This window comes from Sebastes umbrosus, chromosome 20 (assembly GCF_015220745.1).
Source record: "Sebastes umbrosus isolate fSebUmb1 chromosome 20, fSebUmb1.pri, whole genome shotgun sequence".
NCBI classification, from domain to species: Eukaryota; Metazoa; Chordata; class Actinopteri; order Perciformes; family Sebastidae; genus Sebastes; species Sebastes umbrosus.
Window position 1 is genome coordinate 6,086,218 of NC_051288.1, and position 71,387 is coordinate 6,157,604.

Below are 71,387 nucleotides of genomic sequence, written 5' to 3' on the forward strand. Positions count from 1 at the left end.
CAGTCACAACACACGTACATATGTATTCTACAGGGGATATAAAAATGACAGACCGTTATGAAATTACAGGTTTTTGAACTGGTAGTTGATTATTGGGAACATTTAAAAAAAAAAAAAAAAAAACTACAACTCCCTGATTGCTCAAGTCTGCACACCCTTTCATAATGGAGGTTCTAGCTGTGTTCAAAGTTGACCAATCACATTCAAAATCATGCCTATAGGTAGATAGATCACACCTGCCATTAATTAAAGTGATTGTGATTACAATCGGATTAAAGTCAGCTGTTGCTGTAGGATTTGCTTGAATGTTTGGGGTTGCGTCTTACTGGGAGAGCAATGGTCTATTTGTTGAAAAGTACCACTCAGGAGAGGGATATAAAAGAATATCAAAGGCATTGGATGTACCATGGAGCACCGTCGAAACCATCATCAATAAGTGGAGAAAATGTGGCACCACAGAGACGTCACAAAGATTAGGGCGACCCTCAAAAGTTGATGAGAGGACGAGGAGAAAACTTATCAGGGAGGCTACCAAGAGGCCAGCTACTGATCACTCCTTGCATGTGACCATCATCTCCTGTATTCTGCATGTCTGGGCTAATAGGGTAGGGTGGAAAAACAGTAACCCTTTCCCCCAAAAAAGGAGCATTCAAGCATGTATGAATTATGCCAAAAGACTCATTCAGTCACCTCAAACTATGTGGGAAAATGTGTTTTGGTGGCTGCTTCTCTTCAGCAGGATCAAGGTAGACAGGACAAAGAATAGCTCCAAATGTCAAGATATTTTGGCATGAAACCTGCAGGCCTCGGTCAGAAAGCTGAAGATGAAGAGGAGTTTCACATTCCAACATGACAATGACCCGAAGCACACATCCAAGTCGACCAAGGCATGGCTTAAAAAAAAAAGGAAAATCAAAGTGGCTCAGTCAGATCCCAAACTTTGATCCCATCAAAAACATGTGGAATGACCTCGGGCTGACCTGAATGCTTCGAAGCTTAGACTGTTGTCATGGTAATCTACCTCCAAATCAGTATTTGAATGCTCCATTTAAAAACATGTTTTTATGTAAGTATGTAATAACAAAGTACAAATCTCCAAATAGCCCATGAAATAAGGAATAATCCCATATTATTAATTATTCATATTCAACATTAATTATTAGTTATTCTCAGACAGATATTGCTGTTTTATACGTGTAGAGGTCAAAGGTCAAAGGGGCAGCCCTAGAATGACCTAAAGAGAGCTGTACACAGAAGATCCCGTCACAGTTCAAAGTTAAAACTTATTCACAAAGAATTGCTGCTGTAACAAATGCAAAAGGTGGACTTTGATTTTCCAGTATTTGTTGTACACTTCACCATAAATTTCAGAATAAAAGATTATTTTAAGCTTATATCGCAATGTTTAAACGAAGCACTGAATGCACAGTTAAATTGATACAAATCTCCTCATCTAAGTGTGAAACAAGTATATTACCGTAATTTCCGGACTATAAGCCGCGACTTTTGTCACACGCTTTCAACCCTGCGGCTTATGCAATGATGCGGCCAATTTATACATTTTTCTAACGGCCGCCAGGGGCGCTCGAGCAGAAAAGGTAAGAGTGAGACAGGTGGAATATATGTGTCGAGGAAGACGCTAGTTTGGACTATTAATGTAACTTTGTGCTTTGTGCATGAATAAAATTAGCATGAACAGACCCTCATCATGGAAAATGCTAGAAGAAATGCATATGACGCAGCTTTTAAGTTTAAAGCAATCGAGCTGGCTGATAAAGAAGGAAACAGAGCTGCTGCATGTAAACTTGGCATCAATGAATCAATGGTGAGACGTTGGAAACGGCAGCGGGAAGAACTGGAGCAATGTAAAAAGACGACAAAAGCTTTCAGAGGTAATAAAAGCAGGTGGCCCGAACTGGAAAACATTCTTGAAGACTGGGTGAACACACAGCGAGCAGATGGCCGAGGTGTTTCCACTGTGCAGATCCGACTGAAAGCCAAAACAATCGCCACCGAAAAGAAAATTCAGGATTTCAAAGGAGGACCGTCGTGGTGTCTCAGATTTATGAAACGAAAAGGTCTGTCCATCAGGACACGGACAACTCTGTGTCAGAAACTCCCTCCCGACTACGAGGAACAAGTCGCAAATTTTCACAAATTCATTCAAACAAAGATAGCAGAGAATTCCATCAGACCAGACGACATCATAAATATGGATGAAGTACCTCTGACGTTTGACCTGCCCCTCACTAGGACCGTTAACAAGAAAGGTGAAGCATCTGTCACACTGAAAACAACCGGCCATGAGAGGACGCATTTCACCTGTGTTTTGGGCTGCACTGCATCCGGACTAAAGCTTCCACCAATGGTAATTTTTAAGCGGATTACTATGCCAAAAGAAAACCTCCCGAAAGACATTGTCGTGAAAGTTAACACGAAAGGGTGGATGGTAGAAAGCCTAATGAAGGAATGGTTGACCGAGTGTTACGGCAAGCGACCGGGAGGATTTTTTCATAGAAAAAAAGCATTACTCGTTTTGGACAGCATGAGGGCCCATATTACAGATTCTGTGAAAGCAGCCATCAAGAGGACAAACTCCATTCCAGCTGTGATTCCTGGGGGCACAACAAAGTATTTGCAGCCACTTGACATTAGTGTGAATCGTGCATTTAAAGTGGCACTCCGAGTTGAATGGGAGGCTTGGATGACCAGCGGCGAGAAATCGTTTACCAAAACTGGCCGCATGCGAAGAGCAACTTTTGCACAAGTCTGCCAGTGGATCCTGTCAGCGTGGAGCAGTGTGAAAAAATCCACCATCACCAACGGGTTTCGAAAAGCCGGTCTGCTGCGTGACGGAGAGGACAGCACAAGCTCAGGAGTGAATTTGCCTCAGGATGAGAGTGACACTGAAAGCGACAACGAAAGAGAGACTGAGAAAGTGTGTGGCGAAGTATATCTGAGGCTATTCAAATCCGACACTGAGGAGGAAGACTTCCATGGTTTCAGTGCACAGGAGGAAGATGAAGACGGCTAACAGTGACTTTTATGTTTTTTTAACCAGCCCTGTTAGTGCTGTGTTACTGCCGTGTTGCTGCTGTGTTGCTGCTGTGTTACTGCCGCGTTACAGGCACTGTTTGGAAAGAAAAGTTAAGGTATGTTATTAAAACTTTGAAAACTCTTTCTGTGTACCGTCTTTCTTTGTAAATATCTCATGTTACAATGTGGGCACCTGCGGCTTATAGACAGGTGCGGCTTATGTATGTACAAAATGTTTTTTCCTTTAAAAATGTACTGGGTGAGGCTTATAATCAGGTGCGCTCTATAGTCCGGAAATTACGGTAATCAAAATGTCAGTGTTGTGAATTCCCTCTGTGCTCACCAAGAACAACTTGACTCTGCTACTTAGCTTGAGTGACTCCAGGTGTGTAGGCCGACCTCAGCTCAGAACTAACAAGCTTGGCAATCATCATGTGTTGCAGCCAATGGGAGTTCATAAGCACACAGTATATACCCCAGGACTTGTACATTTCCGGAGGCGACATGTGGTTAAGGCTTCGTCATCACCCTTCTGGCGAAGGTCAGTGAAGCTTATTTTACATGATCAAATATCCAGTTATTTTAACTTTGACTGAACTGTCCTGAAGCACATACAATCAGTATTGGTAGTATTGCCTTTAAAATGTCATCCTGTGTGGAATCTGTGTATATTCCCAACAAGCTCCCAACCAGCTACAATCTGTGCTCTGTGTTTGCCCTAGTTTGAAGCTTGTAATTCATGCAGGCCTTGGCACAACAACAGTGAGAAGGTTATATGGCCCGGCTGTGTGTCTTTAAAGGTTGTATATTAACAACTTGATATGGAGAGGACAGGTGAGCGGCCACTTAGAGGAACAGAGGGAGTGTGACTGTGAGGAGCGAACAACTCAGAGAAAAACACAGACAAGGATTTTTAGTCCTGGATTTTGCTCTTGTAAAGTGAACTTTCTGTTGTGGATCAGACAAAATTTCATCTGGAATTTGCAGCAAAATTTAAGAAGAAGTTTTTTGTGACTTTACTGCACTATAAACGCAGTGGAGCAGGAGCAGTGAAAAAAAAGAAAGCCTTTACCTGATCATGGACTTTCTTTAACAGCTCAAAAATCTAAATGCTAGGACCTTCAGAGCTGAGGGTGGGAATGGGGTGGTGGTGGTTGTGTTTGTGCTTCTTGGGGATTGTTGCTGCTCCATGTCGGGGCGTCAGACAGTGTCTGGCTGGGATTACAATCAATGTGATCCTGCTGGATGATGAAGAGTCTCCCTGGAGTCTGAGGTACGTGAAGGATGAAATACTGAAGGCCATAGAGACGGATTCAACCATCAATGCTGAAGAAGGTAATAAAGTATAAAAATACTAAGAAATACAACATAAAGTCATCTGCATGTGTACACAGAATTGTTACATTATGGACTCAAAATTATATTATAGCCTACGGTGTAGTGTAGATTCTGCAGTAAAATTTTAAACATTGAATTATTCTATGATGCGTCAGGTAGGCTAGTGTCATAAAATGATCTATTTGTGTATATAGTAACTGGTTGCATTTGAACACATTCACACGGTTTATGTAGCCTATATTACTGTGTGTATTTGATATAATCTCAAAGCTTTGTCAAAACGTGTTTAGGGTTGTCAAAAGCATATATTTATTTTTTTCCCCATGGTTACAGCTTTTTAGTTCTTTTTAGAAATTGTGTCTTAAAGTTAGAGTTTCTTGGCTTCCAGCTTGTTTTCACTATAAACTATACTAGACAAGTCTATCTCTTCCATTTCAAGGTTCAAGTGAAGCAATGACTGATAACAGATAAGATATTATTTATTAAGTGTAATAAATTATTAGATACGGGTCATTACCTAACCAAAAGGAAATCCATAATGTTTTGTGATAGCTTGACTTGATCCTTAGTCTGATAATGATTGATTTAGGTTTTGACTCACTTAGACATGGCTGGATTAACCTGCTATGGGCCCCATGGCAAAAATGTAGGCTATTGTGGGCCCCTATTGTTTATGGTAATTTGGTTAAGCACATTTATTTAGCAATATGCCTTTTTCACATCAGCCATTTTGACATGACATGGCAGGGTAAACACATGTGTAGAAAAATTAATAAAATTAATTGGTCTCATTCTATTTAGTGTCACAATACCTAAGCCCTGGCCCACCTGAATGGATCAGGGCTATGACATTTATTACACCTGTGTTTACCATGGACGTATAAAGGTGTTCACTCTGCAATAACATGTCAAAATGACTGCTGTGAAAAAGGGCCTGTTTTGACCTCTACAAGACAGGTTGAACCCATATTGACCCTTATTAACTGATTTGATATTGTGCATTATCCCAGACAAATGTGCAGTTCACCAAATTACCACAAACTAACTGACACACAATGAAAATGGAGATTTTGTGTGAAAAAATCCCAGTAAGTTTTGAATTAATTTAAGGCAGGTATACACAAAAGTAGCTCCTCATGTCTAGTCAGGGATTTTGCTTGATGAACTGACAACGTCAGCATATTTCATCAGCTGTAGCTAGCTAGCTAGCTAATTAAGCTAATGTTTCATTAGTAGTAGCCTAACCCAATGTTATGCTAACGTTACGACTGGTACCCAGCCAACATGGTTATGTGGGCCCCACATGGGTTATGCTGGGGGTACCTGGGTACCAATTAGGTATGGTACCAAAATGGGCATCTTATCTGGGGCCCACTTGGGTCAACTAAGTTAGTCCCAGATGAGCTCCCCATGTGGGCTACCCGTGTGGGTCCTAGTTGGGTCACTACTGCTAAATTAGTGCATGAGGCCAACATGGAAACTGTGGACAAACCCACTTACAACCCATATTTCAGCCCATGTAGCCCCCATGTAGTTCCCACATAGAACTTAAACCTGGGGCCGAGATAGGGTTTGGTTTATGTTGCCCAGATTGGGCCCATATAACACCCATTGTACTCCTGCATGAAACCCACAAGGGCAATTGGCACGGGGCCCTTATGGAACCCGCGGACAATCCCATATAGGGCCCATTTTTCAGCCCATTTACTACCCACATGGGCCCCACATACAAATGTTGGCTGGGTAGCTGTACATGCAAACATTTGCAGCTTGTATTAGAGCAGATAAATGCACTATTTAATCCATTTCTTACATGTTTTCTCTTTCATTTTTTGTTTTGGAAAGTGGCTGAAATGACAACTGTTGTTAGCATATTTTATCAGCTCTAGCTAGCTAAGTTAATGTTTCATTAGTAGTAGCCTAACCCAGTGTTATACTAACGTTACTACTGGTAGGAAGTTATTTAGCTGGACATGCTAACATTTGCAGCAGACAAACGCCCTGTTTAATCGATTTCTTAAATGTTTGCTATTGCATTTCTGTTTTTTTGAAAGCCTAAAGAAAGGATGCAGATCATCCAAAGCTTGACAGATCTGTTGTGTTGTTTCTAAACTATGACAACTGCTGTTTGGGGAAGAGCTTAAGCAGACTGAATGGACACCCATATCTAGCCTATATATATATATTTTATTTAATCAATGAAATGTTTTTTCTGCTTTTTCATTCTTTCCACAAACCACAAAAACAGATGTCGGGTTTAATCTCACGGCTAACTTTGGCGGGTTCACACCGGCCTTTTATCGATATACCGGCTGCAAGGCTAGCGCGTGTGAGGGAGTGGACAAGCTAAAGAACCTGATGGTGAGTACAGTTTTACATCCACCTTAGACTCATGGTACTTGCTTTTAACATGTAGGCATAGATTTGCCTGTGTGCTTAGTGTGTGTACTTTGAGTGTTATAAACTATATCCACTAGGGGACAGATCAGGGGCTGCATCATCCTGCTTTTGGCTCAATGTAAACAGGGAGCCACTCCAAAGGGTTACTACAGTGTCAATACTAACTGTTGTTGTCAGTTGTTTCAAGTCTGTTGCTCAAATAGTTGCATCTTATACACATGTATACAAGTGTAGCTATCACACGTAGTTAAAAGCAAGTACATCAGAGCACTCCTGAACTGAACTGAGCACACAAATGTGAAACAAACAGCCACACACTGACAAAACTCGCACTCATTTGTATTCTCTTGCAGAGTTCAGACAGCCTGGGATGTGCCGTGCTTGGGCCTACCTGCACCTTTGCTACTTTCCAATTGGTTGAGTAAGTGCATTTTCTTCCAAGGTCACATCCACGTTAGTCTGAATAAATCTGAAAAACATCGCTCACATTATTCAAACAGTGTTTTACATGTATAAATGTGGAAATGGTGCATGTTGGGATCTACTCCCAAACACACTTCCTTACATTTTGTGGTGGATGTAGCTACACGTCTCTAAGATCCATCTCACCATTTATTCCCTCCATGTATATGTCATTCTCTATCTCTCTTTATTTGCACCCTTTTCCTCTCCTTTTCTCTCTCTCTTTCAGTGTGGAAAAAGGCCTGAAGCTCCGTACGCCCATCATCTCGGCGGGGAGCTTCGGCACCTCCTGCGACTACACTCTCAACCTGCAGCGCCTCCTGCCGCCGGCACGCAAGATCTCAGACTTTTTCATCAACTTCTGGGTGTATGTAAACAAGATCAAACCTAAATGGGAGACAGCCTATGTTTACAAGAAAGAGGTCAACACAGAGGATTGCTTTTGGTGAGTCACTTAGGAGATGTCTTTAAAGAGTACACTGAAGTGGGAATGTGTCGCGGTGGGTAGATTGACATCTGCTGCTTGTGATCTATGCAGGACAGAACCTGCTGAAATCAAAAATAAATAAATAAATTACTCGATAAATAAAAATAATAAAAATATTATTTATAATAATAATAATGAAATAATTCAAAATAAATGTAGGCATAAATAAAATTTAAATTAAAAGACATTTATATTTCTGATTTAAGTTGCTTCTTTATTTATTTACCTTTGTATGAATTCCCATATTTATCTACACTTCTATCCCTTTTATTTATTTCATTATATTACCTAAAATTTTAAAATTTATTTTTGCATTAATTTTTTATTAATTTATTTTTTATATATATATATATATATATATATGATTTTGACAGGTCCTGTTCATGTGATACGACTGTGTTCCTTCAGTGGCTTAATAAATCATTTTTTTACTTGGAATTCTAAGTGATGCTCTTCTGCAGGTATATAAATGCACTGGATGCAGACCACAAGTTCGCCCTAAATATTAGCAGAGCGGTGCTGCGCAAACCGGCTGACCTGAAAAGAGTGCTGACATCGCCCAGAAACAGGACAAGCAATCGTAAGTATTTTCTTTAAAAACACTTTTGATGAAAGGTGTACAAATACTGTAAAATTGGGTTGCTAACCTTTGGTACACATTGAACCTGGATATTTATATCCCCAGTGCACTACATGACATCAAGTGGACATGAGAGCAGTATTAAAGTATTACTTATACAAGAGTGAATACTTTTAAAAGCACTGGTAAGTTTGACTTTCAGAGGTTGATAAGGACAGGTTTCTCACTTTGAACCATAAATGGATGCAGGACAAATTATGTCCCAACAACCTTTGAGACCTACAGTATGATATAGCCTATATAACACACTGCTGCTGAGGGAGCTCAATAGAAATATTAACTTGTGCACATACCATAGCTTTTTGTTTCACGTTGATGCAGCTATTAAAAAAGGGCATTTGGTTTAAGTTTCAAGGTAGAAGCAGACATTTAAATGGAAATCAGGATCAGAGGGTTTGACTCCCCCTCAAGGTTATACTGTGCTAGAAATGCATCACTACTGGTCTGTGGTGTTAAATACAGCTTCTCTGTTTGCAGTGTTCATCATGTGTGGATCACCCATGGATGTCGAGGAGATGAAAAATATCTCCAAAGAGGCGGACAACAGTGATATTATCTTTATCCTTATTGATCTCTACAAGTCAGTGCTCTTTATTCATTTAATCTCTTTTTCCATCTCTAAAAAAAATTTAAAAAAAATCTGTCTCTCTCATTTTTCTTATCTTGGTACTTTCTGCACGTGTCTGTCCTGTAGGCATGTTTACAGTTATTATACTGTATAGTTACAAATGGTTCTTTTCATTCCCACATTCTTCTTTGACATACAGTACATACACTACATGACAAATTTTGTAACTTTTCCTCTAACTTCATGACATTTCATAATTTTTGTTGACAATTCAGTTTATACTGATGCATATTCTCCATTAATTTTTTCTTTATCTCCTGCAGTTTTGCTGCAATATAATGTACAAAATGAAAATATAGATTTTACTGAATCTGCCAGCTTCAGATTCTCATGCAATGAGTTAAGTAATTATGATGACGTGGGGAAGACGTATTCCCGTCAGGATGCTGCACATACAGCACTTCTAAGACCGTCTCCCCTGCCTCCTCTCCACAGTGATCAATACTACACCAACACCTCGTCGCTGCCATTCATGAGGAACGTGTTGGTAGTGACTATGCCCCACACCAGAAACTACACTATCAACTCAGACCTGAAAGACAACAACACGGTGAGGAGGACACATTTCCAAATGACTCAACTCCTTTCTTCCTCATATTGCTGTTTTAAAGGAACAGTTTGACATTTTTGGAAATACGCTTTCATTCCTTTTTTGCTGAGAGTTACAGTAGATGCAATCAAATATGAAGCTGAAACAGTTAGTTTAGCTTATCATTAAAGGGCAACTTCAGTATTTTTCAACCTGAACCCTATTTTCCCATGTTTTTGTGTTTAAGTGACAAATGGGTACAACAATTTTTGAAATTGGTCCAGTATCGAGGGATAACGCTGTAACCGGCGAAATGAGCTTCGAGGGCAAGTGAGCAGAATCAGTGTAACATTACGGTCCACTAAAAGTGGTTGTTTTTGCCACTGACAGGTTCAGATTGTTATTATAAGTGTCTGACAACATTATGGAAAGGACCCTACAGAGAAATAAAAGGTTTCTGTTTGTTATTGTGTCCAAGTCCCTCTCAAGGAGAAGTCTTTTTGTGAAACCTGAATATCTGTATACTCTGGCTCAAATAAATATGGGCGGCCATCAAATTCAAATCAATCCACTTGTCGAAATCATCAAAATATTCAGCCATGACATTGAAAATCTTTTAGATAACACTAAGCTACGCTTTCTGTACTCCAACACAACAAACTGTCAGGCTGCCACTCGCGTTTCCACCGTGGATTATTCCACTATTCCACCGTTGTCTTCTGGCAACACGTCACCTCGCCAAATTTCAGAACGAGACTTCTCCTTGAGCGAGACTCTTTCCATAATGTTGTCAGATACTTCAGAGGCTGTCATGGCAAAAACAAGCACTTTTAGTGGACGTAAATGACGTTGCCAGCTTGCCCCTATAGCGCCATATTGCAGCCTGTGAGCAGCTGCCGTCTGCAGCGCTCTCCCTCAATACTGGACCAATTTCAGAACTTGTTGTCCCTATTAGTCAGTTAGACACAAAAACATGGAAAAAAATAGGGTCCAGGTTGAAAAATACAAATAAAAAGTTACCCTTTAGACTGGAAGCAGTGGGAAACGGGTAAAATAAATCTACCTACCAGCACCTTTACAGCTCACTGATTAACACGTTCTATGTTAGTTTAATCCAGACAAAAAAATGTGTGACCTGCCGGGTGGAGTCTCGTTCACGGCGGGGTTGCCATGGTTGCATTTCATCTCACTCTCGGCAAGAAAGCAAATAACCGCGTTTCCCGAAAATGTCAAACTATTCCTTTTTAAAGATTATCGGACAATGGCTGTAATCAGCATCCACTCAACTACTGACTCCAGAAAGGCTCTTTTTCTAAATTGTCTGTTGTATGTGCATCTTTATTTGAGTTAATGGGCCAGTTCTCCTAAATTACAAAAACACTTTTTTTTTTTATCACTGACTTCAGTCTCGCCATGCAGACAGTTTTTGTTTTATTTGCTGAGGTAACTGTCTCCACGGCATCCACCCCAATACAATGGAAGGAACATTACTGTTCCTTCTCCTCTGAATAACCTACAGAGCAGTGTGTTACCAGCTCTTATAGGGACTATTATCCAGCAATTAGTTCCAGTCATCAATTTGTTTGTCTCTCTCTCTCTCTCTCTCTCTCTTTCTCTCTCTCTCTCTCTCTCTATCTCTCTCTCTCTCTCTCTCTCTCTCTCTCTCTCTCTTTCTCTGCAGATGAACGATTACATGGCGGCATACCATGATTCAGTGCTGCTGATAGGCGAGGTGATGAGGGAAATTGTTGAGAAACCTCAGTGGGAGATTCAGCAGATGGAGTATGTCAATGTGAATTACTTCAGAAACCTCTCCTTTAATGGTGAGGAAGGAGGAAGAGATGGTGGGAGGAAGGGAGAGAGGGAATGAACCTCTAATATACTCGACATTCATGGCTGTAGATAAGCCACCATCAAAATGTCCAATTTTACAACACTTTGGTTTCCCATCAGCCTCAGCTGTACTTTGTGTTTAGTGCTAATTAGCAAATGTTAGCATGCTAACACGCTAAACTGGTGAACATGAAAACATTCTACCTGCTAAACATGAGCATGTTAGCTTTCTCACTGTATTGCATTAGCATGTTCAGACCTGGTATCAACATGCGACCCGAGTGATCGGATCACAAGTGGACAGCTCTAAGTACAGGTGTGAAAGCACTTAAGACGCATTGAGATCCGATCACTCAGACCACATTCAGAGGTGGTCTAGGCCACATATGGCCTCATTCTTTTAGCAGTATGTATGTGAATGTGTCCTGGGCCACATTAAGGACCGCCTACTCAACTGACGTCCTGCTGGGATCCGCGGGTCTCTGCGCTCCTCATGTGAATAGACAGATAGACACGAGCGCTTGTCTGCCTCGCGGCATGGAAACGGCCTCTGTGCTCTACTGTATTCTGTCGGTACAACTGTATTTTATTAAGATATATCTTATCTATAGGCTACATAATCTACAGACTATCAGACTAGGCACGCAAAGTGCATTATCATTATCATACTGTCGTAGATGTGTCGGTGTTTTTGTTGTGCTGCTTTGCACAGAGCTGACACCCGCCCGCCAGCTCTATCTTTCATTGCCTAGCAGCGGTACAATAACCTTTTATTTTGATGTTAATAAAATGTACCCGAATTCCCGAAAATGTAGGATATTACTACTGACATTCATGTAATATTACGTCACAACGTCTGCTGTATTAGCCGTGTCTTTATTACGTGTTTATTTGCATATAGAGCGGGGAAGTGAGATTGGATCACAAGTGGTCACTCAAGACGCATGTGGAGACGCATTCTAATACCAGGTGTGAACAGACGTACTTAGAGTTGTCCACTTATGATCCGGTCACTCAGGACGCATGTTAATGCCAGGTCTGAACAGGGCCGTTTTTTTCGGCTCAAGGAAAAGTGAAACCTCGATGGATCAAAAATTCATAATAGAAAAAGTCATAATCTACCTTGTTTGCAGTTTGAGGTGTCCTGTCAACCGTTAGCCTGTATAGACGTCTCTTTTACTATGGTGGTCTATGGGGAAAAGGCTTTTTGGGCCACTGCAATACTGCAAGTGGCCACTGGAAAAGAATTTAGAAGCAAGGCTGAGTGGCCGCACCGTATCCAGGTCTTATCCATCCATGGTCTAAGTACAGCCTCACAGGGCAAGTAGCATAGCTGCCGACTCCTAGTCCAGTTTAATTGCCCTAAAAGTTGGAAACCTCCGGAGTCTAAAAATACTGGAATCAGCTCATGAAGTACTCCCAAAGTGAAAGGCTGTAATTGTAAAACTAAAACCCCCAAACATCCAGAGAAGATACTGATGACATGACCTTGATGGCCTTGATGAAAGCAGCCCTCAGACTTGACATTGGTTACTGTTTTGTGTGAGGCCCAACAGACGGACGCTGTCAACTGCCGTCACTTATTACTCGCTGACAAGATGAAGGGATGAGGTGTTACAGCCTGCAGGCAGCAGCTGGAAGTAGTGTAATTGGGTGTGTGTGATTGAGAGACACACTCAAAGACAAGCTGTTCCTTTTGTCAGGGTCTTTTATCCGTGTTTTTTTCACTAATGACAGAAAACAAACTATTGGAAATCTAATCAGCTAACACTACACAGTACACTAATTTAAAATAGTCATTGTGGTGAACAAAGTGTCTGCCGTACGTTGGTGTATAAAGACGTTTCTATGATTGTGCTCAGGAATAGCTGGAAACTACAAGCTGGACAAGCACGGAGACAGAGATGTGAATCTCTCAGTCATTTACACCACTAGTGACGACAAGGTACTTTATTCCACTTTAACGTTAATTATTATGCCATTCAGCAGTGAATATAATAAGAAACACAGATCTCCTCCTTCTTTTTGTCAGCAATAAAACCTCCCTGTGCTGAATCTCTTGCTGTCAATACAGTGTTTTATTCTGAAATATGTAAATTTCTCTTCTCATGTGATTCTCAGTACCAGATTTTATTCACATTCGACACGGAGAACAACATAACCAGCGAGGTTGAGGCGAACCCTTCCTTCATCTGGGGAAATAGACTTCCTGATTTCACACCAGACCAAGGTACAGCTAAAACACACACACACAGAGTGTGATTGTGTCAGCCACCTATAATCATAAACAGTCTTTCTACGCACATTCACACCTTGCACACATATAAACAGACACGTAGCACACCCGTTAGGTAGCCGTGTTAAGAGACCATCAGCTGTTTATTGCTGTCAGTGAGATGAGCTATCAGTCAGCAGTGGAGTGATCTGAGAATGAGCTCCAGATGTGTTATAAAGGGGGGAACTCCCTATTCTTATTAAAGGTTTTACTGATAAAGTGGAAAATGTCCTAATAATAGATGGGAATTTCTGTCTCTGTTTCAAGGTTTAAGTACTGTTATTGAGGATTTTCTACCCTTCCATGATAGATAGAAACTAAAATAAACAGAATTTAGCTGAAGTCTCTGCTTTTATGTTGTACACTGATTCTGAGAAGTCTTAGTTTGTATCTTGGCTAAAAGCTTCAACCCACGTTTAGTTAAAGGTACCTTGAGGAGTTTTCTTGTAAACAAACAAAAAGTTAGGTTTACATTCAATGTTTTTCACTGTGTGCATCCTTGAGGTCTAACAAATGTGTTGAATGCATTTCCGTCCTCATAAAACATTTGCAAAGCACACTTTTAATACTTTATTTGCTCGTTACTCCCACCAACCAGCGTACAGTACGAAACCGGCATCAGGAATGTGTATCTTGCATGTGCACGATACAAGCAAAAATTTCAGAAAAAAGACCTTTAAGCTTGAGTAAATAAGTATGAGGGCTGGAAGTAACAAAAAAGAGTTCATACAAATGGTGAAAATGCACGTGAATTGAAAAAATGGAGTGATTAAATGATAAATGGCAATTTTGTGTTGTGAATGATGATTGCAAGATGGTGAAAATGATGAAACATGACTTTGTTTTCATCACGTTTTAGTGAAATCAGCTTTAAATGAATCAAATCACTTGATAATTTTTCACTCCATTTTTCAACTGACGTGCATTTTCATCACCTCCATATTTATCAGTTAATTTTTGTTACTTCCACCCCTCATAAATAAGCACCAATAAAGTAACACTATTTCCTTTCTCTTATTTTACATACATGTCCTGGATGAGTCAGGGTTTGCTACAGTAAATAACCTTAAATTAAATTGTAACAGTGCTTTTTCTTTGTGCTCACCCCTTCAGGCCCGGCACCTCATGACATCATCGTCATTGTGTTGGCTGTTACGGTTGTTGTGGTGGCCACCATCGCCTTCATTTTCTACAGGTGAGTGGTGAACCAACTTTAATACATAAAACCTCTAATCAGGGACATCACACAGGGTAGTGAGCTGAACGGCTATGACAGCACACTGTCTAAAAGCCCAGAGATTCACTTTAAAGGGGACACATTATAAAAAAAACTCACTATTTCAGTGCTTGTGCACATATGTTTGGGTATAGCTATATATACTGTAGATAGATATGTTTGGGTAGACACACAGTATGAGAAAAATAATGTGTTTTTGATCAATCCATTAAAATATTTAATCGTGATTAATTCGCACATTTTGTATCTGTTTAAAATGTACCTTAAAGGGAGATTTCTCAAGTATTTAATACTCTTATCAACATGGGAGTGGATAAATATGCTGCTTTATGCAAATGTATGTATATATTTATTAGTGGAAATCAATTAACAACACAAAACAATGACAAATATTGTCCAGAAACCCTCACAGGTACTGCATTACCAGAAAAAATATGCTCAAATCATAACATGGCAAACTGCAGCCCAACAGGCAACAACAGCTGTCAGTGTGTCAGTGTGCTGACTTGACTATGACTTGCCCCAAACTGCATGTGATTATCATAAAGTGGGCATGTCTGTAAAGGGGAGACTCGTGGGTACCCATTGAACCCATTTTCATTCACATATCTTGAGGTCACAGGTCAAGGGACCCCTTTGAAAATGGCCATGACAGTTTTTCCTCGCCAAAATTTAGTGCAAGTTTGGAGCGTTAATTAACTTAATTCGCAATAAGCTAGTGTACCAATGGATTCATAAGGTTTTTCTAGTTTCATCAGCATTTTCACTCTAGCTTTAAAACTCTAGCTTTTTGAGTCTGCTACAACCTCAAGAACTTAAACATGTTCTAGTAGAAACCCAAAATACAAGTACGAACCTGAAAATGAGCATAATATGTCCCCTTTAAACAGTTTCCGTGGCAGATCAGTCAAATGTTTGTGGTATGCTCAAATAAATGAAGGAATAAACCCTGAAGCAAACACTGATTTATGATGTGTGAAAACATTTTTGTCAAATCAACACATATTTTATTTTTACCATTACTGAACCACAAAACAAGTACAGTAATACAGTAATAGGTAAAAGCTGTCACTATACAGGCTCAGTATTTGAGATATTTATGGCTGCTTTTTATCTCATAGAACATAATGTGAAACATTTTTAGATATTTGATTAGTTTCTCTAACTGTTCTATAGATAGATATAAATAAAATGCAGCAAAATTGGGTTCTTTTAGAGTCAAAACAAATGAAAATGGCAGTTGTCTGGATCTTTTAAAAGATATTTTTCTGACCAACCTGAAGAGCCAAATAATTTCTTTGTCCTGATTTTAGAGCCAAGTGAAGTTTTTGTGTTAAATGTGCAAAATTGGACGCTAAATAAGCAGATGTCAAAAGTGCGCAGTCTTGGGTGACCATGTACTTAGTTGCATTTTGTATTTCACAATGGTATTTTGTTCCTGTGTAGACAGAACAGGAGAGACCGCCGTGTCAGGAAGCGCTGGTCCCACATCGCCTCTGATCTCGTCACACTGCTGGAGAACAACCAACTCAATGTCATCTCTCTCAAGGTAAATGAAGCGTAAAGCTCTCCGTCAGCATGGAGGCTCTTTTTCAACACTTATTGACCCGAGCAGGACAGTGAAGCTGATCGTGCACTCAGAAATCTATGATCAAGTCAAGTTTCTACAGCTCTCATCACTTTTCCAACCATTTGTTCTCTATAAAGTGCTCAAGTTAACCATGTTCTTGAATGGGAATGCACTAAAGCACACAAACACACAAAACTAGGGCTGTCAAAGTGAACGCAATAACAACACGTTAACGCAAATTTAAATTCGTCGTGAAGGAGGTTAAATAAGGCTCCAAACTTGCACTTAATTTTGGCCAGGAAAAACTGTCATAGCTATTTTCAAAAGGGTCCCTTGACCTCTGACCTCAAGATATGTGAAGGAAACTGGGTTCTATGGGTACCCACTAGTCTCCCCTTTACAGACATGCCCACTTTATGATAATCACATGCAGTTTGGGGCAAGTCATAGTCAAATCAGCACACTGACACACTGACAGCTGTTCTTGCCTGTTGGGCTGCAGTTTACCATGTTATGATTTGAGCATATTTTTATGCTAAATGCAAAATGCCTGAGGGTTTCTGGACAATATTTGTCATTGTTTTGTGTTGTTAATTGCTTTCCTATAATAAATATATACATATATTTGCATAAAGAAAGCATATTTGTCCACTCCCATGTTGATAAGAGTATTAAATACTTGACAAATCTCCCTTTAAGGTACATTTTGAACAGATAAAAAATGTGCGATTAATGTGCGATTAAATATTTGAATCGATTGACAGCCCTAATGAAAGGATTAAAAAAAAGAAAGGTTTGGACATGTTTGCTCTGTTAAATTGTTGTCCATCTGCTCTGCCCCCATCAGATTGAAGACGAGAGGAAACCCATGAAATTCCAGATCCGCCGTGCGTTTTACGACAAGAAGGTAGCGGGATACAACAGCCGTTTTCAAATCAATCAACACGCTTTTGCAACATGAAAATTTAATTTCTGGTGTGACTGACGCCGCTGCGATGTTTTCAGGTAGTGATTCTGAAGGAGCTGGAGCACTCGGACGCAAACTTTAACGAGACCCAGATGATCGAACTTAATGCGGTAAAGACACACAAACACACACAGCAGGTGTCTTCCACTCCGTGTGCCTGTTAATGTTTTTCCAGGCTAGCCTCTGTGCCATCTAAAGAGCTACTGTTTCTCCTTTTCTCCGCAGCTCAAGCAAATCGACTATTACAACCTCACTAAGTTTTATGGCACAGTGAAGTTTCATCAGGGTGTGTTCGGAGTGTTTGAGTACGGAGAGAGAGGGTCGCTCAGGGTACGTATGGCATGCTCCGCGTGCAGCTCAAGTCCATTCAGGTTTGAATGGAAGTTCAGTTTGCACAAATCAAACGACTGCTTTGATTGACAAGTTCAACAATATCAGTAGTTTAGCACAGAATATAATCCGTTTCAGAATATCATTTCACTTCCCTTTCTCCTTCCAGTATGTGCTGAACGATAAGGTTTCTTATCCAGAAGAGACCTTCATGGACTGGGAGTTCAAGATCTCCGTCATGTACGACATCGCCAAGGTGAGACGGAAACGACCCATAATGGAACTCTGAAGTGCTTTATTGTATTTGGCGTATGGCACGTGATGTAGTATGTGAATGACTGAAGAGTGGGCGCCATATGTTCAGCTCACGCTTCTAACATGTTCTGACATCACACGGAGCTCAGTCTCACAATATGCAAGACATACTCTTATATATTACGTCCCTCTGTAATAAACTCAGACTTACTTTTAAGTATTAAAACCCCAACTTGTCACATTTTTCAAATTATTGTTACCAGTTATTATCGGTTGTTACTTCCTAATCTAGAATTTTGTTACTTTTATATTTCCTTAATATGTAATTTGACATAAACATGGCCGTATTAAGAAAAGTGGACCTAAACCGAAGCTCTTCAAAATAAAAGCACCAATACAGTAGAAGTTTTGCTGAAAGAAAATGTATTTGCATGGTTTCTGATAAAGTTTACCTTGTTAAAGCATGTGTTTTGAAAAAAAAAGCAACAAGTAACTAGTCACTTTAAGAAGAAATCTTCCCAACACTAGTACATCCCACAGTCTATGGTATATACTTGATCTACATTGTAATGGGAATATTTCACTCATTCCTCTCTGATGAATTTACTAGTTCCTTTTTATTAACGAATCTGTATCAAAAAGTAAAAGCATTTCCTTACAGCTATTTTAAGGAGCATCGTGCAGTAGCACTCCTGAAACTGTTTACAGTATGTTACATAGACACATTGTCACTTCTTCAGTAATTGTAATGTGATTTTATTATATGTGGGAGGGCTTGTCAGGTTCATACCAAGCCAAATATTTGAATCGAGACTTGAATGATTCTCACCTCCACCGATAGGAATTGCTGTTGCAGTTCCCTCCAGATAGCCAGTAGAGGTCAGTAAAGATCACCGATGAACCCTCTGGTGTGTAACTCCTCTGTGCAGGGCATGTCCTACCTCCATGCCAGTGAGATCCAGGTGCACGGTCGCCTCAAGTCCACCAACTGTGTGGTGGACAATCGCATGGTGGTGAAGATCACAGACTTTGGCTGCAACAGCTTTCTCAGCCCCGGCAAAGGTAAAAAAAAAACAACAGCCGCAGTGTGTCTCTAGTCCCTCACTGAGTTTATCTTCATTCCTTCACTTTCTCACATTCTCCTCATCCTCCTCTCAGACTTGTGGACAGCTCCGGAGCATCTGAGGAGACAGGGCGAGTCTCAGAAAGGAGACGTCTACAGCTTTGCCATCATCGCTCACGAGATTGTTCTCAGAAAGAGCACCTTCTACACCGAGAGCTGCTCCGACCGCGCAGGTGACACAATTTACACGACCACCGTCCAAAACGAAGCCCTCACATGCTGAGCTCTTGAATATCAAACGTCTTACTACCTTCCCTTTTCTGAAGAAAGGGTAGTGAGATGTTTTGTGTTTGCTGTGATACACACACTATTGTAAGTACCTTTTGTGGGGTAATTAATGTCTGTGTGTTTCCTAACAGGAAAGCTCGCCAAGGTCATCATGTCCTACTTCAGACCTGATCTTAAGGTTGAGACAGCTTCAGAGAAAGAATTAGAGGTGAGTTAATGCCAAGTGTGGGCCAACTTTATCTGCGATTGTGTGTCTGATGTGTCTTTAAAGCTTTGTGTCCTCCGTCTCCTAGGTGTACATGTTGATAAAAAGCTGTTGGGATGAGGATCCAGAAAAAAGACCTGACTTTAAGAGGATAGAAAACTGTCTGGGGAAAATCATCAGGTATTCACTGTGCTTATACTTTCCTGGGCCTCTTGTTGCCATTCTAGCTTCTAGGTGCTCTGAGAGATTTGGCTTTAGTGAAAGTTTTTTTTTTTCCCTTCCTTTCCTTCTCCCCTTCTGTCGTCCTTTAGTAAAATTCACAACCAGGACAATGAGAGTTACATGGATAACATGATCAGGCGGCTGCAGATGTACTCCAGAAACCTGGAGATCCTGGTGGAGGAGAGAACGGTCCTCTACAAAGCTGAGAGGGACCGAGCAGACTGCCTCAACTTCATGCTGCTTCCTGGGTCTGTTTACACCGAAAGGAGCACACAACAGATTTTTTAGATGCTGGCCTGATAAGACAGATAATATAATAATAAATACCTGAAAGTAGGCCGCATGGGCAAAAAACGCCCAGGCTGGCAACACCTTTGTGGGTGGTGGGGGTACATCTGAAAAAAAGCCGCCACTGGTTTAACCGATTCAATGAAAGCACAAGTAGATCATCATCTGTCTTTGTTTCTCTCTGTGTAGCCCAGTGGTGAAAAGCCTGAAGGAGACCGGTGCGGTGGAGCCAGAGCTGTACGAGGAAGTGACGATATACTTCAGCGACATAGTCGGCTTCACCACTCTGTGCCAGTACAGCACGCCGATGGAAGTTGTGGACATGCTCAACGACATCTACAAGGGCTTTGACAGCATCGTCGACCACCACGACGTATACAAGGTATTGACCATAGAATGTATGTAAGAAGTGGACGTAGTCACCGTGACGTCACCCATTGCTTTGTGGACTGCTGTTTTGAAGCCTCGAGTTCGGCATTTTGGCCGTTGCCATGTTGGTTTTTGGTCGTCCTTATCTTGGCTTTTTGCAACCAGAGGTGACACGAGAGGGTGGAGCTAAGTACAACCAAACGCTGATTAAGACATTTTTAGGCGACAAAATGTCACAATTGACTTTCATGAACTGAAAACACACTGTGAAAGGGTTAAAGTTTTAAGACGGAAACACGGACAACTCCAAGACCGGACAATGCCGTGGTAGTGACCTGTCAATCACAAGGTAGCCACGCCCTAAAGCACCCCCTATGGTCTATTTGACTCTAAATTAGACCATAATTTACTAAATGAACATCATGCTGAATTGAAGAAGACTTGAAACTAGCGATTGAGACCATAAACTCATGTTTACAATGTTTACTGAGGTAATAAATCAAGTGAGACGTAGTCTCATTTTCTCAGACTTCTATACAATCAGACTTCAACCAGAGGAGTCCACCCCTCCTGGATATTGGAAAGGATGCAAGTTTAAGGCACTTCAGCATTGGCTTCACTCACTGGAGGTTGCTGCCTTGTATTGACGAGGGCGAAATTCAACAGACAAATAGACTGATAGACAGCACAGACCAAAGACATCATTTCCTCCATCTACCCTCAGGTGGAGACGATCGGTGACGCCTACATGGTGGCCTCCGGGCTTCCGAAGCGAAACGGGAACAGGCACGCGGTGGACATCTGCCGCATGGCGCTGGACATCTTGGCGTTCATGGGTACCTTCCAGCTCCGACACCTGCCCGGCATCCCTGTGTGGATACGCATCGGCATTCACTCAGGTACGATAAGATCTTTAAATTGTCTTTCTGTTGTCCTAAATGCAGTGTGAGACTGCAACCTTTAAATTGCTTTAAACGTCCCTCATGTCCATTCCACAATAACTTTAAAACCTTAACTTCCCTTGGATCTTGTCCACTCATATCTTCTTTTATCTTGTAAACGGTTGTAAAGATGGAAAACTGACTGAATGTCTGTGTGTCCAGGTCTCTGTGCAGCAGGCGTCGTGGGGATAAAGATGCCCAGATATTGTTTATTTGGAGACACGGTCAACACGGCGTCTCGTATGGAGTCTACAGGACACCGTGAGTCGAGAGACATGCACACCAGAGACATTTAATGAGCAAACTGATATGCGCTGACACTCATGCTGCCAGCTAGTGTGGTCCAGTTGTGTACTGCTCATTACTCCTGTGCAATTTCAGAAGCTACCATTCAATCTAATTCAATAAATTTACCACAGCCAAGCTTTGGTAAAAAACAGATGCCTGTCGTTTTATCTTTTAATATCCTCCAGCCCTGCGGATCCACGTCAGTCAGCCTACGATAAATATCCTGCAGAGGACAGACTGCAAGTTTGAGTACGAGATGAGAGGAGAAACATATCTGAAGGTAAAGATGGGCCTGGACGGGTCAGACAAATGAACCATTTTTAAATAGAATCTAGAAACGCTCAATTCTGCAGAAAGCACCGACTGAAGCATGGATGTCTGCAGACTTCACTGCCACACATGGATGCAAAATGTTGTAAATGTGTGTGTTTTCTAAGGGTAAAGGCACAGAGACAACCTACTGGTTGACAGGGGAGACGGGCGAAGACTACGACCTCCCAACTCCACCCACAACGTAAGCAAACCCTCCACCTGCTGAAATGTACTCCTCTCAAATAGCTGTATTTACTACTAACATTAGTTTATGTAGCTTTGTTACGACCCGGCTCTGATGGCCATGACAAAAAGGGAGATACACCGCGCTGATCAGTCAGATGAACTGAAAACCCCCGTGTGACACTAAGACATGTATTTGGTATTCTACTGCACATTTACTGTAGCCTGTACCGTAAACCTTGTGTACTGGTTCCTGTTTTTCCAGGGAGAACTTCCAGCGGCTGCAGCAGGACCTCGCCCACATGATCCTGGCGTGTCTGGAGCGGCGCTCTCGAGGCTCCATCCAGAGGAAGACGCCGCTCTCGAGTCAGAGCAGGGAGGACGAGGACCAGGAATCGGAGGTGGAGTCTGAGGGCGACCATCCCGAGTACCTGCATCTGGCTACTGTGGATAACACCCTCAGTACATTCCTGTAGTACAAACCTACAATCACCGCTGTATGATATTACATTATTCAGTAAGACTGGGAAGGGAACCAGCAGGTAATGACTGTAGCATGGTGAATCCCTGGTTAGATGTACAACATCCAATGAGGCAATGAGGAGCATTAATGTCCAATGTTAATACATCAAGAAACGCTCTTGTACATGTGGACCTTTCTCCTGCATATTCTTGTCAGGTTCATTGATTGTTTGAATATGCAATTATTTACTGCTTGGACTAAAACAAAGATGTAGGTGTAGCTTATCTGTACCAGAAAGATGACAAGATGAACTCTACTTAATGGCAGTGAAAGTGTGAATTAGTAACTTCACAACATGTAGTATTGGAGTATTAGATTTGGTTCAGATCTAAAGATCCAGGCCCTTAGTTATCAAACTTAAAAAATGACTGTTAATGCTCTAAAGCAGGGCTGCCCAAAGTGGCAGATGTTTCTAGTGATTTTTTTTTTTTTTTTAATTAAAAGACCTACTTTACTGTCTTCAGGAGGCTGTATAAGCTGGTTTAGAGCTGAAGATACTGGTATCATATGAAACGAGAAAACCTAAATAATCCATTGGTACCAACCATGTCATACTAGCTTGTCTGGAAGGAGGCTAAATAACACTCCAAAGTAAAAGCAAAAACAAAAACTGGCATGGCCATTTTCAAAGGGGTCCCTTGACCTCTGACCTCTGGATATGTGAATGAAAATGGGTTCTATGGGTACCCACGAGTCTCCCCTTTACAGACATGACTTTATGATAATCACATGCATTTTGGACAAAAAACAGTTTTTTGAATGCAGTATAAATGTGTTATTTTTCGCCTATTTTAAAAAGGGTGTGTTTGAATATTTCTGCATATTGGGGTCCCTAAACAGTCTTGGAATTGCATAAATATCACTGGAAATTATCCCTTTTGTATTCAGCAGGTGGGTTTTAAGGGGTTAACTATGTACAAGCAATAAGAATATTCAATTACGGGACCTTGGGATCCTAGTACCATTTTCATCTTAACTATACAATAGGTGTATGCTTTTGACCTGTGGCACACCATTAAGTTCCAGTTTTGGCCCTAAACTGAGTAAGAATACATTTATCAAGCAACTTATTCTTTGGAATAACCTTTAACCTTTGAGCAGGAATAGCAAATAAGACACTGGAGCAGATTTAACTTACAGTATATCTGCCATTTTACCCAGTGATGTTATTTTGCAAAATCATATACACCGATCAGCCATAACATTTAGACCACTGACAGGTGAAGTGAGTAACATTGATTATCTCGTTAGAATGGCACCGGGCAGTGGGGGGGATATATTAGACAGCAAGTGAACATTTTGAACTTTGACCTTTGTGTTGGAAGCAGAAAAAATGGGCAAGCGTAAGGATGTGAGAGACTTTGACGAGGGCCAAATAGTGCTGGCTAGACGACTGGGTCAGAGCATCTCCACAAATGCAGCTGTTGTGGGATGTTCCCGGTCTGCAGTGGTCAGGACCTACCAAAAGTGGTCCAAGGAAGGAAAACTGGTGAACCGACAGGATCATGGGCGGGCATTGCTCATTGATGCACGTGGGGAACAAAGGCTGGCCCGTCTTGTCCGATCCAATAGAAGAGCTACTGTAGCTCAAATTGCTGAAAAAGTTAATGCTGGTTCTGATAGAAAGGTGTAAGAACACACAGTTCATCGCAGTTTGTTGCATATGGGGTTGTGTAGCCGCAGACCGGTCAGGGTGCCCATGCTGACCCGTGTCCACCCCCAAAAGCACCAACAATGGGCACGTGAGTATCAGAACTGGACCACGGAGCGATGGAAGAAGGTGGCCCGGTCTGATGAATCACGTTTTCTTTTACATCATGTGGACGGCAACTTGTTTGAGGTGTTGACTCGGCCTCCAAATCCTCCAGACCTCAATCCAATGGATCATCTGTGGGATGTGCTGGACAAACAAGTACGATCCACGGAGGCCACACCTCGCAACATACAGGACTTAAAGGATCTGCTACTGACGGCTTGGTGCCAGATACCACAGCATACCTTCAGAGGTCTAGTGGAGTCCTTGCCTCGACGGGTCAGGGCTGTTTTGGCGGCAAAAAAGGGACCTACTCAATATTAGGCAGGTGGTCATAATGTAACAGCTGATCGGTGTAGAGGAGTGAACTAACAGGAAATGAAATGGAAATATGCTTTTATTCTTGTACTGGTTAATTTATATGCATTTATATTTTTTTGTATTCAAATGACACATCTGAAGACAACTGCTTTTTACCACAGTAGACCCTTTTCAAAGCAACAATTTTGACACGTCATTGCAGGGTAAACACAGGTGTATTTGATAGAATAAATTACGGTCCTGCTGTATTTAGTGTCAGAGGCATTCCAGTGAGCCAGCATGCACAATACCAGAGCTCTGGCCCAGCTAAATGGAACAGGGTCATAATTAATGTTATTAATTACACCTGTGTTTACCCTACAATGATGTGGCTGCTGTGAAAAGGGCCTGTTGCATGTCTGGAGGAGCACTGACTGTACATTTCAACCACTGAGATTAAGGTGAGACGTTTAGGAGGTAACTACTGTACCGGCTGTATGGAACCGTTGACTGTATAACCAGCTTTGTTATTTCAGAATTAGTACACACTGACGTGGGCTCGCCACGATCGGTTTTAACGTCTGCCTAGAAAAAACAAGATTTTCAGTTGTATTTTAAACCAAAGGACAAAGATTTATTTTTTGTTGAGAATGGTGACATTCATTTACATTAAATAAAAAAATAATAATAAAAAAAATCACCTTCTGTCACATTGTTGAAAATGTTTGTTTGTTGTTCAGGTGAAATACAGTTAAATGAAATCAAAACACAGCGTTTGTTGAAGCCTGTACAGGTTCATCTGAGGCGTTACAATGCATGTGTCACATTGTTTTATGTATACAGACACTGAGGCTCTATGGACAGCAGAATGAAACAAAAAAAAAAAAAAAACTCCAGCATCAGATTAAAATATTTTTCTATCCACAGCTGCCTGACAGATGTTTGTGGTTTTTTTTGCACAGAATAATGAAAGAGTGACCGCTAGGTAGACTTTTACACGTCAAATACTATGTGAAAACACACTCTACTGTACAGCAGGAACAATTCAACACATAGTGTGCAAATAAGAAAATGAAGTGTGGATCCAGCAAACCAAACAAAGGTAACTGGACATGCAAATGGAGGTTTTTATAAAAGTAATGGAAACACATTTTCATTGGAGAGAAAAAGTCCTCCAGGGGGAAATGTCAACAATGTTCAACAGCATTTATGTGAACTAAAACGTAATATTTAGTAAACCTGATGAATATATTTCTATATACTGTTGAAGATCAGTTGAGTCAAAAATAAAAGCAAGTCGTCAAGTAGAAAACAACAAAAGTCACCCCAAGGTGACGTTAACCCCCTCCCTCCCCTACTAAAAAAATGTCGAAGCCCAAATTCTTTTTTACCGTGTAACATTCAAAAAGAAACGGCGAGAATAAATTAGACAACGTACAAAAAAATAAAAAAAGGCATGACATTTTATACAAAAACAGCTTAAGCCTTCTGCAGGAGCTGCATGAAAACAGCTTTTCTTTGTCTCTACTTGGAACTCCTTATGAAAAATAAAAATTCTCCAAACAAACATGCACTGGAAGAAATGTACACAAATACCAAAAACTGGACTCCTCAGTGAGATTGGAAACTACCCATTCGCCGACTAAAATATTAAAAACAACCATTTAAAAAAAACATATGATCATTTTGACATGTCTGCCTTTTTGACGTGTCAGTTTTGCGGCTTGAACTCAAGGCACCGAATGATCCGAGTTAAAAAGAGCCTCAAGAAAAAAGCTGAAGTGACAAAACAATAAACAGTCTTCTCCCTCCTGCTCATATCTTACGGTTCTGATTATCATAAGCATGATGAGTTACATCACTATTCTAACATTTACTGTATTCTGCTAATAAGGTATTGCAAGGAACCTTAAAGGTCCAGGGTATCCGTTTCTATTTTACACTTTAAATGGACGAGACACTATCTTATGGACTCACACACACACACACATACAATATTGTGTTTGCAGCCTGTTTTTTCCTTCAGATTTAATTATCAAAATGTTATCAAAAACACCGCCAACCCCGATCTTAATTCTCGATTGTCTCACGTTGCAACTAACTGTTTATTGCCTGTATAAAACCGCCCGAGTGTGTTTCCCTACTACTGCATGTAGCTGGTCAGTCAGTGTTACAGGAGCTAAACAGCAGGGGGGGGGGGGGGTCCGACATAAGCTGCTGACAGCCAACGCTCAATATGGCTGCAGAAACCTTCAGAGGCAGAAATAATCTGTCTGTTTGAGGTAAACCTCGGCGGGCAGAGCCAAAGAACTGCAGTTTCTAGGGTTAGTGCAGGACAGCTTTATGACAAACTTTAAAGGATGAGTCTAGTGGTATTTTATATTTTTCTACAAAGTCAACGGATTCCATAAAAAGACCAAAAACAACTTCGAATTTATCCTATCAAATGTGTTTTAATCTGTGGCTGAAAATAAACCCAAATAAATGCTGTATTTACCCTGTTTGAGTAACGTTAGCTAAAGTTAGCTAATCACGTCATACGGGATGTTGGAATGTTATTAACCAGCTTAACTACACAGCTGTTGGCTAGTACGGCTAATTTGGCTAGTATGGCTAACTTACATTTGGAATGTCAACAGGGCAACCCCCCCCGTCTCCTACAAAATAACGTTCCCATACAAGTAAACTGCATTTTTAATTACGTTTTGAGTATTTTCTACCAGATTACGGTCGCAGTTTTAAACCGTTTCAAACACGTCGTTAATGTTGTTCGTTAGGTTTAGTAAAAAAAACATGGTTTGGCTTAAAATGACTTAAATGTATGTTACTTCATTAAAGGAGCAATACGTAACTGACAGCTAGCATTTAAAATGGGTACTGTGGTCCAAATTCAAAACATTGGAGCCGCGGCACGTCCGCTCGTCCGGTGTGACTGATAGCAGTTAGCGTGTGTTAGCATCACCGCGTTAGCCTCTGGTCAGCGGCAGTAGTCTGAATCACTTCACTGTCTCAAATACTCGCTGCCTTGATAACCCAGCTGCACACGGACCAGAGAGATGTGCCGAGGCTTTTCAGGTCGAGTAGAAACATTAACGGAGAAGCCAGTATTTTAATTTAGCATGTTTCCTTAATCTCTGATGACATATCATGGTCATTTTATGATTTATTCCAATCAAAATATTACATATGGGTCCTTTTAAAGTTTTTTTTTTGGGGGGGGGGGGGGTTTCCTTATCTGATGAGAGGATCGCACTGTAAAGGACAGAGGATGTCGTATCCTGTACAGATTGTAAAGCCCCCCGAGGCAAATTTGAACTGCGGCCTCCTGGGTTAAAGTCCTGTGTTTTTTTTCTTGACTCATCCACCACCCTGACCTTCTCCCTCACAGACTTCCACAGGCTATCGTTACAAAAGTATTTGTGATACGTCAAAAACAAATGTAGTCCGTGCCAATATATGTTTCCCATGTAACGTGATTCCCACTGCAGTTTCATTGTATGGGAACGTCATTTTTAGTAGACGGGGCTGAACTGGGCTAACTAGCTAACTTAGCATGGTTACCATTTCTTCTTTTCCCTTTTGTTATGCCATATTTTTACTGTTATGGTTGATTGGCTCCTACCACTGCAGATTAACTCAATTATTCTAGTTATTTATGCCTCCAAGAAAATGCTTCAAAAGAGACCCTAAGTCCTACCCCCTCCCCCCTCCTCCCCCCATCTGTTCTGCAATGTGTTATCTATGTTTTATTTGGTTAACAGTTTTCTGATAAGCTACGACATTGTCCACTACTGTAGATGTGTTCTAGGCTATATGCGTATTTACATATTTTATTACCTGCTGATAAAAACCCTGTTATTTTGAAGTTATTTTCCAGCATTCAACAACTACACCTCCAGAGTTTCACCACTAAATGTGCTGTCAAAACCTTGTGGCAGGTGTGTTTGCTGAATGACACTTAAGAAATGAATTAATTTCATTACACAGCATTATACAAACGGTCAGGGGTTGTGCCACAGACTTGTGCAGCAGGGGGAATGCAAATTTGATGTGTGGTGCAGTTCCTACAAGTGGCCAATAGAGGTTGTTAAAAGTCATGTGTGATCTAACTAACTGCTTCTTAAAACCCTTTTCAATCATACACCTGCACTGCGGCAGAGCTGCTCTTCCTTATTTTTCACAAACAAAGATGATGACAGAGGACAGCGTGTGACTATCGCTATTACACAGATACACCTCATTCTCCTGTCTCATCCTCTCCTCTTCATTTTGATCTGCTGCTATCTACCCTTCTCTGTTACAGCCTTTTTCGCCTGACTCATGCCAACATCACCGTGTCAGTCGGGGCCAAAGCTGGCTCTGGATCTCCGCCAGGGCGACAGACTGAGACGCCGCCGCTGCTGCTGCTGAGCATGCACCGGCACGAGCTGATGCAGGTGTGTACCAGCGCACGACGGGGTGTTGGTCAGTGCAGTGTGACTGCTTTTACTTTGAGCTCTGTTTGTCTGTAGCCAGATGAAGGTGACCAGTAAATAATGGTGTTATAATAATACATATCCCACACCAACAAATGTTCTCGTTTGTCTCCAGCTTCACTGTTTCCATCTGTCAATTCAAAGCACAACAGGACTAAGAAATAGCTAAGCTAACATCGAATACTAGGAACCAGTAAGGGATAATGTACAGCGAGCCGCTCATTGTTGTGAAATAAACCCCGACGCGAAGCCTGCATCGGCCTGAAGGGGTTTATTCCACAACAATGAACCGCTAGCTGTACATTATCACGCTTATTCAGAGTCCGACATCACAACTGCGCCCATAGCAACGGTCTGTTATAAAGAAATAACAGACCGTAGAACGCCGGGATTGACCAATCAGAATCGAGTATTCAACAAAGGCGTGTTATAATCAGCGTTAACCCATGTTCACACCGAGAGCAACTAAGTAGATCTGCAGGCAGGTAGACCGAGGTCAACGCACCCAACTCAACTCAGGCCCGAAGGCGCTCTGACTCACATATGAGGCCATCTCTAAATAAAACAGTTAGTTTTAACAAGCTTTTGTATGCAGTGCACACCGCTCAGATCTGCTCCAGCCTTGACTACAAGGGCTGCAGAGTCAGTATACAAGGAGATCACAATGACAGCAACAAAAATATTGAAATGACCATCATTATTTCTAAAGTAAAGTTGGTCCCAGCTGAAATGTTTGCAGTCAACCGCTAGTGGGATCACTGTGGCTGTTTAGTTTCCCGATCAAGGTGATTTTTTTTCCCCTCGAATCTTCCGCCTCTTGTGCAAAATAAATGAGAAGACTACGGGAACAATGGTCTTGTGTTAACATTAAGAAATGTAATCTGATCTTTTCATATTTATCAGATCATGGTGACGCAGCAACGGCTCCTCACTGGGTAACAAAGACAACACAATGTCAATTTTTCTCCAGGCAGATTTTTCTATTCTCCGTCACATTTTGTGACTCAGCACCTTGGTTCAGCCAGCTTTAATCTGGATCTTTGGTTAGAATTTACTAAGCTCCACTACTGCCCCTTGGCGATATAACGTTTGCACACACCAACACATGATTATTTCTACTAATAAAATTAGTTTCACTGAAAAATATTTTTGAACATATTGCTGTGCCTGACTGTGAGATTTAGGATTTTTTTTCCCCCCCTTCTTTTTGGTCATTTGGTAATCGTTCTAACCGGCATTTTGTCAGCGCACTGATGCTACAAATCTGTTTTGATGACCCATATACACCATGTCGTAGTAAGCCTAGAAAAAAATAACTTAAATTGTTGTGATTTCTACATCCGGGACCCGTGGAGCTGGAAGAGCTGTGAAATAACAGAAGAACAGATATTAGGGGATTGTAGATCCATAGTTAATCTACAAATATTTCATACAGTCTATGCTATGATTTGGCTGTGATGACGATGAAAATGGTGACAGAATGAGAGCAAATGACTTCACTGACATGCATAATGGCGGGGAACATCAACAACACTTATTACATGTTTTAAAATGTGTGCCCCTTTAACTTTAACTTGATTTTGTGTGTTTAAATGTGTTTGTGTGTGCTGGCTGGTGTGTGTGACTGTGTGTGGCTACTGTACGTACAGTATGTACACAGACTGGGAAGGACATCTGACGCTACTGCTGCACTGAAAGGTCGGGGATATTTCATGTCACAGCGTTGGTAATGAGAGCCCATAGAGACACAGCGCTCGATCGATATCTAGTAAGGCTGCGCCGGGTCACTGTTGGACCAGACCGAGCGTGTCCGTGTTTACACACATACACAAGCTGCTGCAGCAGGTCATTATGACAAACCGCACGAGAGTGTGACATTTCCATCCGACTGGAAATTGGCAAAATGTATCACGTATGCCAGGTGTTTAAACAAATGGGGTTTTAGAGGATACATTTTCAGCTGTGGGACAAGACTTTTTGGATTTGTATCGATTGACCTTGAAGCATTTTGCATCCTAACAGTTCTTAGAGAAATGTTCGGAGAGTCTGAAACAGGGATGTCACAATACCAGAAATTTAGTAGTAAATTCCAATACCAGTGAAATTCTACGATTCTCGATAACAATTCTATACCACGGTAAAAAACAAAAACAAAACAATAAATCCTATGTTCTTCAACACAGACTCCTTTATTACCGTTTGTATACTAGTTTTTGTGAATTTATTATTAATTTCTGATGATACGCCTCAAGTTTTTTTGCCAAAAACTACATTTTAAAAGATTACAACATAACGTTATAATTTACCTTCACCCAGTACTTATTACTGAATAGAGCTTGAGTGTATCATGATGTAACTCAATGCAACCTCTGTACGTTAGCTCCGTTGTTTAGCCAAGCAGGACTGTGCTGCCCACCGGCTGCTAACAGCTAATGTTAACAAGTTCTCCTCCTGTTCCCTTATAACCGGGTTGTACAGCTCTGGATCATCTTTTACATGATTGGCCGCCGCAGTGTGACGTCGGGTTGCGTTTCTCCAGAAGTTGATTTTGTTTCTACTTTTCTGCTGCATTTTTTTTTTGCCGTCGCAGCCCAATCGCACTACCCCTATTCAAAATTGATAAAAAAAACTTGCGCTTACGCCGCACCGCCTAATCTTGTGCGAAGCCTTATAGTATTAGAATATTGATTCATATATGCTCAGTTTTAGTGTTTTCACTCCATTAGGAATATTTCATATACACTGATTTCAGTAAGCACTGGGTTTACCGAGGTCATACTCAATGCCGCGCCATGAAACACCCCAGATCTCTGTAGACATCACACACATATACACACACACACACTAAACTCTACCAGGTCTACCCACTAGCACATCTATCGCAAAGTTCCTCACCCATTCCCGCCTCTCTTTGGAACAAAGAAACATGACTCCCTCATTCTCTAATCCACTCATTTGGTGTGGTATCTCTCCCTCCCTCCTCCACCTCCTCCTCCTCCTCCACCTCCTCCTCCTCATCCTTCGCGGCTTCCTCTTCCTGCATCTCCGCCGGCTTCATTCAGCATGGATGACGGAGGGGAAAACACAAAAGAAAAGAAAAGAAAAGAAAAAAAAACAAGACAAAAAACGACAAAAGAATGAACACGCTGATGAGTGTCAGTGAGTGGATAGTGAGAAGCTTCGAGGTAAATATAGAGATTTATATCTATATATCCATATGAAAGAGAGAGAGAGAAAATAGATTGACAGAGATAGACAAAGCGAGGGATCGATAATAGCAGGAAGAGCTGTGTGAATGATGGAGTGAATGTGTTTGTGAATGACATTTTGAAGGCGAGTGACATTTGGAGCTTTCAGTGGAGAGCGCAGGATCAAAGCTTCAGGGAGAGGAGATGCCCCCCCTTCTCTTTCACACACGCCACAACAAGACAGGAAGACACAAAACAAGGACAGGACCACATGGACACACAGCCACGCAGCTTGATCCCATACATAGTGAGAGTCTTTCAACATACATTTGTGTGTTTATGAAAGGAAAACAAAAATGGAGACTCACCTTGGTTTTGTGGCTCTGCTCCGTAGCCAGCCCAGATCCCGGAGTGTGAAGCTCCTTGGACACGACGCACAGAAACTCAGCTTGGTCCTCCGATCCGTAGCTGTACGACGAGCCGATGTTCACCATCTAGAAAAAGACGGGGACGCGGATGTAGACGGACAAGCAGAGGAGAGAGAGGGACAGAGAGACAGAGTGAGTGTCGGGACGAATTAGAGATTACGGCAGAGAAAACAAAAAGCAAGAGAGAGAAAGTAACGGAGAGATCCCCCAGACTACAGCGAGGAAAGACTTCTTGTGCTCATGCATGGTGGGTTGGAGGGGAGGTGGGGGGGCAAAGAGCGGACATCCTGCTGTTACACACTCAGCAGTGGACTCGACAAGAAGCGTCTTTTACTTGTGGGAACGGCACAAACAACTGTGGGTCAGCTTCTGTGTGCAGATCATAGCTGTGTAGCATGCAGTGGAGCTTAGTGCCAAAGCAGTGGGGAAGGGGGTGAGGGGGCGGGGGGGGGGTCTACGTTGTACATCTACGTCTAGGCTACACTGACCTATTAAGACTCCACGACGCTCTGAGTTGAGTATCACTGGTGGACATCAATGAACTACAGCCTCTCAAATTAAGAGTCCAGGCCTTCACCTTAAAATCTAATGTTGACAAAGACAGACTTTTCCCTATGACTGACATTACAGAGACTCTAAAGATCAATATAAATGAGCCTATTTTTACTGTGTGTTCACACTGAGCAGTGGGTTGCTCTATTCTAACAGACTGTAGCTACAATGACACAGTTAAGGCCTTTACACACCGGGAGGGCGAGACGAATAAACAACAGGAAACTGCAGTAAAACTCGCCTGCGAATATTCTATGTCTAGGGCTTTTATTGTGAAAGGTAAGAATGGAAGGAGTGGATCTGGTCTGTGCTGCCGTCGCCAAGGTTGAAAGGAGTAATGGAGTTTGACGTCTTCGTTCAGACTACGGAGCTTCCTTGTTGTTGTTCCATAAATATAGGAGGTTGTGTCTAGAAGGTAACCCCCAAGTTGCGAAAACGTGCGAAAACTCTCGCAAGACTCGATATGACGACCTATCCTAACGCTAACCATTCTAAGTCAATGCCTAACCCGGTGCGAACGCTCAGAAAAATGGACCTCGGTGCGGAAAAAAAAGTGCATCGCTTGTTCTCAGCGTAATATTTGTGTTCTGTGTTTAAATTTGTGGCAAAAACAACAGTTCGAAAAAATATATTGACGTGCAAATTAATTGCACTAAAAGAAATGCTGCCGGTGTCTAATGGCCTTCAGGCTGTAACTAATGATTATTTTTCTTAATAAATCAATTAATCATTTGGTCTGAAAATATCAGAATTCAAATTGCTTCAGCCAGTTTAGATGACCAACAAAATAGCTATTTTGAGAACAGTGAATTTTTTGCTTAAAAAAAATCACTTATCAGAATTTTCTATAAATGAAAGCCAAATATAGGGAATGAAAATATAAGAGAAAATGATCAAAGCAAACATTTACATTTCTCAAAATAATTGCGTGTAGCGGTCTGAGTGCTGGTATTGGCTCAGCCAGGTAAAAAAAAAGCTTAATACGTCCACAACCAAAGTATAAAACTAACTAATCAGTCTGTGATATATTTGATTTTGTAGCTCACAATGTGAACACACAGTATTATTAAAGGGGTCTAATATGTCCTGTAATCTATAGTAGACTTAATGAACACATAGTGGGTATTTCGTTGTCTACGACTTTGATAAATAAACTGTAAATCCAGCAGCTGTAGACAAACGTCTTTAACAAAGACAGTGACTCGGTACTGCTCCAGTACCAGCAGGCCTCATCTGGGGTTCTGATCCCTTCGTAAGAGGCCGAAGGTAAAAGGTACTGAAGATCGGGTGCTGTGCCTGCGGTGGCATGATGGACTCACTAGATTAGTCCTACTTAAGGTCAATAAATCGATCAAACTAATGTAATTCTGGGAGTCCTAAACTCAGTTTTGGGAGTGCAGATAGCAGGGCTCAGGTCAGGGCCAAGGGGTCAGGCCAAGGGTCAAGATTGAAGGGTCAGCAGCAGCGTGAGTCCAACCCACAGTCCAGAGCAGTCCGGTGCGGGGCTTTCTGCAGGCGCGCACGCTGACCTGCTCAAACTTCCAGCCGTCCGACATCGTGGAGACCATCTGGGTGAGCTCCTCCTCCTGGCACTGCAGCACTCGGTAGACATGCTTGGGGGGCACCTGCTGGGGAGAGAGAGACGAGATGAGAGGGGGTTGAGAAGACAGGGTCACTTGACCAAACCTTTTGGCTTGCTACAAAACCAGTACTTTTATTTTCATATTTTGGCACATTTAACCTCACGCAAACACCAGCAGTGTGTCCAGTAATGTACAGTAGAACGCAGGGAAAGTGGGTGTTTGTTTGAGAGGGCTGCTGTATTATGTAAGGGTGAGTGCAACCATCCTGAGAAAAGAAAAGAAGCCTGATGTACGGCAGACTCTCTTTAGAGAAGCACAGGAGGGTGAAATCACTAACAAAGACAAAGTGACTGAAAGCCATTGCAGAGTGAAGTTAAGTATTGAAAGATGTCTAGTACAGTACGTGTTATACGGGGAAGCCGTTGTATCCATTCTATGCCCTCGCTAAAGCCACCAGACACCATGGTTGCTTTGACGAGAGAGTAGATAACGGCTTCAGTTGAAAATATAGATTGTATAGCTGTCTGACGGCAAGGTAAACAAGTGAAAATATTCTAATTATAGCATACACTTAAACTGATATTGATGTCTTTTAGGTGGGCCTTTCTTTTAGGTGTCTAAAATACGTTTTGCTGCTGCCCCGGTCCACAGCAGTACATCACTTTGCTCCTGTGCTGGTGCTCCTGTCTGCTTCTCCAAACTGGGGGCGTACTGATCGTCATCTACTGTAGGTAATACACTGACTATGGATAACTACCTCATACAACCCCACTTCAAATCACTGAACTATGCCTTTAATATAACGGTTTTGTCACATTAAATCTTTATCATTATATACACACGATATACTGTATTAGTTTCATTAAAAATGACTGCAGCGACAGACGATCTGTTTGATTTATTTTAAAGCCCTTCAGATCAGAGTGAAGCAGCAAACTCCTCCATCATAAAAGCACTTTGATAAGTTCTGTGTGTATACCTGTGTGGCTTTGGAGTCCCTCTCCACAATCCTCTCCTTGATCAGCTTGATCAGCGGGGTGATGTTGTAAAACTCAGCCTCCTCCAGGACACCTTGAAACAAGAGAAACACACGACTCAGCACCTGGTTGCATACTAAACACCAAGTGGCTGCCAGACATGTTTATCAGACATAAACCCACAGCCCTGTTAGATGAACTCAAGATCCCCTTTATCGACACCACCAATCATGAATGACTTATTTCCAAGAGACTTATGAGCACATCTCTGGTAAACACAAGATTTAAAGTGGTGCTTTTGTGTGATTCTTTGTGGAGAAACTTCTTAGTTTTACAGATCTGTCGATCAAATCAACTTATCGATTAGTCGACAAAATCATATGAGTGTTAGTCGACTAAGAATTTCTTTGGTCGAGGACAGCCCTACAATATTTACTAATCTGTGTATTCATATCGTATATTCTCACATTTAAGAATCTAAAGTGCGAAGAGACCCTCAAGGTGAAATGACATCACATGAGGCAGTATGGAGGCACACAGTATTTTCAAGGCATTTCCTTGTTTCCACCAAGGCCTGTTAAAGGAGGCTGGGACACGAGCGGACACGGGTCTTAAGGTATGGGGTACAACACATGCGCAGTGTAACCGAATCTGCGGTCGTGCGTTGCGATTGGCTCAATTTCGGCGATTGCAGACCAGATTTTACTGCGCATGTGTTATATCCCAGAGATATGACGCGTTGTTGACACGTGACCCAGCCTCTTTCAGTATGCCTTGGTTTCCACTTGCCCAACAAATAAAACCAACTCATGCACCCAGGATCCGTCAGAGCGGAGTCAGAGACCTTCTTCAGCCAGCTCCTTGTTGTAGACCAGTTTGCCGTGCCGCAAGTAGTTGAGGATGGGACCGAAGTAGGTGGGGTCTCTGTCGATCACATAGGCTCCAGAGTCATCCTGTTACAGGGAGAGAAAAAAACACTGTCAATTAAACCATTATCACATCTGCATGTATTTACACAGCTGCAGAACGCCTCTCTTCTTGTGTTTTTACTCACAGAGTTTTTATTGGCCTGAACTAGAGGGTTATTCAGTGCAAAGTTATTCTATTATAAGCTGTGGATGTTGTAACTTGTTACTGTACTCTTTGTGGTCATGTGTATAAACAAAAGGATGTGGCTACTTTTATATTTCGGACCATTAATGGGCCTCTTTTGTAATATGTTGAGTATTTTTAGACCCAAAAGAACACTAGCTGGAGAATAACATCCTGGTTGGCTATTTTTATCTTACGTATGCAGTACTGGATCTCCAGAGCAGATGTACGTAGGCAAGATGCCTTGCAGAATTTCCAAAATAAAAGCCCCCTCATAGAGTGGATGTACAAATTTGACACAAATGTTGTTATATTGCTGTGTACAAAAGGCGACGTAACTACCGGTAGTCAGATAGAAAAGTAACTTCAGCTACTGATTATAAAAACTTCTGCGTTTGTCAAATATTCCATTAAACCCTGTTGCAAATACAACGTTGCTATTCGACCTTCTTGACATAGCAACAGCTTTTTGCAGCTGGACACAGAAGTCAGAGTAGTTGTTGCTGACTTTGTTAACACGCATATGTCGACAGCCTCCCACTTCCAGGCAACTTCTGCCAAGCACTGGCTGTTATGTCATGACTACTGCAACCTCCAGCATACACACGTCCTCCCCCTGCTCTTCCTCGTGATGATTGCTTGAAGCAGAGCCCCCCCTTTTTAGAGTTGAATTCACAAAAGAGCTACTGCTGGAAAAATCCATAGGAAAACATGCAGGCCTTTAGGAGATCCTAGCAGAGGGATATAGAGGAGGGGGGGGGGGAATTGTTGGGAAACGTATTGAAGAGGAAGTTAAATAACATCAGTCACATCCGCTGATCATGTGTCATTAACGTATGGTTCAATAGTCTCTGTAGAGATGACACACATGTACTTTGGTTCCTGAGTTGAAACGTAACTCTAGACTAGAAAGTCCTAGAGTTCACCAACCCCTTTTCACCTCTTTACACCAACTCCATGTTTAAAATAGAGCAGGCCTTGAATATAATGTTTGAAGAAAGGTGGAACATTTAAGTGAGAAAATTGAGAAGAAGCTTGATAAAGTAAACCTGCTCTATTCACATGACTGATTCTTTTTATGGTTCGCTGAAGTGAGAACGGACAACCTTAGCCTCCAGCTGCATCTTGCGCAGATGCATGTTATCAGCTTTTATTCGTGGGTCCTTACTCATTCACACAGTACCACTCACCCTAGCTGCAACTGTTATAAACTTAACCTAAAAGGCTGAATCCAGACATTAAAACAGAAACTACTGCCAATGTATCTGACATTCCTGGTCCAGTTTGGTGTAGTATTTCGACTGCTGCAGGTAGACCTGATTAGGATGTATGCAAATCCCACTTTGTTTATTTGGAACTGCAATAGTATCAGCTCCTGCCCTCGGTTAGAGAGTTCCAGGTTAAAGTGGCAGTAGGCAGAATGTTTTTTGGCATCATTGGACAAAAAAAATAACCTTTCAGCATATTGTAATTCAAGTGTTCTGAGAGAAAACTAGACTTCTGCACTTCCTCATGGCTCTGTTTTCAGACTTTAAACAAATCTACGGTCAAACTAGGCAGCGCTGATCAAATATGAATCAATATTCTGTTACTGTAATGTCTATTTCTCTGTTTTCAGAAACACCTTGTAGTGTACTGTTCAGCTGTAAAATGAGAGAGTGTGCTCTGGCTGGTGGGCGGTGCTTGGTATTTCCACAACTGATCTCAACATGGCTGCCCGGTCACAAACTTTTAGAGCTAAACAGTACACTACAAGATGTTTCTGAAAACATTTGAAGAGAGAAATAGGCATTACAGTAACAGAATATTGGTTCACATTTGATCAGCGCCGCCTAGTTTGACCATTTGATCGGATTTTGCGAGTGATTGACAGCTGCTCAGAGACGGCAAGATTCCAGCTCAGCTCTGATTGGTTGTTTTCCTCCAGTCTGTGAAATCTTGCAGATGCCATTAGGACACAGAGGCACATGATTTTTTTCAGATTACCTGTCTCATGTACTACTGTCAAGATATAGTGACCGTTTCATAAAAATAACTTTTTTTTAATCATATTTGCTCCAATCTGCCTGCTGCTGCTGTAAAAGTACAGATGTCCAACTGGATTGTAAACAAAGGGTTTTTGAGTGGCAGTGCATTTGACAAATGGCAGATTGGATTAGCCCCTCCACTATCAATCAGTGCACAGCCGGTGTTTCTTCTCTGATTGCTCGTAGTGACGGCAGCTGTTGAAAACACAAACAGAAAGCCTCTATTTTTACTTTAGCAATTTTAAATGAACAATCCTCTGTGTTTATTATCAAAGTCAACCAGTAACATAAAAGTTACTACGAGCACACGGATGCATTCGGCTGAAAGTCACCAGATAACACGATCACTCATTAAACTGAAACACCTGTGCATCATTGAGGAGCAGAAACCTGAGGAGATATCTGATCAAGTTCAGCCTTCATTCTCAACCAAGACATCTACTCCTGCCAAGTAATAACGACACGTAATGTTACGTGGCCCCTCGTCAACCTACCCATAACAAGCTGTAGGCCTACTGGTGAAAGACTCTTTTCAACTGGATAAACACTGGCATCAGGGCATCATATCAGACTGATCTCTTTGTCCCTGCTCTCCCTTTGAAAGAGACTAATTTCAGTGTTCAGCACCAAGCCCCGTCGTCTCCTGCTGTAATCATCAAAAGTAAGCTAATTTACTTCAATACTACAATGTACAATTGGATTTTATTCTGATGTTGCTGCCAGCTGTGTGTGTGTGTGTGTGTGTGTGTGTGTGTGTGTGTGTGTGCGTGTGTGTGTGTGTGTGTGAAATCTGTGGCCGCTGTGCCCGGCTATGTTAAAGTGTGTATTTTTAACATTAATACAGGTGCTCTATCCATACGCTTGATTAATGATGCTGTGTGCGAAAATGTGGCCGCCGTGCAGACTTTACCATGCTGTTATTGTTTGTCTTGTTGGATCAGAATCAGCTTGATTATCCAGGTATGAGGAGGCCTACACAGAGAGGCTACCACGAATTTGACTGTGGTTATTTTGCTCTCATTGTACATATGGAAATAGAAGAACAAGAACAAAACACACAACATACTGTATGCGTTTCAGTAGATGTCAGGCTCACCTGATTTTCTCTGTGCCCACCCACACTGTGATTTCTGCCTACAACCACTGGCTTACAGTTTACAGTTCAGTTATTAGAATATGAGGCCAGTCTTCTTTGTCCTCCTGTATGGAGGTAGAGGCTCACTTCAGGTCACTCTGAGTTCCGGGCCTGTGGAAGTGGCTTCCTCTACCGCGGGACCTCTGAAATGTGTTTGCTATGAGGAGTCTGAGGGGAAACCTGTGCTTTAAACAGCCTGCAGGTCTTGCAGGTGTCAGTTGGATGATGCACCAGAACCCCATTGTCCCGCCTCCACTCCCATCTCATGGAGCTTGACGCGGTTGCACCACTCTTTGTAGGTTTAGCCTACTTATACCTTCAGTGTTAACTAAGTGGAGATTTATCCATCACTAAATTAAAGCATGCATCACACAAACTACTTGTTTTGTAGAGATTACTTGCCACGTGTAACTGTTGCGTAGTTGACTGAGCTAACTTAAAGGAACAGTGTGTAACATTTCGGGGATCTATTATATTGGCAGGAATGGAATTCAATAATCAGAACTATGTTTTCATTAGTGTATAATCACCTGAAACTAAGATTTGTTGTGTTTTTGTTCGCTTGGAAAGAGCCCTTCATATCTACATAGGGAGCGGGTCCTCTTCACAGAGTCCGCCATGTTGCACCGCCATGTTTCCGCTGCTCCTAAAGTAGTGTTATTATGGTACGGATGGCCTCTGAGCGAGGCCAACGGCGTTACCACGGTTTTGCACTCAGCGGCTCACGTTACTGCAGACTTGGAAAGCGAGGAGTGAGCGTAGAGGAACTCAGTTGGTTGCAATCTGCAACCACACCACTAGATGCAAACAAATCCTAAACACTGTCCCTTTATTTGACAAAAAACGATGTTGGCATGCTAATATATGACCATTACATGTAGAAGAGGTAATATAAGAGGAATATGGTCAACACATCTGACCTCACTCTTTATAAAATTCTGTTTAATAATAACATAAATATTAAATTACCTAATAAAGTAGCTTTTTTAGGATAATCAAATATCTACCACTCATTCTAAACTACATGAATACTACTAACTCCATCAATGCATTATATAAGTAACACAAAGTAATGCCTAGAATTAAAATGGATTGAAAGTTTATCATTGTGTGTTGCTTGTGCTGGTACAGTGACTTCCTGTTGACATATTTGATTGCTTTTGATTAGACAGCAACAGATATTTCCTAGCAACCAATTGAACCATTGCTAAGGTTTTTACTAGCTGATGCTATGTTGCACACGACTAGCGACAAAAGCAACAAAACGGCCAAGCGTGGCCAGCTACAGTGTCGCCGAATCACCGTTGAAGTGTTGCTCAAGCGCTCGTTGATGTAGTTATGTCATTAAATCGCACTGGGAACTAGCTAACGGCATTTTTTTTAGATGGAATGGAACAGGGCGAGGAAAAACACATGATTGGTTGATGCTTGACCGCGTCATTGGAGTTTGTAGCTTCATGTCACCAGTTTCCATTGAAAATGACGTGTAGCCTGTTGCTGTGTCACTCGTAGTGTGAACACATCTTTAGAAACATTCCTTCCGTTTTACTTTAGTAAATCACTTGTTTGAAACTAGCTAGTGGTTACGGATTCTGTAAGCAAGTAAAGCATCCTCATCTGCATCTTCGTCTGTTATGATGAGCTCTAACCCATCGTCGTCTCCAGTGTGACAGGCTAGTAAGAGAACCTCAAAAGAAACCCACAGACAGAATCAGGATAACAAGAACGCTCTGCTAGCAGCAAGAAGACATTTTTGATTGATATATGGTGTGTTGTCAACCCAATTTATAAAAAGGAAGAGTATCTCTTCGTCCCTGACGCTCATCTCTCCAAGTCCAGCCAATCTTTGCTGGCGTAGCGTGACAGGAGCTTCTGATGAGCCGTTCCCAATGTGAGACATGAGACGAATGCAATGAACGACGGCACCTACATACACAAAATGGACGGATTCAGACTGTAAAGCAGGAGGCGTAGGATGAGCGATGCGGCAAGATGAGGGACGGATTAGTGGAGAAAAAGACAAAACAGGCTTGACAGAAGACAGCGAGGGAGAGACCTGCAGATTAACAGGAAATAAACAACAGGAAGACAAATGTTAACAAATAACCACATTATCAGAAATGACGGGTAGACGCAGTTGCAAATACCAAAGTCAAAGAAGCATAGAGGGACACTGCCACAGATAAAAGATGGTGTGTGTGACAGACAGACACGAAGAGACAGACAGGATGGAGGGACGGGGTATGGAGACCAAGAGGCAGCTTGTGTCTGCACTGAAAATCACAGTGATCAGAGTGTGGAAGGGCTGTGACTGCAGCGCAGAGCAGACAGGCACACACCATCTGAAATGAGCGGAGCTGCAGCGGAGGACAGACCGACGCCTCGTCAACGTGACTTGACTTGACAGTGTGGGCATGACAGCACTGGGGGGAAAAGCTTGCCGAATGTGTCAGAGCCCGCTTTCTCTCTCACGCACACGTACAGAATTAGTATTGTTATTCAAAACGACAGACCCCATCTGCAGCCGCAGAACATTCACTTTCTACACAAGACGATATTGTCAGTTGTTGAGAGGACAGTCAGAGACGCTAGTTGGTTTACAGAGCATTTGTTCAGGGAAATAAGACATGACTCTGCAACGTCTCCCTGCAGAGGCGACTGCATCCCACGGGCTATCACCAATAGCCAAACAAAACACACACCTGCATTCTGCTGCTTGTTCGAGCATGTGTAAATGTTTTTTTTTTGCATTTCATTGTGGCATTTTTTTAAACATTACTTATTATTGTGAATGCCACCTGTAACTTCTGTAGCTTCATTTGGCAATAATTTATCACTCGAGGCAGATGTATGAGATAGTAGGGCAATTTCAAGGTTGATTCAACTTGACAGCCACCCGTCAATCTAATAAAATCAATACTCGTTGATCAATCCCTCGTCTTACACTCACTGTAAAGTTCTGGCAACCATGAAAAAAAGAGTAAAGAGTTTAGATAAATCTTTTAGAAAGCCTGAAGTGTTTTTTAAGTCAAGATGAAATGAAAAATGCCTTTTTAACTCTTTTAGATCACATAACCTGGGCATATTGTACACCGATTTAACAACATATGCACATTTTTTATTTACAAAAAAACCCAATTTCTTCGTATTTTTATATAAAAATCCAATCATCTTTACTTCCAGAAAAACTAAATTTGTTTTATTATATTTTTGACCAAATACCGCGATCTATAATGCCATACTATTGTAGGGTTGACTATTTGTGAGATTTTTGTTAAGTAATCATTAGTAATATGGATAGAATGACTAAGTGGGTAAAAGCAAATAATAGAACAGCTAGAACAGTCTGGTAAGTTCAGAAAATTAAATCATTTTACTGTAATGCACTGAATGCAGCCTTCAAAATCAGGAAAAGACACTTACGCCCTATTACCAAAATCTAAGACGATATCTAGTCTCATATCATGATATTAATATAATATCAATATATTGCCCAGTCCTATTGGATACTATGAATTCAAATTCAACACATTTTAGTGTTGCTTTAACTTATTCATCAGGTTAACTGTTTGGCTTTACAATAAGCCATAAAAACGTTGCCACATTTAATTGTCTATTTTCCATAAAAATGGCTTCTGGGAGTACAACATCTAATTTATTACATTGCATATCCTTTGCATTGTAACCATAACACATGCATACATTGTGATGTAGATGCTGAAATGAAATAGACTCAGCCTTAGTGGAAATGAGAAAACACACACACACATACATATCTGGCCTGATCTGAAAATGAGTGTGATTTCTAATTAGAGATCAGCCTAATTTATCATCGCCGGCACCACAGATGGTCTGGCTGAACCACCCACGTCTCAGTGTTGGTGATATTTTTGAGGTAGCGGGAATCGCAGCAGCTCCACATAAACACATTTGTATGTGCTTCCGCTCTTTGTTGGGTGAATGAAAAAGCTCTGTGGATTAAAAACTGCATGAGCAAAACTTTTAGGAAGTTCTTAAAAAGGCTGCAAATCTGCAAACTTTTCCAAAACGGCAACTACTTGTATAACCTTTTTTCCCCCCTGGCTGCAACCTATATTACTTACATCTGTATTGATTTAATCAAGTAAGTTTAAGTAAACAAAACAGCAAAGCATTTAAGGAAATAATTAAGATATGTGGTGACAAATGTCAAGTTTTCCATGTTTTTTTCTGAGAAAGTTTGTGAATATCAGCCTTGTAACTAAATTTATATACCTAACAAGGTGTTATTGTGTGTGTGGTCCAAACCAAAGTCTACTTCATGTATCCTGATGGTAGAAAGGGGACAAGTTCACACACCTTTGTGGTGTTTATTCAAATAAAAACCTTGGCTCCAGCATCTTTTTCATGATTACTGGTCCCTGCCTGCCCTTCATATTAGATGATAAAGCGTGTCTAGGCGTGTTGTGGAATTTGTGCTGACACAGCAAGACAGGACAGAGAAAACAAAAAAACATTTGGATAACCCAGCATCGGGCCATCAAAACTCGCCTATGATCCTCCCTAATATCAAGCCATTGATGATCACAAATCTGTGGTAATGGGATTATGTGGTTATAGTCCGCTCCTAGCCGTCCTGTTACACCTGCTCAGCCAGCATCATCTGGCTCATCAAAGCTGCATCTTAGCTACATAATGTAATTGTCGTGGGACGGCGTGAGGTCAGCTTGGGTCGCATTAGCGGCATATATCCCTGGGTTTTTGTTCAGTGAGGGGGCAGGGCGGCTGAGGTGCTGGTCATAATCTCATTAAAACAGTCGCACACAGCCAGACAGTCTGTGTGTACGTGGGTTTTAAAAACAGCCAAGAACCCTTGAGCAGAAACACACCAACGCCAGCGGATTAGAGGAGGAACTCCAGCGAGGATAAAATGAGCTTCCCTCCTGAGTGAGAGAAGAAAACACACAGGCTGAACTGTTCCTCTGTGGGATTCAGCTGGCACAATATGCACTTAATACTTTTCCAGAACTCATTTTGGGTCAGGATTTAGCAGTGTGTTCGATTGATTGTGTCACTAATAGAACCTAGAACATTGTAGGAAGTCAACGACAGGGTTTCCTCTGGAAATTGCAGACTAGAGGTGGTAAAAAACCCAAATCTTGATCCATTTAGTTTGTCCATGACAGCCTATGACAATAGCTCCTGTGGGGGGTGGAACATGGTGCTGCAGCACAGCTGGTATGAGAAAAATAAGGCAGTTTTTTTTTAACATTTGAAGCATGTAAACAAACCCAAAAGTATTCATCTGAAAATAAGCACAATGGGTCCTCTTTAATTTCCATATGTTTATACGACTTTACTAGTTAGACAAGCTGAGAGGAATAAACTGCACTTGCGTTTCCTCTAAGAAGACAGATAAGTTACATCTGTGTTGCCTTTTTGGAAAACGCTAAATCCACAATGAGACAAGTTTCTGTTTTTTTTAATTGTGCACCCGATCTATTTTGTCGTTCATGCTTGTGTGCATTCACAGCTATAAAGATCAGTGGGCGAAATGAAGAAACACTCATTATGAGGCTTCTGAGGTTAAAACCGCTGAATAAAAACAATCTAAAAAAAAAACCTGATTTCACATTTCTAATGTAATTATTCTTGTGGCTTACAGAATTAATATTGTAGTATTGTGATTATCTAACCAAACAACCGCCAACATTTTTCCTGTGTGCATACTTTTGCTCAGTAAAATCTTTAATCCAGCGACTGGTATTTTTATTCTTAGCTTTGAAAATCTGTATCTCTGAGTATAATACAAAGGAGCTTGTCCTTGTGTGTGTGTGGTGGCATTAATAACTTATATAATGACAAAAATACACACAGGCACACATTACATATAGGGACAACAGCACCAACAGACAACAGACCAACTGGCAAGACCTTTATAATAACCTAAATCCCGTCTCTCTCTGGTCGGAAAATACAATCAAATCAAGTCTTTTTATAGTGTCCCATCTATTAATGTATAAATACTGACTCAGATGACTGTGTTAGATGCCTGACGAAAAGCAGCTCTGTCTCCCCTCAGACATTGCAACTCACAGAGGATTCAGAGCCTCGCCTACAGCTGAGTTCCTGTTTTTAGGATGACAGCAATGTGATGGAGCAAGAAAAAGAAAACCCTAAAATAAACTCTCTCCGCGTCTCTCCAGATTCAAGAGTTTGTGACAAAGAGCAGAAATAAAAAAGCGAGAAAAGGACAAACGTGCGATAAAAGCATTCAGAGTGAGTCAGCCGCTGAGAACGAGGACAAGGAGAGAGGACAGGACGAAGGTGGAGGAAAGAGATGTAGGTGTGTGTTTGTGCATGTGTGAGACAGACGGAGAGGGAGATTTGGTGTGTGACTGTGTGTCTTCAGGGCGGTGCAGAGGGAGCTCCTGTCAGGTCGCGGCTGAAGGTCACATGGGTATATATTCTTTCCACAGAGTCATCGCTGCTGTCGGGTAAAAATCTCCTAACTCCAATTTTGGTGTTTTTTTTTTTTTTTTTTGGCTTAGTCACTTTAGCTGAAGGGATACCTGCTCTCCAGCTGAGGTTAGATAACATCTAAAGCACATGATGGTGACGCTAAACATGAGCTGATTAGGGTTTGGCAATATGACGGTGTATACTGTGAGATGATATAAATGTGTCGATTGTCAGTTATTCTGCATCAATTTGTAATGTGGTTTAGTTTCTCTGGGTGTATTAGACCAGGGGTTTTCAAAGTGGGGTCCTTGAGGGGGTTCCGGGGGGTCCCCAGCTAAAAGGAGAATCATTTAATTTCACTATAATTACATCCATAAGTAACACAATGACAGAATGTAAGACTCTTTTGGTCACGGGTTTCGTACACTTTCTGTAATAAAACATCTAAAAGCAAAAATCCTATCAAATGGGGGCCCGTGGTCTAATTTGTGGATTTAGTTTAGGGGTCCTTGACGTGAAAAAGTTTGTGAACCACTGTATTAGAGTGGGACTGTTCTACAGCAATAATGGATTTTTACAAAAATGTGTTGATTTTTCTGATATTTTATTATCTTTTAACTGACATTGTGTTATTTTTATCTATAAGCAGTTGGGGTTACGCCACAGGTGAGTTTCTCAATTAGTCGTATACACGTTTAGTCTATAAAATGTCAGCAAATAGTGAAAAATGCCCATCACAAGTTCCCAGAGCCCATGGCGACGTCTTCAGATGCCTTATTTTTTGCAATTATTAGTTATTAGTTAAAAATGACTATTTCCTCTCGCTACTGTGAGCTCTCTACCGTCTAATAATGCGGTAACAATGGCCAAAACAATCCACATATCATGGTACCGCTCTATAAAACTACATATTCCTTGATTGGACTACGGCTGCAACTAACGATTATTTTCATTATCGATTAATCTGCAGATTACTTTCTAGATTAATTGTTTGGTCTCTAAAATGTCAGAAAATAGTGAAAAATGTCCATTCCAGTTTCTCAAGGTCAAAGGTGATGTCTTTTAATGTCTTGTCTTGTCAGTCCAAAACCCAAACATATTCAGTTTAATATGATTAAAAGAAAATAGAGAAAAGAGGGAAATCTCCATATTTGAGAGACTGAAAACCAAATGCCATTTTTGCACAAAAAATAAATCACTTTAACGAATAGTTGATTATCAAAATAGTTGCAGATTATTTTTCTGTTGATCTACTCATCGTTGCAGCCCTAGACTGGACATTTTATCCACATTATCCTTCCTATGGCTAATTTTCTTACGGCCGCTAAAACAGATGACATTTTGGAGAGCTTTCCACCCGACAGCAACACAAAATGTCAATTTACAGTATAGTCTACAGGCTGCAGGGAAGACCTTCCCCCTTCTCTCTCTGTCACACACACACATGCACATCAAAGGCCGCAGCAGCATAATAGAAATCTGCATCATTCATGAGTCTTGCCCGTCCTTACAGTGCGTTCACATGTGACTGGAAGACACATAATACAGCTCCCTCTCTCCCCCCCATTAGATGCCAGCTGTACAGCTACTGACTGTGCAGCTCCCTGCAGAAGAGGAGGCACGTGTTCATCCATCTGACCTGAGCTACATTCACACCACAAAATGATGCTGAAACACACACACACACACACACACACACACACACACACACACACACACACACACACACAGACAGAGGAGCTGAACATATACAGTATATCAGCTGGTCATTAGACAACGCTACGCCTGCTCTGGAGCTGCAGGCGTGCATTTCCAGAGCGGAACAGAGTTGAGTAGTAATAGGTTTTGGGAATGGCACACAGATAACACAGTAATATAGTTAGTCCCTTTAAGACTACTGTGATGCCTTGGGAGATAAAAAACATCATGGTGCACAATAGGGGTGGGAAAAAAATGTATACATCTATGTATCGCAATTATTTAAAAAAATATATATAAATATATTTTTTAATGCCAGAATCAATACATTTGCTTCATTTGAGTCTATGCGGAGGTAGAAGGAAGTTACCGCTTATATTGTTGTAGTCCGTGTGACGTGACGCCATATCCATTCCGTATCTGTCAACCAAAACAACCAGTAGCCGGAAACCGGCAGATACATCCGCGTGGATCCGACCTGCACCCTCACATTTTAAATCCAGCATGGTAAACACCACACATACAGTTAAGTATGGAAACACTTTGGGTTTCACACATAGCCAGGAAAAGCAGAGCTAGACATCACGGCTAAAGCTGCATGCTAACTCTGTCATGGACAGGAAACGTTATTGTATTGCGGTAACGTGCGGTCAAGCCAGCCGTCACTCTCATCTCCGTGGTCAAATCAGCCGACGCTACAACTGTAGAGCACCCTACTGACATTTATGTTAAATGCATTCAAACGGCCCCAATGGAGCTGACCTTGGATGTATAAAGAGAACGGAGCTGACAATAAGAGCTAGCGACGGACTTGGCGAAGTTAGAGGAAGTATACACGTGTGACTACATCTGGTTTTCAAAATAAGGTGTTAACAAACTGCATATACAAAATACATATATGGAAATAAGATTGATTGGATTATATTCACAAGAAGTCTAAAACATTACACGTCCCTTATAAATTAAAAAGAATATACCACTAATTTGTGAGCCAAATATCTTTTTATTTTATAAATAATGCCTGACAATGACTGATATATTTGACTTCATGACATCTCTGGCTACATAAAAATCAAACATTTTTACTGTATTAATTTAGCAATTTTCCAAAGTAAAAGTCCCTAGAAGTGTATGATTCAACTTTTCCCCCATGGTCTAGTGTTAAAAAAGTTAACAAAAATCTCAATAAATCGTAATATCGACCATCGAATATATACTTCGGTAACAAGTCGATGCCAAAATTTTAAAAAAGTGACGGTACTCTTTTTCTACAGTATCGACGGTACCGTACGATGCTTGTAATGGTCATTGGTAGTGATGTGACAGTGAGGAAAATGTTCCCACCGGTTAATAAACTTGTGACAACACCGGTGTTACCGATTACACCGGACATTTTACAAGGAAAGATGACAGTCAATATGAGCAGAGAGCTGGATCTGATCTTTACTGTCGGGTGGTGGTGTGTCTGGCCTCTCGAGTAGCGCTTTTCCTGCGGTGCTCCGCTGCTCCGTGCACACCGGCTGCGACGGCTCTATCAACCTCGCGACGATTACCTCATTAACGTTATGGTTCCCTTATAGCATTGAGATTAAATGTGAAATATTGTCAAATACGTGCATTTACTTTTCACTTCGACAACAAATCCTCTGCCTCCTGCTCCTACTACTCTGAGTTGACAGACCAGATGCATTCACGGACAGTATGTAGTGTCCGTTGTCTGACTATCGATTGATAACATGCCGCTGATATGCCAAAATGAACAAAATGGATCAATTATTTTTATTTATTACTTAAAGGCTACATGCCTCTGTTTTTTGTCATGTTCAATGTTTTGAATAAAAAAGTGCGTGTTGAATTACATGGGATTTATTGTTGTTGTTGTTTGGTTTTTTTCACCGTGGTATCGAATTGGTATCGAGAATCGTGGAAATTCACTGGTATTGGTATCGACTACTAGATTTCTGGTACCATGACATCCCTACTCACTACTGAGAGCAACTATGAGTCATGGTACATGTCCACAGGGGCGTTTTTTATCGCGAGGGGACGCGACGCTTCCCAACATTGGACGCTTGGTGGGCTGTCACTAGACACAGGCTGTCCCCACCTGATTGGACGAAGGCTTTCCCTCCGTTGGCTGCTGCTTCCAGCTTTCAAACCTGAAACAGTATGGAGGCTCATTTGGAAACTTTCTTCTCTTATTTCACAAAAATAGTTCACCGAAATGTGTTTCTGAAAACATTTGAGGCGAGAAATAAGCCATGCAGTTGCCGAATCTGTCTTTATTTTGGATCGACAACGTTTATTTTAAAAGATTCTTGGGAGTTTCGAGAGGCGGCGAGTCGCGTCGGATGCTCGTGATTTGCATAAAGTAGACTAGCCCTCAACTTTATGCAAATGAGGAGCGGGCGTTGTGACGCTCCGTTTCTCGAATCGTGTTGCCACGCTACCAGAATGCATTGCGTGGCTGCTTACATAGACAATGAATGGGGAGCGTGGAAAGCACGGAGCCTGTGGACACGTACCATCACTGCGGGAATGTTATAAAATGTTAACAGACTGTTAGGTTACACATGCCCTTCACTTCTGGCCAATATGCCCTTCACTTCCGGTCAACACCAGCCTTCTCCTTTAATACTCCTGTTAATCATGGATATCAAATGTTAGCTGACTGAGACACTCAATAACTAACTAATGTCATAACAAAACTTTAAATGCCTATTACAGCATCACCTATCCGGAGATAGGTGTATTGTCCCAGCCCTGGTGCACAATTATTATGATTTTACCATTCAGTCTCTATTGGAAAGAGCTTTCTTTCACCAAGGCCAAAATTGGCATTACTTCATGCCAAGACATGCACACATATTTTGCCAAATCTCTTTAGTCTGGTTAGAGAAAAACAACCTTTCAAAATAAAATCATGGTGAGATATCCTGTAGGGATAAAACACATTTATATCAAGCCAAACTGTAACCACCTGTCCAGGTATAATAGGGGTGAAAAACACACTAGTTACCAATGTAGACTCACTACTGAGAGCAACTATGAGTCACTGCGGGATTGTTATAAAATGTTAACGGACTGTTAGGTTACAGTGCCCTCCACTTCCGGTCAACACCAGCCTTCTTCTTTAATATTATAATTTAATATTTAACAATGTTAGTTAACTGAGACACTCAATAACTAACTAATGTCATAACTAAACTTTAAATACCTATTTAAGCATCACCTGTGTGACTCATGTAGAAGGAGGTCATGTTATTACTGAATGCAACATACTGTTATAACAGAGTAATAACTGTTTTTCGCCCGTTGTGAAGTAACGGTCACTAACGGTCACCGGGGGGCCGTTAGTAGAGTGTCCTGACGGTACTCACCGTGTCTGAGTGCAGGTCCTGCTGTTGACACAGCCGGTAGAGGAACGAGGTCTGCTCTTTGAGGAGGGTCTGCCGCGTCGTGAGGAACACTGTGCCGCCGACGTTCAACCGGACCCACTTCCCGTTGTTCCCCCCGGTGGGGTTGAGCACCGAGCCGTTACCGACGCTCTGCGTCGCCGCCGTCCCGCCGCCCGGCTCGGTCGTCGTGCTGCTGCTGCCGGCGGTGGTACCGGAGGACGTCGCGCTGTCTCCCGCCTCGCTGTCTTTGTTGTTGTTGTTATTGTTGTTGTTGTTGTTGTTGCCGCCGTGGTGCGTCGACAGCGACGCGACGTCCTCCGGTTCCCGCTGCTCGTCCGCCGTCGTTGCCATTTGGAGAAACAGCCGCTAGACGAGGGGTGAAGACGAGCGAGGAGCGTCCAGTCCGTCCGTGTCCCCTGTTACCGTCTCTCTCTCCCGTTAACCAGCCGAGCAGGCTCCGCCCACAACCACCATCAAGCTACAGGAAGGGAGACGTAGTACATCCGGGAAGTACTTTCAAAATAAAAGCTGTACACGGCCAACTAAGTATGCATAGCCTGAAGTAATACAATCTAGGGTGAGTAAACTGGGGAAAAAAAGTTCGGAAACTTGTGTTTGGTGGATTATTTCTCTGTTGTTACAATGCTAATTGGCATTGTATTTTACATCGTTGGAAAGCGTTATTTAACATGCTACAACCGCTGAAAGATCGATCGAGCGTTAATGCTTGATTTTGATTTTGCAGTATCTCATTATTATCGCGTTAACTTCAACAGTCCTAGTTTTTACCTTACCTGAAGGCCACAGTGCACGCTTTGAAAGAGAGGGGTTGAGGGGTATTCAGTTGGCTGCAATCTGGAACCTCGCCGCTAGATGCCACTAAATCCTACACACTGGACCTTTAACTCAATGAGAGGTAATTTTGCTGCACAAACACCCCACATAACTAAGGTACAGCCTGCGTAAATGTATAATATAAACTGGGAATTGTATTTTACATCGTTTCACAATGATGTCCAACTTGTAAGGATCATGCATTTGTGGGATGAGCAGCACAGCTGATTATGTGGGTAGCACCCAAGAAAAATTTGCCAAAATGCTCTGCCAATGGTAAACAGTGTATTCTCCTGTTGGTATTGACTCAGTCATTGCAGGCTTCCTGGTAGCCTTATGAGAATACACTGTTTACCATTGGCAGAGCATTTTGGCAAATACAATGCCAATTAGCATTGTAACAACAGAGAAATATCCACCAAACACAACTTTCCGAACTTTTTTTCCGCAGTTTATATTATACATTTACGCAGGCTGTACCTCAGTTATTTGGGGTGGTTGTGCAGCAGACTCTCATAGAGTTAAAGGTCCAGCAACATGGCGGACTCCATGAAGAGGACCCACTCCCTATGTTGATATGAATCATTCAACATTCTATTCTGACAAAAATACAACCATTCTTATTTTCAGGTGATTATGCCATAAAGAAAAGTAATATAGTAGTATTATAAATAGTTATGCATATTATATTCCATTTTTGCTAATAGATCCTTCTAAATCCTACACACTGGTCCTTTAAAAATATATTATAGTTTTAGAAAATTAGGAAATCATGCTTTCTTGCTTGATATATCCTTTGCACAAATGCTATCACGATTAACTTATTTCTGTTTGCAGGGATTTATGATGGTTTACTACTACTGGTATAAATGTATAGCAGGCTGAGTTGTCAGTCTACTGGTGAAAAAATGAGCATGCAGTGTATTCCTACAAAGTAAAATATATAGGCTATTTCTGAAGGAATGGTGGAGAACCTGTCATACAATAACATGTTGTATAAATATCGTATTTATGAGTTAAGTCTTCATGAAATTGGCTGAGTTTTTTAGCAGCTCTTTTGATAAAGTCATTTAAATGTTTTATTTTGAAAGTTGCCCAATTTTCGGTCTAGGTCTAGGTCTTTCTGACAAACTTGACAAAGACCAAAAATACTTGGTCTTGTAGTTTTTGTAAAACAATTCTAAATACTAAAAAAAACGCACCACCGTTTACAATATATGAAGACTTTATTATCATTAATATTTAGTTCGATTTTTTTTGTTACACACTGTATAAACCTGAGGAAACATTGCATAGAACAAAACAACAAAACAAAATAAATTAGTATTTATTTAAAAAATGAAAAACTTAATAGCATTTCCCTGATGGCTAAAATCCAAAACTTGAGACAAACTGTGAAAACACTGCTGATAAATCCTCAATGAGAGCAGTAGTGATTCCAAAAGGATCATCTCACTGTAACTAATCATATCAGGATGATGTAATACCGGATTAATAAATAGTTTAATAGCAAACAATCAAGCCGGTGTCCTTCTACCCCAGGACGGCATTAATCAGCTTTATAATAAATGGCTGTAACACTAAATTCAGATGGATAATTGACAATGGGAAATGAAGTCATTCAGATTGCCCCATGTCATCCTTTAATGACTAATATTTACTTGTGATAATGCACTGTCTGAAAATTTAACCTCTGCTTATATTTCAATTATATTTTTGACCACATTAGTGGGACATGTGTGTCATATTTTACAAAGCTTTTACATTTTGCCCAGTAATCACAGGTACACCAGGATGTTGAGTGTTGTGACATTTATTCCTGATTTAAACAGGAAAGCATGGCTACGTTCCAAATCACATACTTTTTCTATTTACTTTTAGTACATACTGCAGCTGCCCTTAAAAAGCACATACTACTTCTTCATAACATTGCCTCTTGAACTTTGACCATCTTGCTCATACACCGATCAGCCATAACATTAAGACCACTGACAGGTGAAGTGAATAACATCGACTATCTCATTACAATGGCACCTCGCAGTGGGTGGGATAAATTAGGCAGCAAGTAAACATTTTTGTTCTTGAAGTTGATGTGTTGGAAGCAGAAAAAATGGGCAATCATAAAGATGTGAGTGATTTTGACAAGGGCCAAATTGGCTAGACGACTGGGTCCAAGGAAGGAAAACCAGTGAACCAGCGACAGGGTCAGACCCAAAGCTCATTGACGCACGTGGGGAGCGAAGGCTGGCCCGTGTTGTCCGATCCAATAGAAGAACTACTGGAGCTCAAATTGCTGGAAAAGTTAATGCTGGTTCCGATAGAAAGGTGTCAGAACACACAGTGCATCGCAGTTTGGTGCGTATTGGGCTGCGTAGCCGTGAGCATCAGAACTGGACCACGGAGCAATGGAAGAAGGTGGCCTGGTCTGATGAATCACGTTTTCTTTTACATCATGTGGATGGCAACGAGTTGGAGGTGTTGACTCGGCCTCCAAATTGTCCAGATCTCAATCTAATCGAGCATCTGTGGGATGTGCTGGACGAACAAGTCCGATCCACGGAGGCCCCACCTCGCAACTTACAGGACTTAAAGGATCCCCTACTGACGGCTTGGTGCCAGATACCACAGCAGACCTTCAGAGGTCTAGTGGAGTCCATGCCTCGATGGGTCAGGGCTGTTTTGGCTGCAAAAGGGGGACCTACTCAATATTAGACAGGTGGTCATAATGTTATGGCTGATCGGTGTATATACGCTGAGCAGAGGATTGTGGGTCAGAATAGCCAGATAAGCATGGCGCTTGCGTACTGCAAAATATGACCGGATGTAGTAGGACATCCTGGTATTTTTAGCATACCACATTTGACAGACTATGTATTGGGACATATTAAATCTTCTTCTGGCATACTAAATAGTATGGTAGTGTGGGTACTGAAATGCACAGCATGACCTGTTCGGACCTTGACAGGTGCTATCTTCTGTCTCTGTGCTCTCAGGGCCGATGCAGTGTGGGCCTCATAGTGACAAAGGGAAAGCTGTAGGTGTGTGGGAGACCCCGATGAGTCGTGAGGTTGAACGATCGCCATGAGAATGGACGCAGGCCCCCCTGCGTCGTGGGGCCGTTAATTGCCTCTGCAACCAGCTGGACAGCCATCCGGTAGTCTGTCACCTGTACCATGAGATAGATATGGGTATAGGGAGTAACAGGAAGAAAGTGAGGTCATTTAATAATATGGTTAAAATATCAAATAGACATCCATGAAGACATTTCTGTTGCCATTAACGGAGTTTGGTTATTCTAAACCTTATACTTATTAACTATGAATGTTTGGGTTCAACCAATGTGGGTTCCGTGACATTTTAAAACTGCTGATCACATTAAATTTGACCTTTTTAAAGCCAGAAATGAAAAGGTTTCACTGTTTTTCCTCATTTTTTTTTTCTTCAGAGTGGAAAAGCCTCTGAAGAAAGCTCCTGACTAACAACGTTGTTTCCATGTTAGCAGCTCTTTCAGGCAGGGTAACCCAGTGTACATGTCCTAAACTCTGGCATCTTTGATTGAAAAATGTACTTTTTACATTACTTTGAACATTATACCAGCTAAACATCAGCATGTTAGAGTTGTCATTTTGAGCATATAACTAAATGATTAAATAACTAGGCTTAAACAAAACAGGCAATGAAAAGAAAATATCATTGCAGGTTTTAACAAACATTTTAGGAAGTTGGGAACATAAAGGACCTGTGTGACAGTGATGAAAATAACCAATATTGAATAATAGGCTATATTATTCCCACACAAAAACACATGAATGCACCTATAAACAGTTGCAGGCCTGCAACTAACTATTATTTTCATTGTCAATTAATCTGTTGATTATTTTCTTGATCAATCGATTAGTTGTTTGGTCTATAAAATGGTGAAAAATGTCAATCAGTGTTTCCCAAAGCCCACAATGACGTCCTCAAAATGTCTTGTTTTGTTCACAACTCAAAGATATTCATTTTCCTGTCATAGAGGAGTAAAGAAACCAGACAATATTCACATTTAAGAAGCTGGAATCAGAGAATTTTGACTTTTTTTTCTCTTAAAAAATTATTCAAACCGATTAATTGATTATCAAAATAGTTGGCGATTAATTTAATAGTTGACAACTAATCAATTAGCTCTAAACAATTCTGTATAATATTTTGTAATGGCACTTTTTTTCATAGCACATAACTTTATTCTGGCACTCAAGTGCTGATGACCTCTGACCTTGGTGTCATAGCAACCTCCTGGACGTGGTCTCCTTGGTCTCAGGTCGTTACGGCAACAGATGGTTTTACACGGATGGCCCTTGGAGTACGGGTCTCTCTTGTAGTCTGAAACAGAACGAGTCAGACTTTTTTCACGCTGCTTACAGTCTGAAAATATCTTGAACTATTTGTGTGCGTTTTCTGCTGCATCTCCAAAGTCCTTTGAGTTCAGGAAAGGATATAAAATATGTTCCACCTACTGTTGTATCTCATGATGTGTTTGAGGGAGCTCAGGTCAGACACCTTAGCTTGGTCCCTGCGGAGGATTTTGGCTCGGGGACAGAGGTCGTAAGAGAAGTCCTCTCCGTATCTCTTCCACATCACGCCGTACCCACTCAGGTTGTAGATTTCAACATGGAACGGTATGTTGTAGGATGGCCAGTAACCTGCCAAATGTAGCACAATAAAGGAGGTTGTCCAGACACATTATCCCGGATAAAACCTATATAGATGGATGTTTGTTTCTCACCTCTGCGTAAAGCTTGAGTCTGATCAGAGTGCATCACCTTCCCGGGAATCTGCTCCACCACAGTCAGAGCTCCGTCCCTGATACTGTGACCCAGAGAAACCTTGCTCAGGTCCACCACCATGTACTGGCTGTTATATGTACCTAAAACACAGAGGGGGACATGCTCTGTCTCCTGCCTCACAGACACAGAGAATCCACGTGGGGTTTGAAGGTCAGTAAAGCATGCTGTTGGTTTTCTAGGGCAGGCAGTGAGTGCATTTAAATCAACTTGGAGAGACTTAAGCTTGCTGTAAATTGGTAAACCATCTCAGTGAACAATTTGTTGTCTTTATTATTTGTCACGGGGACACCGTGATTGTGTGGTACTACAGTTGCGAGCGGGGATCATCTTCAAAACTGTCCTTGCAGAGTATCCTTGCAAGTGGTCAAGGATACTCTGACAGCTGAGAAGTGATGGGAAGTTTCTGAAAAGGAGCTTTTTTATTTTTTAATCTACTGTCACACTAGTGACTCTGTGTGGTTGGATTGAGCTAAAAGTCTACATCAAGTATTGGACAAATTAAGAACATTTTAACCTGCTGGTGGTGCTAGATGAAAAGTCAGAGAATCACCAAAGTCACTGGATTCATCCTCTTGGGACCATGAATGTATAAAATGTCACTGCAATCCATCAAAATCTATAGACTGTATATAAGAAGTGGACGTAGTCACCGTGACGTCTCCCATTGGTTTGTGGAAACCTCGAGTTCTGAGATTTGGCTGTCACCATCTTGGGTTTTGGCCGTCGTCATCTTGTTTTTTTGGAACAAGAAAATCGTGTCTAGAAGGTAACCCGCAAATTGGGAAATCTGATCTGTAATCTGCAAAACAATTTCGCAAGACTCCCTGCCTGATGACCTATCCTAACCTCAACTATTCGAGAACAACTATCTCGCAAGAGTTTCCACACTCGCAGGTTACCTTCTAGACACAACCCCAGAAGTGACACAAGAGGGTGGAGCTGACGCTGAATATTTTTAAGCGACCAAAATACTACAATTAACTTTCATGAACTGAAAACACACTGTGAAAGGGTTAAAGTTGTAAGACAAAAAACACTCAGACCGGACAACGCCGTGGTAACGACCTGTTAATCACAAGGTAGCCACGTACTATAACATCCCCTGCTTTATCCTCTATTTGACTCTAAATGGGACCATAATTCACTAAATGAACATCATGCTGTATTGAAGAAGACTTGAAACTAGTAATTGAAACTATAAACTCATGTTTACAATGTTTACTGAGGTAATAATAAAATGAGAAGTAGTCTCATTTTCTCATAGACTTCTATAAAATCAGACTTCGTTTTGCAACCAGAGGAGTCGCCCCCTGCTGGCTGTTAGAAAGAATGCAAGTTTAAGGCACTTCAGCATTGGCTTCACTTCTCAGACCCGGAGGTTGCCCACTGGATATTTCAGTCTGTACCAAAGTGATGGACCAACTTTGTCATTCTTAGAGCCATGCTGCTATAACCTGGCTACAAATTCCCTGAAGCTGGCTACCGAACAGGAATGTTTAACACAGTGATCTTTAAAATATCAGATGTCAACGCGTCCTTGAACGCACCATTAGGTAAAGTTAGACTGTCTGTTTCTGCAAGTCCAGGATTACTGTATTGACATAAACTCCTGACTTTCTAGAAGGAAGGAAATTAATATATGTATATATATATATATATATATATATATATATATTATATACTATAACCTTTGGAAAGTGTGCAAGTGTGCACATAAAACATACATGTTTTGGGCCAAAACATGCAAAACCACCACAAAAGTATGGTGACTTTATCTAATAACAGACCAATATTGGTAAGTCACATCATTATCTAGTTGCATGGCTTCTAGTATATGACTGGCAAAGGAAAAACAACATGCACAGTCTTGCATGTGCCTGAGGGATCTGATTCTAGAAAACAAACTTCTGGCTCTGGAGTTACTGACTTGCACAGACAATAAACCCCTAACCTAACCCTATCTATATGAAATTGCAAAGGCAAAGGCTCTGATGTTCACTTCCTGCAGGCCACCACAACAGTTTGGCAGGACGGAGAGCAAGAAGCTGGTGGGTGACGAGAGGACTGTCAGTTTCAAGAACACTCTGTCCTGTTCTCCTCTGCCCTCCCATAGCAACATGACGTGAAAGATCAAAGCAGCTGCCCAATTAACACAAGTGGTGTGTAATGAGAACGATGGTCTGTTTGAGAGCCGGTTAAATCTCTGTGGAAATGTGTCCTGTGGATTTTTACATAGCCAGGGTTTTAGACTAAAGTAATCATTAATTCCTTTCTGCAAGTCTCATTTTCCTTTTGTCTGTTCTTATTTCTCTATCCTGCCCCGTCGTTCTATTACTCAAATACTTTACTTTGGTGACAGGTCAAAGTGTCTGTTCATCTTTTTAACATCTGTTCTATGAATTGGCACACAATTTGGTACAGACCAGTGGGCAACCTCCAGGTCTGAAGAGTGAAGCTAATGCTGAAGTGCCTTAAATTGGCATTCTTTCTAATAGCCAGCAGAGGGCGACTCCTCTGGTTGCAAAAAGAAGTCTGATTGTATAGAGGTCTATGAGAAAATAACCCTACTTCTCACCTGATTTATTACCTCGGTAAACATTGTAAACATGAGTTTATGGTCTCAATCGCTAGTTTCAAGTCTTCTTCAATACAGCATGATGTTCATTTAGTAAATTATGGTCCCATTTAGAGTCAAATAGACCATAAAGCAGGGGATGCTTTAGGGCGTGGCTACCCTGTGATTGACAGGTCGCTACCACGGCATTGTCCAGTCTGGGAGTTGTCCGGTCTGGGAGTTGTACAGTCTGGGAGTTGTCCGTGTTTTTGTCTAAGAATTTTAACCCTTTCACAGTGTGTTTTCAGGTCATGAAAGTTAATTGTAAGATTTTGTTGCCTACAAATGTCTTATTCAGCTTCTGGTTGCAAATAAACAAGATGGCGACGGTTAAAATACCAAACTCGAGGCTTAGAAACGGCAGTCCACAAACCAATGAGTGACGTCACAGTGATTCTACTTCTTATACACAGTCTATTGTACAGACATTCATGGTTCTCAGAGGATGAATCCTACTGACTTCGTTGATCCACAGACTATCCCCAGCATACTACTATTCCCCAGCGTACCATGAGGTTGGTTTCAAGTGAAATGTCTCAACAACTATTGGACGGATTCTCATGACATTTGGTACAGACATTCATGTCCCCCTCAGGAAGAATTGTAATTGATCCCCTGACCTTTTCTCTATTGGATATATTTCAATGTGTATTTAAATTACATGTGTTTATAGTCTGTACGCAACTTCTATGTATTGATACCTGGTAGGCCACTGTCAGCTGGCATTCAGTATTCATGGTCAATCTGTAGTTTGTCAGCCATTTTTGGGGTTTTGAGATCACGTGATCATGTCAGCATTATAATATATGAGGCAGGAAGGAGTTTTAGTTTGTTTGATCAAAGGGTTTGCTTATGCAAAGAAAGAGGAATTGAACATCATGTCTTCTGCTGACACGTCTGGAAGAATATAAGGGTTTAGAGCCGATTCTTTTCAATTGAAGAAACAAAGTCCTTATTTATGTATTTGAAAAGTGTTCAACAACTGATCTTTTCCTACTTTGGTTTTGAATCCACCCCCCTTGATTCACATCAACTAGGATTTCACCTGAGTTGTATTTGGAGAAGATGTGCGCCCACTCCTCTCCGCTGTGTGCCAGGCTGTTGGCCAGGCGGACTCTCTGCCAGGCCAGCAGGCTGTGAGGGCCGAGCTGGGATAACAGAGAGACGTTGAAGACGCCGATGGAGGTCTGAGTCATCAGCAGGCCGCTCCCAAGCAGGTAGAAGTCGTCCAGAGACATCAGGAAGCCTTGAGGAGGAGGAGGACGAGGATGAGGAGGAGGAAGTGGTGGTCATATATAGAAGCCAAGAGTAGAGGGAGTGAGAGGAGAAGGATGTTTTAGGACAAATATTAGAGAGGGAATATTTGAGATAATTTCTTATCCTCACCTACAACCTACAGCAGGCATGTTTTTTTAAACAAAGTTTAAAGGTGCAGTGTGTAGGATCTGGCGGCATGTAGTGGTGAGGTTGCAGATTGCTACCAACTTAGACCTCATGTGCCAAGCGTGTAGCCAAGAACTGCGGTGGCTGGCGCAAAAAGGCCCTATCTAGAGCCAGTGTTTGGTTTGTCCGTTCTGGGCCACTGTAGAAACATGACGGCCGACTCTGTGAAGAGGACCCGCTCCCTATGTAGATATAAACGGCTCAATCTAATGTAATGAAAACACAACAATTCTTATTTTCAGGTGATTATACATTAAAGAAAACTTTTATTACTATTATATTCCATTTCTGCCAATAGATTCCCAAAATGCTACACACTGTGCCTTTAAAAAGAGTTTTAGCCTGGCTCGCTGTTTACCGCTAACCAGCAGCTAGCTGTAGCTGTATATTTACTTCACTATTACTACATACAGAAAGAAGAAATACTTCTTTAATATTCCTGCTACTACCATTATATTACCACTACTACTTCTATTACTATTAATGCTGCTGCTGCTGCTACTATTAATAATGAATATACAATACTGCAGCTGTTATCAATAATGTAAATCATAGGCAGAGGAATATTTCCACCACCCACAACCACTTCCACTCCTACATAAAGTATTTGCATTGGATCTTTTCTCATTCTGTTGGCTCTGACCTGCTAAATGCGTCACATTGTCAGAGAGAAAGCAGCTTAGGAAGAAGGCTGCAGGAGTCACACCCCACCTGCAGTGGCAGCGGTGTGTTTCGTCTCTTCGATTTAATATAGTGAAGTGATATCCTTGGCCTGCTGGCCTCTAAAAATAGTGCATTAAAACCACTCCTGTTCTGATAGCAATGGAGCCTTGTAAGAGGATTTTTGATGCCCAGACCACACCGCAAATCTTTGCCCACAAAATTATTCCGCCTCCTCCTCCGACTCGACGGTGAGGGAATACATTTCATCATGGCTGTGTTTTGTGCACACACTGCGCTAGATGTTTCCCCCGTCACTGACTAAGCTGTGTGCTTAGCAGAAGAATTACTTTCTGTACAGAATGCACATTGAGGATTTGGGTTAAGTCCTTGATGTCAGTGTTTATGTTTTCCAAGATGAAAATGAAACCGTGTGGATTAAGGACAAGCCGTTCACCTCAACTCAGGGCTTTCGCAGGAAAGCTGTGCTTTGCTGTACTGTAGGTTGACAAACTCTACTGTTCCAAATTCAGGTCATGCAAACACTGTTTCATCTGCAAGCTTTGAATCTCACTTTTGCACACTTTACTTATGCCATATCTTATGATCTATTAGGAGAAAGTGTAAATACAGTCTGTGCAGCTCATGTGTGATATCACACTTTGTGCAAGTGTGTGTGTGTGTGTGTGTGTACCAGGGTAGCTGCTGAAAGACATCTTTCCAGTGGCGGCGTGTGTGTCAGACACCCTGAAGTCCCAGTGTTTATAGATACGCATGGTGGCTGCATACGTATACCAGCTGGAGTGACCGAACAGCAGGTTCTCAAAGCCTGGCAGCACCTTGGACACAGAGGAGGGAGAGAACGGGTATGGCATGTCGTGTCTGATGTTGGCAGTAATAAAACGATGGACTGGTTCGGGCATGTACATGCTATTTCACTGAATCACTCTTGAATTATAATTATTTTAATTTGGCAAGCCCTGAAGTTAACATCTAGCGCCCTCATCACGTCAACATTTTTGATTCATCCAATACTTTGTTTATGTGAAATACCTGCAGAACTAATGACATTCCCATCAGCTGTACTTTGTGTTTGGTGCTAATTAGAAAAATATTAGCATAATAGCATCATTAAAGGGATAGTTTGGGAGTTGAAGCAGCGGAAGCTGAGATATCACATCTTTTAGTTCCTAGTACGGGTCAAGCTCCAAAAACACTGGACCCTTCATTTCCCATGATGCAAATCAATACTGGCTTTTGTTACACCCCTCCTGCTTGGTAAATACCCACATTTTGCAAACTTAAAGGGATAGTTTGAGTGTTTTGAAGTGGGGTTGTATGAGGTACTTATCCATAGTTAGTGTATTACCTACAGTAGATGACGGTCGTCACGCCCCCAGTTTGGAGAAGCAGACAGGAGTTACCGCACGGAAGCAATCGATGTACTGCTGTGGACGGGGCCGGCAGCAAAATGTATTTTAGCCACCTAAAAAAAAGGCTCACTTAAAAGAAAAATCAATATCAGTTTAAGTGCATGTTATGTATAGAATATTTTCACTGGTTTACCTTGCCGTGTGACAGCTATACAGTCTATGTTTCCAACAGCGAACTGAAGCTGCTATCTATGCTCTCACCAAAGCAACCAGACTCCATTGGAATTTTTTTTGATTTTTACTTAGCAGAACGCGGGAGTTAGTTTGTTTGTGTTATTGTTTGACTTTGGTTAGTTCTGATTCACCAAAGTCACCCAATGACGCAAACTTTGTGTTCTGCGAAGTCAAATTACAGTTTTTTTCAATGGAGTCTGGTGGCTTTGGCGAGTGCATAGATGGATAACGGTTTCAGTTCTCCCTCGGAAATGACCGTCTCACAGCAAGGTAAAGTGGCGAAAATATTCTAAATACAGCGTACACTTAAAATGATATTGACTTTTTTAGGTTAGCCTTTCTATTAGGTGGCTAAAATATGTTTTGCTGCCGGCTCCGTCCACAGCAGTACATTGCTTTGCTTCCGTGCGGTAACTCCTGTCTGCTTCTCCAAACTGGGGGCGTGCCGACTGTCATCTAGGTAATACACTGACTATGGATAAGTACCTCATACAACCCCACTTCAAAACACCCAGACTATTCCTTTAAGGTTCCAATAATCAAATGATCAAATAAAATCTCATTAATTAAAACCTAATGTGGATTTCTGATTGCACTGCCTCACTCAGTGTCCTCATTCCATTGGCACTTTGTTGTTTTGCTTAAAAGAGTGGAGGTGGAAGAGAAAATATCCTCCTCCCAATGGCCTTTTGGCATTCATTGATGCACTTCAGAAGAGGAAAACCCACAATAAAACTAATTAGGCACTGAAGCTTCCCAAGTACTCCCTCACAGCTTGAGCCAAATGAGCTTGGCCTGACCTTGATGAGAGCGGTGCAGTGGCCCATTCCTGGCATCCTGAAAGCGCCGGTCCCTGCGGAGGAGTTGGAGCGAGGCGTCAGAGCTGGGACGAGGTCCAGGAGGTCGCCAACGCCATTCAGAAACTGGAGGGCGAACGCTGACAGAGGCTGGGAGGGGGATGGTGGAAGTGGCTGAGATGAATGACATGATACTGTGGACAACTCTCTCACTGTTTCTCCAACACACACACACATTCACACACCTCCCTGTGTTTGCTTTTGGCCCACTGTGCAGCTCCGGCGTGGAGTCCGTCCAACTGGGCCAGGATCAGTCCCAGGTGCTTCCACAAGGGGTAGCTGTGTCTCCTCAGTTTCACCTGCTCTCTGGCCCACTGGTCCTGCTTGCTGTGGATCATTCAGACAGCTGAGAGACACTTTGGGCTGTTTTCTGTTACTAATCAGTGCGTTTGGCTGCTTCTCAAATGTGCTGCCTGATTTTGCTGTGTGTCTAAATTCAGAAATACAACAATCACTGCATGCATAAATGGCATTTTTGCATTTAGTGTACACTAATGTTTGACAAATATGAGACAGTGCTGGTGAAACTGGCAATAATTCATCAATCAATATCTTAACATTTTAATTCCTATATAAAATAAGAATACAAATATGAGTAAAATTATATTAATATTAATATTTCAACAAATGAACCTACTCATTCAGGTGAAAAAGCTTCCGAAAAAGCATTAGACATGATAGCTTTCCATGAAAACTGTATTTATTATTATCATTGTTAGTAATGATTTTATTTATTTTTTTATTTTTTTATTTTTTTTATAATGCAAATTTTTTGTTAATAATTTCCAATGCATATGTTCAATACCAATAAAATTTTATCACAAAAAAAAGAAAACTCAGAATAATGAAATGATGAGAATGAGGAACCTCTGGTATATATAAGAGTAGACAAGATAAAGCCGATTTATCCCAGCAAAGCCATCAGACCAATTTCTGCCAATATGCCTATAATGTTTAATCTTAGCCTACAGGCCATGAATGTGAACAGATAGTGAGACTGTACCTTAAAAACCTTTTCAGGGGATTCAAAACCTTCTCATCCTTTAGGAATTGAGGGTACATGTTGAAGTAATGATTGAACATCTGTCTGCGGAGAAAGAATAAGAACAGCTGGAAATAAACCATTTCTATGACACTAAGTGAACACAGTTACAGCTACAGTTATCACTGTCAAAATTGGAATCGGAAATTGGACTTTAACACTTTATGAAGAGCAGCTGCCACATTTTTAAAGAGGAGCTATTATACTTTTGTGCTTTTTCTCTTTCATTTAGTGTTATATAGTTTTTTGTGCATGTAAAAGGTCTGCAAAGTTACAAGGCTCAAAGTCCACGCCAAAGGGAGTTACTCTCCCCCACAGAAACACTGCTCCTGAACTGCCTGAAACACCTTGATTGAAGTCCCGCTTTTTCTGCCAAGTAACACATTTGCGTAATATCTGCCTAGTGGCTAGTTTGGCACCCAAACAAAGCCAGTTAGAGCGGAGCTGGAGCGGAGTCCAAAGAGTTTGGTTCAGATGACCAATCACAACAGAGTGGGTTAGCTGGGAAAGGGGGGTACCATGTAAAACATGTTCTAAAAAGAAATCCAAATACAAGTATGAACCTGAAAATAAGCATAATAGATCCTCTTTAAAGGCTTTCTCTGTGTTTTGATTATCTTCTAGTATTTTTTTTTTGCATTTAGAATTTGTTAAAACTGATACAAGTCTTTTACAACACAATGCCGTATAACAGGCCTTTTCAGTCGCGGGCAATTCAAACTTTCATAGTGGGAAAAACTCAGGTGTTACTAATAACATTAGCAATGAATCTGTTCTATTAAAGTGTGACAGTGAGCCAAAGCTAAATGGAACAAAACACCTTCAGAGTAAAATTTAGCAAAAAATTTTGTAAGTTGTAATAATTTGTAGAATTATTTTTTTTATTTTTCTCCAGCTAACTGATGTAAAATGAATATATCAAATTATTTTGCTCGCACATATTCAACGTCAGAGACACCCTGGCAACAGACATACAGTCTATGGAGACTGATAACTAAAATGATGCTGATTGGCCCTGACAGAGACCCCGTCAATCATGGGGGATGACATATTTGTCTATGCCTTGTTAAAGACAAAGTATGTGCTATTTTCTGATTCTGATTCAATAGCTTGAACACAGACTTGAGTTGATGATGTGTTCAGGTGACTTGGTGACTGATCCTGTGGGCTCAAAGACTTTTGGTTTGAGATATTTCACACAAATTAGTTTAATTTGCAGTTCACTTCAAGACCCGTGAGACTCACCCAGCAGTGAGATAACCCTCCAGGTACCCAGCAAGGAAGAAGGTGGTCTCGTCTTCCTGTGTGATCCCTCCGTGACCTGCTAGGATCTCCAAGACGCCCCATCCAGAGAGGAGCAGAGTGTCATTGAAGTAACCGTAGGCTCCCCCCTCTGTCTCCATCACCCCCTCCTTCAGGACCACACTTTTCTGGGCAGCATCCCAGTACACGGTGGCCTCTTGGAGCTCTACCATTGTAGGAGGATGGACGGGGTCACAGGGTTGAGGTTGGATAACACACATTATGTAAGATAATGTCATGACACCAGTAGAATGAACTACAAGGAAAAAACAGCTCATAAATAACAAATTAACTTTCTTATTTGTTGCTTGATTGGTTTCTGTGAAATAAGTATTTATCTTTATAGACTAGTGGTTCACATTAAATAGTATAGTTACTTGAACATACAGATAGAAGATAATTTATTTACTACTACTGATTTTCTTGTAGTTTGCACATACATGGAAGCATATGGTTTTCTCCCAGTAAACATTAGTAAACATAATATGTATGCAACAAAATAAAAAATAAATGGTATGGTAATATATGTCAAATAGAATAGAGTAGAGCAGAATAGAACAAAGACATTTGCATTATATAACACCTAACATAAGTGCTACCATGATCTGTTTGTCATTTGCAATTCCATATCAACAAACAGCTTTTCTTTATATATTATATTATATTATATATTATATTATTATAGATATTATAGATATATTATAACAGACACACCACGGCAACGTTACTCACGGTAAGTTTGCACTGATGCAGCCAAAGTGCTCAGCAGGACGCAGAGTTTGATGCTTTGCTTCTTCTGCATGTCAGCTGGTATTTTCTTGCGAACCTAATAAATGTTATTATGGTCAGTCATATTGAAAGCGACGGTGATGAAGCGTGATTTCTCAAGAGTCCATGAAGCGTTGTATTTCGGTTGCAGGTACTTTTAATTGCGTGTAACATTTTTCGTCACCATGATCATCCTCAGCATCAACTTCCCTTTCGCCGAGCAAAACAGTTCACCCCAGATGGGACTCGAACCCACAATCCCTGGCTTAGGAGGCCAGTGCCTTATCCATTAGGCCACTGGGGCAGTATGCAGAAGGGGCGGAGTCAAAATATTTTATAACCGTCTACGAGACTTACTGTGACTTGGTTTTGATTGTGGAGTTTGTATTTGTATAACTTAAAACCTCCGCTTTGACAAATTGAGTTTCTGAAACAACATTGTTATATTAATTCCTCTGAATACACAATATGTGAACATAAACCATGGGCTTGGATAGGCCGAGTGACACGATCACCATGGTGATGCGCTTACGTTTTATGGGTGATTCCATTATCTCCCTCAAATAGGGGTATCTATGTTATCCTAATGCGACTTTGACTATTGAAATATGCACACAAAGCCCTAGATATAACATTCAAGCGCCGAGTTACCCTGTAAATATCATAAACTTGCTGGTGTTGGCCAATATTTTCCCAACTGCTTTTTATTAAAACCGTGCGATATTTCAGTCTGTTGTCTGTTTTATTTACACAAATGGAACTTTCGCACATGCGCAGTAGCCAGTATGGTTTTGTTGTGAGAGATGACAGAGTTTCAACCAGCACGTTAAGAGTTTAAATAAATAGTCTGTATGGAGGTAAATATACTAGCTGTCTAATCTCAGTGACAAAGCAACTACTAACCCACCTGTGAGGCAGGCAACTGTTTCAATTAAATGTCAGGTATGAGCAGCTAGTGTTAGTGTTAGCCACCTAGCATTAGCTCGGTAATGTAGCGTTAGCAACACGGTTACTGTGGCTACGTGATACTGCTGCTCTCTGTACAATAGCTGCTAATGCTACCACTGGTGTACCATCTGTTATACAGGACCTGAAGAAATCACTGAAGATGCCGCTCTTTGGAAACACGTTCAGTCCGAAGAAGACTCCTCCTCGCAAATCTGCCTCTCTGTCCAGCCTCCACACGGTGAGCTCACACAACTGATGGATGAGTTCACATAAACCCTTATCCCTCATTGACCCCTTGTCTAATCTACACTGTTGATTGATGTATTGTCTTTTACTCTCATCTCTTTTAGTTGGATCGCTCAACAAGAGAAGTCGAGCTGGGTCTTGAGTATGGACCTCCTGTGATGAACCTTGGAGGTCAGAGTTGGAAATTTGAAGAAGGACATTGGATATCAGGTACTGAGTTTGATAATGCTCAATTTCCTGTTTGCTGCTGCCTTTTATTAAACCAGATAATGATCTTATATACTGCACTAGAGCTTTTACTCGTGTGTTATATTCTATTTTAGCTTCTATCCTATAGCTTTTATTTCTAGCTTGTTTTTATTTTCTAATCTTTAATATTTTTATGTTTTTATAACTGTTTTAATTATGTCTTAATGTTCTTTTGCAATTTGTCGCAATGTTCTTAAATGTTCATGTAAAGCACTTTGAATTGCCCTGTTGCTGAAATGTGCTATACAAATAAAGCTGCCTTGCCTTGCCTTACAGAACAGTGCAGTGGCTGCAGTGCTTCCACAGTTTAGATAGATAGATAGATAGATAGATAGTAACTTTATTGATCCCAAGGGAAATTCAAGTTTCCAGCATCACAGTTCCATAGTGCAAAACATGTTAGTAAAAAGGCAGTCAAAAAGTTAGTAGTGCAAAGTACAAAAAAAATATACCAGATATAAAAATACAAGTAGATGAAGAAAACTGTTAAAACTGAATATAGTGCAGGGTAACAGCTGTGATACAGGACTATTCAAAAAGTGAATATAGTGCAGGGTAACTCCAGTAGATTAGTCTATGCAAGTGCATTATTATCTGTCCTGCAGACCGTCCTCCTTTTTCCCCAACCTCCCTAGAGAGGTGTTGTACAGTTTGATGGCTCGTGGGACAAAGGATTTCCTGAGTGTGTCTGTGGAGCACTTGAGGAGCAGCAGCCTGCCGCTAAACAAGCTCCACTGTTTGGTGATGACGGCGTGCAGAGGATGGAGTGTTCTTTCCTCTGCCACCGTCACCAGAGAGTCGAGCTCCATGCCGACCACAGAGCAGGCCCGCCTGATCAGCTTGTCTTAAGTGCAGAGAACAGGTGATCGATCACTGTTGGTCTCTGAATGGCCAAAACAACACTAATTCTTGTTTTTTCTCCTGTGTATGTTGAACCAGAATCTGGTGGGAATGCATCTGGTAGGGAAGTGCAGCGGCTTAAGAAAAGAAATGTACAGCTTGAAGAAGAGAACAACCTCCTGAAACTTAAGATTGAAATTCTGTTGGACATGGTAAGACCTGAGCAGCTTTGATTGTGCCCTTACATTCTCATAAACATAAAAAATGCAATATGCAAGTTTATTTAAGTAGGGAAGTTTATTTTGGCCTCCTCCTCCTTAAACCCCTTTCAGGCAGATGCAGTGACCTTGGATAAACCTGTGTTTGTCCAATGTATGAATGGGCCAATATATCATATCATATATGATCACCTTCAGGTATGGAGGCAAATAAGAGGCATACGTATTTGAATTTTAACAGCCACTGAATACTTAATATTGAAATTTAACCACTGAATTCATAGCGTAGAAATAACTTTGAAAGCCATGTATCCAAATTTATTTTTTCTGAAATCAACTTGATGCAATAAAAATACGAAATTTCTAGATTTGCAATTTCAAAAGCTGAATTTGAATATTTTTTTCAATGTTTACAAATTTAAAGAAATTAAAAAATATATTCAGGTTGCTTCAATGTCTCTTATTTGTTTCCAGACTCCGTAACCATGCTTGCAACATATGTTCAGTTCCGGTTTAACACTGCTTGGATTTGTTATAAAAGTTTGCTTAATATATTTTAAATACACACTTAATTACCAGGTCAATGGTTGATGCAATTTAGTGTCTTACCAAATCTGTGTAACTGATTTTTAATCATTCTCTTCTAGTTGACAGAGACTACCGTAGAATACCACCTGATAGAGAAAGAAGTGGAAGATATAAAGACTCAACATCGAAGGAAGAAATGACAAACCGGATCCGATGCATTCATCCTAGGAAATGTTCTTCATTCACAGTTTGAAGTTTGTTGATGTAAAAAAAAAAAGAAGCGTTACTTTGTTTTTAATTTTTGTTTCTTTGCTCATAAGCACAGAGATATTTTTTTTCGTATAATGAGGACTTTTGTGCTGCCGGTCTCGGCCCTGCTTGTATTTAATTGGAAAAGCAGGTACCCCTTAATCAGATTTAGTGAGGACTTTTATTTGTTCTGTCCTGCATTTAATCAAATCTTAAACAACTGTGAACATGTTTGTTCTATACCCAGCATCATTTCTACATCTTTTACATCTGTATGGCAAATATTGGCCGACATTTTCTTTTTAGGATTTTTTGTATTTACTGTATTTTCTATTAAGATTAAAAATAAAGTCCATTACGGGTAGTGTGCCGTTTATTTCATTCACAGTTTTTAGAATATAACCATAAACACTTATTGGATTGATATTTTGTTGAGTCAT

The 71,387-nt window shown here is 41.2% G+C and overlaps 4 protein-coding genes and 1 non-coding gene across 13 annotated transcripts; 2 read left to right on the plus strand and 3 right to left on the minus strand.

Moving 5' to 3' along the window:
• Positions 1-3,518: 3,518 nt before the first annotated feature.
• si:ch73-139e5.4 (heat-stable enterotoxin receptor) lies at positions 3,519-23,246 on the plus strand. The gene is made up of 28 exons (XM_037755927.1): positions 3,519-3,577; positions 3,759-4,371; positions 6,623-6,735; positions 7,128-7,195; positions 7,466-7,681; positions 8,185-8,303; positions 8,841-8,943; positions 9,427-9,541; positions 11,202-11,343; positions 13,216-13,298; positions 13,475-13,583; positions 14,742-14,823; positions 16,312-16,414; positions 17,283-17,342; positions 17,441-17,512; positions 17,628-17,732; positions 17,902-17,988; positions 18,917-19,049; positions 19,146-19,283; positions 19,470-19,546; positions 19,632-19,723; positions 19,855-20,013; positions 20,243-20,435; positions 21,147-21,321; positions 21,526-21,624; positions 21,837-21,931; positions 22,089-22,165; positions 22,412-23,246. Exons 2-28 carry the CDS (start codon positions 4,146-4,148, stop codon positions 22,620-22,622), a joined length of 3,252 nt encoding a protein of 1,083 aa, XP_037611855.1. The 5' UTR covers positions 3,519-3,577; positions 3,759-4,145; the 3' UTR covers positions 22,623-23,246.
• A 2,083-nt stretch (positions 23,247-25,329) lies between these two features.
• Positions 25,330-52,204, minus strand: kctd17 (potassium channel tetramerization domain containing 17). Of its 7 annotated transcripts, none has more exons than XM_037755935.1 (7): positions 51,699-52,204; positions 36,770-36,878; positions 35,928-36,019; positions 34,895-34,990; positions 32,754-32,879; positions 32,093-32,249; positions 25,330-30,561 (listed from the first exon to the last, which is right to left on the minus strand). In XM_037755935.1, the coding sequence occupies exons 1-6, from the start codon at positions 52,065-52,067 to the stop codon at positions 32,133-32,135; spliced, it is 909 nt and encodes a 302-aa protein (XP_037611863.1). In that variant the 5' UTR covers positions 52,068-52,204; the 3' UTR covers positions 25,330-30,561; positions 32,093-32,132. The 7 variants fall into 7 exon arrangements, with proteins under 7 accessions (XP_037611863.1, XP_037611860.1, XP_037611861.1 ...); XM_037755932.1 differs by having other exon boundaries at positions 34,847-34,990; XM_037755933.1 differs by having other exon boundaries at positions 34,895-34,993.
• Positions 52,205-55,229: 3,025 nt separating this feature from the next.
• On the minus strand, positions 55,230-68,253 carry LOC119479930 (phospholipase B-like 1). 2 transcript variants are annotated; one of them, XM_037755929.1, is made up of 11 exons: positions 67,634-68,253; positions 66,845-67,067; positions 65,561-65,644; positions 64,743-64,884; positions 64,501-64,647; positions 62,788-62,932; positions 61,036-61,236; positions 57,316-57,456; positions 57,047-57,232; positions 56,806-56,912; positions 55,230-55,716 (listed from the first exon to the last, which is right to left on the minus strand). In XM_037755929.1, the coding sequence occupies exons 1-11, from the start codon at positions 67,701-67,703 to the stop codon at positions 55,540-55,542; spliced, it is 1,623 nt and encodes a 540-aa protein (XP_037611857.1). In that variant the 5' UTR covers positions 67,704-68,253; the 3' UTR covers positions 55,230-55,539. The 2 variants fall into 2 exon arrangements, with proteins under 2 accessions (XP_037611857.1, XP_037611856.1); XM_037755928.1 differs by having other exon boundaries at positions 66,845-67,157.
• On the minus strand, positions 67,901-67,973 carry trnar-ccu. The gene has a single exon. It is a non-coding gene; the product is annotated as a tRNA-Arg (tRNA).
• A 135-nt stretch (positions 68,254-68,388) lies between the features above and the next one.
• cby1 (chibby homolog 1 (Drosophila)) lies at positions 68,389-71,311 on the plus strand. Of its 2 annotated transcripts, none has more exons than XM_037755939.1 (5): positions 68,389-68,526; positions 68,757-68,855; positions 68,968-69,073; positions 70,052-70,164; positions 70,818-71,311. In XM_037755939.1, the coding sequence occupies exons 1-5, from the start codon at positions 68,521-68,523 to the stop codon at positions 70,896-70,898; spliced, it is 405 nt and encodes a 134-aa protein (XP_037611867.1). In that variant the 5' UTR covers positions 68,389-68,520; the 3' UTR covers positions 70,899-71,311. The 2 variants fall into 2 exon arrangements, with proteins under 2 accessions (XP_037611867.1, XP_037611868.1); XM_037755940.1 differs by having other exon boundaries at positions 68,466-68,611.
• Positions 71,312-71,387: the final 76 nt, after the last annotated feature.

Bases quoted from the DNA above. Each gene is read 5' to 3' on its own strand.
- kctd17 (XM_037755930.1), bottom strand. From the start codon at position 52,067: ATGGCAACGACGGCGGACGAGCAGCGGGAACCGGAGGACGTCGCGTCG. The intron at 36,020-36,769 runs GTCTCTGACTCC...TCTTGTTTCAAG, and splicing joins CAAGGAGCTGGCTGAAGAAG to GTGTCCTGGAGGAGGCTGAG. The intron at 34,994-35,927 runs GTATACACACAG...CTCTCTCCCCAG, and splicing joins GGGACTCCAAAGCCACACAG to CAGGTGCCCCCCAAGCATGT.
- si:ch73-139e5.4 (XM_037755927.1), top strand. From the start codon at position 4,146: ATGCTAGGACCTTCAGAGCTGAGGGTGGGAATGGGGTGGTGGTGGTTG. The intron at 19,050-19,145 runs GTAAAAAAAAAA...TCCTCCTCTCAG, and splicing joins CTTTCTCAGCCCCGGCAAAG to ACTTGTGGACAGCTCCGGAG. The intron at 19,284-19,469 runs GTGACACAATTT...GTTTCCTAACAG, and splicing joins GAGCTGCTCCGACCGCGCAG to GAAAGCTCGCCAAGGTCATC.
- cby1 (XM_037755939.1), top strand. The intron at 68,856-68,967 runs GTGAGCTCACAC...CATCTCTTTTAG, and splicing joins CTCTGTCCAGCCTCCACACG to TTGGATCGCTCAACAAGAGA. The intron at 70,165-70,817 runs GTAAGACCTGAG...ATTCTCTTCTAG, and splicing joins TTGAAATTCTGTTGGACATG to TTGACAGAGACTACCGTAGA.
- LOC119479930 (XM_037755928.1), bottom strand. From the start codon at position 67,703: ATGCAGAAGAAGCAAAGCATCAAACTCTGCGTCCTGCTGAGCACTTTG. The intron at 65,645-66,844 runs GTGAGTCTCACG...CTTTCTCCGCAG, and splicing joins GAGGGTTATCTCACTGCTGG to ACAGATGTTCAATCATTACT. The intron at 61,237-62,787 runs GTACACACACAC...CTCCTCCTCAAG, and splicing joins GTCTTTCAGCAGCTACCCTG to GCTTCCTGATGTCTCTGGAC.